The sequence below is a fragment of the Pristiophorus japonicus genome, chromosome 1 (assembly GCF_044704955.1).
Source record: "Pristiophorus japonicus isolate sPriJap1 chromosome 1, sPriJap1.hap1, whole genome shotgun sequence".
NCBI lineage: Eukaryota > Metazoa > Chordata > Chondrichthyes > Pristiophoridae > Pristiophorus > Pristiophorus japonicus.
Window position 1 is genome coordinate 217,472,333 of NC_091977.1, and position 72,089 is coordinate 217,544,421.

At 47.1% G+C, this 72,089-nt stretch overlaps 1 protein-coding gene across 2 annotated transcripts; it reads left to right on the forward strand.

Moving 5' to 3' along the window:
- Positions 1–10,658: 10,658 nt before the first annotated feature.
- plin2 (perilipin 2) lies at positions 10,659–30,136 on the forward strand. Of its 2 annotated transcripts, none has more exons than XM_070886438.1 (8): positions 10,659–10,770; positions 11,034–11,073; positions 11,853–12,048; positions 13,019–13,101; positions 16,190–16,487; positions 18,730–18,914; positions 19,348–19,479; positions 29,547–30,136. In XM_070886438.1, exons 2-8 carry the CDS (start codon positions 11,044–11,046, stop codon positions 29,949–29,951), a joined length of 1,329 nt encoding a protein of 442 aa, XP_070742539.1. In that variant the 5' UTR covers positions 10,659–10,770; positions 11,034–11,043; the 3' UTR covers positions 29,952–30,136. The 2 variants fall into 2 exon arrangements, with proteins under 2 accessions (XP_070742539.1, XP_070742536.1); XM_070886435.1 differs by having other exon boundaries at positions 10,661–10,770; positions 29,544–30,136.
- Positions 30,137–72,089: the final 41,953 nt, after the last annotated feature.

The window sequence follows — 72,089 nt, forward strand, 5'->3', positions numbered from 1 at the left end:
CAGTGGGTCAGGCTGAGGGTCCCCTACAGAACCAATACGTGCTTCCCCACAGTGCAACCCATCTGCGGCAGATGGTGGCCCATGTGAATAAACTTACCCGAAAAGGATACCCCTCTGTCCACTTTATGGAAGTTGTTATGTATTGATGTGTGTATCGTCGTCCTGCGTCCTGGTGGCGGGGGGGAAGGTGATGTTATGTAATGATCTGTGTATCATCCTGGTACCTTAAATGTAATGTAAGCACTATGCCACACCACAGAGGGCACTGTGGTGGGAAACCTGGAAGTACCTAGAACAGGCACTTTATAAGGCTGACCACCACACCTGAGAGGCACTATATAAGGCTGACCACCACACCTGAGAGGCACTCTGGAGCTGAACAATAAAGGACGAAGGTCACAGCAGTTAGACTTACACCAGGCCATGTGGAGTCAGTGATTTGTGTGCTACATACACCACAGAAGTAGAGCAGGTAGGAGACATAAATGACTGCGATGAGGCCGAACGGAGCAAACTGCTCCTGTTCTCACTGGACCCAGCCCTGTGTCAGGCTCTCTCTGCTGAGAGCAAGAGGGGTGAGTGAACAGTGGCCGCTCTCCAGGAGGATATCCTGGAGGCCATGGGGTTGAACGACAGCTGTCCGTTCGACCGGGTACAGGCCACTGTCCAGAGACCCGGGGAGACCCTCCAGGCGTTCGCTGATTGACTGTGGCCAGTGTATGAGGAAGCCAGTGGGGGGAATTTGGACCGAACCCAGCTGGATGCACACCGACGTGGTCGCTGGTTGTGTGCGCTGGTGACAAACAGCCTACCTGAGTTGCGCGCCCAGGCCAACCAGTGGTTTGATTTCAGAGACTCCCCCGAGCCACAGAGGAGATGGTGCTGAGGCAGCTGACCCTCTCTTTTCACAATGGCAGAATCGGGGGGGAAGAAACCCACCAAGGGGAAGGTGTGTGAGATCCGCCCTGGCTCTGATAAGAGAGAGTGGAGGCAAGAAGGGAATTGGTAGGCAGGCAGAGAGGTGGTTTGCTACAGGTGAGGGAAGACAGGGCACATGAGGAGGGAATGCCAGGATCCGAGGCAGGAAAAGAGAGGTCCACAGGCCCCAACCTCAGCCCCAGTCCCCGCGGCCGCAAGCCCTCCCAAGCCAGCTGTGCCCAGCCCTGCTGCCCCACTCGAGGGTCTCCTCGCGGCTCTGCAGGCACTCTTTACCCAGACTGGAAAGGTCGCTGCTGTGACTGGGGGGGCGAAGTCCCTCAGGCCCAGACCAACACCCCCCAATGACTAGACCCCGAGGAATCCATGTACCTCTGCCCGGTCACCTATGATACGTGGAACAGACCACGTGTCATGATGGGGGTTGAGGGGGTCCAGGGAGAGTATCTGCTGGACACAGGGGCCTCGTGCACCCTGGTTCATGTAGACGACCTGACCACCTCACCCCTATCCAGTGGGATCCCCTACTGCCTAACCAGCTTCACTGGAGAAGAACGCGAGGGCTTCTTCTCCAAACCACTGCAGATACACATAGGCACCCTCCACACCATGTGGAAGTGTGTCCTTCTGCCGTGGGAGGGAGTGGGTAAAGGCATCCTAGGGGCAGATTTCTTCAGCGGCCAGAAAATTCTGGTTGACCTGAGGAACCACTGTCTGTGGGGCACAGCTGACACCGGGGAGGGGGAAGTCATCCAGGGGAAGCAGGGGAAGGGTTCCCTCTGCACTGTAAAGCCGAAGGAGGGATATGACCTCTGCGCTCTGGTAGACGGCACCCCGATGATCTATCAGGCTTTTGTGCGGGCCAACCTGGCGGCATTTGCCAGGCATAAGCACGACTGTGGACGGGTAAATGGGGTCGAGGTCAGAGTAGATGGGGACCCCATGTCTAAGCCCCAGAAGCAGTATAATTTTCCCAGGGAGGCTGAAACAGACCTAGAGGTCGCATTGGGATCTCAAGTCAGACAGGGCCAATGGCCACACATGTGAACTCTCCACTTTGGCCAGTTAGGAAAACGGACAATTCTTGGAGGGCCATGGTGGACTACCGAGTCCTCAATAAAAATATCCCTGCCTGTGCGCCCACAGTGGCAGCCGTAGCCGACCTAGTCGCAGCCATCTCCGCGTCCGCAGCCGTCTTTACGGTGCTGGACATCTCGAATGGGTTCTGGTCCATCCCGCTGCGGTGGGAGGACCAGTACAAATTGGCCTTTACATACAAAGGACAGCAGTATAACTGGAACTGTCTTCCCCAGGGCTTCCACAACAGTCCGAGCATTTTTCATCAGTGTATGGTCAACTGCCTGAAAGAGTTCAGCAGACCCAGACAGCTAGTTCAGTACGTGGACAACCTGCTGCTATTCTCCGAGCTGTTGGGACTGCTGTACAAGGAGGGTTTTAAAGTAAACCCTAAGAAGGCACAGATCGGCCAGACAGAGGTAAAATTCCTGGGGCTGACTGTGCGGGCAGGGGAGAGAGCCATTGGTGAGGCTAAGAGGAGGGCAGTTCAGGAGTTACTGGCTCCGACTACAGTTACAGGGGTAAGGTTGTTCCTGGGTCTGACCGGTTAGCGCAGGGATTTCATTGAGGATTACGCAGCCGTTGCAGCCCCCCTATTCCGGCTCCTGCGCAAAGGCATGGAGTAGGAACGGGATGAGGACTGTGATGCAGCGTTTAACCGCCTCAAGGGAGACCTGCAGAAAGCTCCGGCCCTGGGAGCAGTAGATGAGGGTGAGGAATTTTTCCTGGAGGTAGCAGCCAGCGGGGATAGCTTAAGTGCTGTGCTGATGCAACAGTGGCACGGCCAGCTGAGGCCGGTGGTCTACTCCTCCAGGGTCCTCACTGAGGTTGAGAGGAGTTACTCAAACTGTGAAAGGCATCTACTGGCCACCCACTGGGCAGTGAAGCGGTTGCAGGTGTTTAAAGGAGTGTCCCCAATCACCCTCCTCACTCATCACACCCCCACTCAGATGCTGCTGGATGGGAGAATTAAGGATGGGACAGTGAGCAGCGTACGCATTGCTCGCTGGACACTCCTGCTCTCACAGACGGATTTGAGAGTAAAAGGGATGTGTGAGCCCCGACTGGCAGCCAACATGCTGTACCCCGGGAAAGCCCACCGTTGCTCCGTTGAGGGGGCCTGGGATGTGGACATAGGGCTCCGGGCGGGGATCCATCCCCATGGCCGGGAGATCTATGTTGACGGGTCCAGCACGGTGGTGGCGGGGGAAAGGCTCACAGGGTGCGGGATTTATGATCCCCAGGCAGGCATTGCCAGGGCCATAAAGCTCCCAACCACCATGAGCACCCAGCATGCTGAACTGTCGGCAGTCATGTATGTAGTCACCCACCCCGATGAATTCCCACAGCCCTATACTATCTTTTCAGATAGTATGTTCACCTGCAATGCCTGCACGGAGTACCTAGCCATCTGGTCCCGTCGCAGATATACATCTGCAGATGGTAAGCCGCTGGCCATAAAACCCCTACTGCAGCACATCATGCAGGCAGTAGGGACCAGGGCGGACATTTGCATTCACAAAGTAAAGGCCCATTACAAACATGAGCCCAGGGCTGCAGGGAACCAAAAGGCAGATCAACTGGCCAAAGAGGCACTCCGAACGGGAACCAAGTGGAACCCGCTCGAGTCAGGCCCCATAGCAGCTATCCAGGGCGGACAGGGGACACAAGGGAGCGCAGGGGTGGCTTTGGCCCTGGACCTCCAGCAGGTACAGGCACGAGATCCCATCCTCAAGTCCGTCATGGACAAGCTGACTGCGGGAGAAAAGATCGAAGGACCGTACGGAGGCACAGGCATCCATGTTAGAGAGAAGATGTTGTTTAAAAAAGAGAGCAATGGATAGTGCCCCAGCAGCGCCAGAGGGAGTTCCTTCAGCTGGCCCACGCAGGCCCTTGAGCTGGACACCCCGAACCGGAGGTCACCTGGCAACGGGTGGAACAGGTTGGGTGGTGGCCCCAGCTACGGGAAGACACTTGTGAATTTTGCGCGAACTGTCTTGTCTGTGCAACCAATAATCCAGATCCCCAGATAAGAAAGGTGTCTCTAGGACACGCAAGGAGGGTAGAGGGACCATGGCAATCGATACAAATTGATTACATAGGGCCCCTACTTATGGCTAAGGGAGGGTACTGGTTTTGGTGGACACTTTCACAAAGTGGGTTGAAGCCTTCCCTTGCCGAACAACCACAGCAGCAGGGACCGCCGGGATATTGGTTAGGGAGGTGTTCTCCAGGTGGGGACTTCCACAGTACGTGGAGTCCAACCGGGGGAGCCACTTCATGGGACAGGTCATGCAGGCAACCCTTAAGGTGCTGGGGATTGAGGGGAAGTTGCACGTCACCTACAACCCCCAGTCCTCGGGGCTAGTGGAGTGTATGAATAGGACCTTGAAAGACAAACTCAGGAAGGAGACTGGGGATTCGTCGCAGAGGTGGGTGGAGAGGTTGCCCCTGGTTTTGATGGGGATCTGGGCCAGCCAGTCGAATAGCACGGGGTATTCCCCATACGAGCTCATGACTGGAAGAGTCATGCGAAACCCCACCCATGTATTTGCCCCGGTCCTGACGGAAGCTCAGGTAATCGAGGTGAATAGGGACCGTTTTACCAAGAGTCTGTTGGAGCATCTCAAGCAGATTCACTGGCAGGCGGCCACTAACATGGGGAAGCAGCATCAGACCAACTGATTGCTGCTGGAACCGAGCAAACACCACAAGTGGCAGGTGGGGAACCAGGTCATGGTCCACAACTTTGCCAGGGTGGAAGTCTTGGAGCCACTATACATGGGGCCTTTCAGCATTGTCGACAAAGCAAGCCTCATGGTATACGCGGTCAAGATGCCCCGCCGGGTTAAATGCTTTCACATTAACCAATGTAAACTGTTTAACCCCAACAAGGCAAAACCTTGTGGGAAAGGGCAGCTCGGAGGGATAATCCCGACGGGAAGCCCAGGCCCCCAGCCCACCACTGCAGCCCCACCGATCCCACCACAAGGAGCAGTGAGTTGCTTCACAGGTACAAACTACCCACAGATTTGGGACCCACAGGAAGGGGGATTCTCACCTTACATATGGGACGAGAACTCACCTCCAACCGTTAGGAGATCCGCTCGGACTCTGCAGCCAAGGGTGCCACCGTCCCCAGCAGCCTGTTTTACTTTCCTGAGAGGGACTATGGGAAAAGGGCCTCGCAGGGCAGGCAGCCAGTCACTGGACGTGACCCCGCAGCCAAGGTCTCCTGATGGGGAAGGGGTTGTACCGGAGACGGGGGCCGCTGACAGTGAGGAGCCTGTCGGGGCTAGCCTAGCCTTCAGTGCGGACAGCCCAGAGCCCGCAAGCGAGATAGTAGCGGCGGGTCCCAGCATTGAGTGGTACCTGGAAGAACGAGAGTCTCCTGAGAGGGAAGGGGTTGTACTGGAGGAAGGAGCCGCCGACAGTGAGGAGCCTGTCGGAGATAGTCTAGCTTTTGGTGCAGACAGCACAGAGCCTGCACAAGTTCACAAGAATCAACAAGCTGCTACCCCCACACACAGACAAAACCGGGAGAACAGGCTCTCGACAGCAGGCAGAAGCCATCAAGGGCCACAGGAACGGCCGTTCACACCTCATCAACCCACAATGCAAGCAATCAACTACAAACTGAGAGAAGCTCAAGAGAGATCAGCCAGACGCAGCTCATTCTTTGGGAACACTTTGAACAATGGAACAGGTCTGTGCTGGAGGTGTGGGGGTGGGCACTCGTCAAGGGGATGTCGATTTCAGCAGGCTGTTTGCAGAAATTGTGAAAATACTGGGCATTTGGCCCGCATGTGCAAAAAAACGGCAGCTCGGCAGGTATACGAATCGGATGGGTCGGAAAGCGAACCAGAAGATGGTGGGGACAGTACCCGGGACACTGATGTACAGTGGGTCAACACGATCAATGGCCGCTGCTCCTACAACAGGACGCCTCCTATAATGATGAGGGTCCTACTCAACGGGATATCTGTCAACATGGAGCTGGATATGGGAGCGAGTCAATCTCTCATGGGCGCTCAACAATTTGAACAACTGTGGCCGCATAAAACAGACAGACCAAAACTCACAAGGGTCGACACCACACTAAGGACCTATACCCAAGCAATCATACCAGTCCATGCTCTCTGTCACACACAAAGGGACAGTGAACCGACTTCCCCTGTGGATTGTCCCTGGAGACCCCCCAGCACTGCTGGGGAGAAGCTGGCTGGCAAAACTAAACTGGAAATGGGATGATGTCCATGCCATGTCATTAGAGGAACGGACCTCCTGCTCAACAGTTATAAAGCGATTTGAACATCTCTTTCAGCCAGGTGTGGGCACTTTCAAAGTGGCCAAAGTCAAAATCTACATCACACAGGATGCTAGACCGGTCCATCACAAGGCCAGAACTGTACCCTATGTGATGAGGGAAAAGATTGAACACGAACTAGACAGGCTTCTGCGGGAAGGCATTATATCACCTGTGGAATTTAGCGACTGGGCAAGTCCCATCGTCCCAGTCATGAAGGCTGATGGATCCGTACGAATCTGAGGGGACTACAAATCTACCATAAACAGAGTCTCCCTACAGGACCAGTACCCGCTGCCCAGAGTGGAGGACTTATTTGCCACATTGGCTAGAGGTAAACTTTTCTCAAAATTAGACCTCACATCTGCGTATATGACGCAAGAATTGACCGAGGAATCCAAGCTACTCACCACCATCAACACACAGCTTTTCATGTACAATCGATGCCCATTCGGCATCAGGTCGACAGCTGCCATATTCCAGCGCAACATGGGGAGTCTGCTCAAGTCCATCCCGGGGACGGTTGTATTTCAAAACGACATACTTATCACGGGCAGGGACACCGACTCCCATCTCTGTAATTTGGAAGAAGTACTAAAGCGGTTGGATCGGGTAGGCCTACGAGTCAAGAAATCCAAGTGCCTGTTTCTCGCACCCGAGGTTGAATTTTTGGGCAGAAGGATTGCCGCTGATGGAATCCGCCCAACAGAGTCCAAAACAGAAGCAATTCGCCTGGCACCCAGGCCCTGAAATGTCTCAGAACTGCGCGCCTTTCTCGGGCTACTCAATTACTTTGGGAACTTTATGCAGAATTTAAGCACGCTGCTGGAGCCTCTCCATGTGCTACTCAAGAAGGAGTGCAATTGGTTTTGGGGGGACGCCCAGGAACGCGCCTTCAATAAGGCACGCAACCTTCTGTGTTCCAACAGTGTTTTGACTTTCTTTGACCCAGGTAAAAAGCTAGTTCTCACATGCGATGTGTCAGCGTATGGGGTCGGGTGCATTTTGCAACATGTCAATAGTGCGGGCAAATTACAACCCATAGCTTGTCACTTTCGTGGGTGGAGCGCGGGTACGGAATGGTAGAGAAGGAGGCGCTCACGTGCGTGTACGGTGTCAAAATGTTGCACCAATACCTTTTCGGGGCCAAGTTCGCGTTAGAAACCGACCACAAGCCCCTCGCGTCCCTCCTATCCGAGAGCAAGGCAATAAACGCCAACGCCTCAGCGCGAATTTTACGGTGGGCACTCATGCTGGCGTCCTACGACTATACTATAAGGCACAGACCAGGCACAGATAACTGTGCCGACGCGCTCAGCAGGCTATCCCTGGCGTCCACGGAAGGGTCTGACGAACAGGACCGTGAGATAGTCATGGCAATCAATGCCTTTAAGTCCACAGGTTCGCCCATGACGGCTCGCCAAATCAGAGCCTGGACGGCCAGCGACCCCACGTTATCCTTAGTAAAAAGATGTGTCCTAACCGGTGACTGGGCAGAGGTTCGCGATGCCTGCCCCGAGGAATTAAAACCCTTTCACAGGCGCATGCATGAGCTATCACTACAAGCAGACTGCCTGATGTGGGGCAGCTGAGTAGTCATGCCTCTGCGAGGCAGAGAGGCATTTGTCCGGGAGCTCCACCGCGAGCACCCAGGGATCGTTCTCATGAAGGCCATAGCCAGATCCCACGTCTGGTGGCCTGGTATTGACGCGGACTTGGAGCTCTGCGTCCGAAGGTGCACCATTTGTGCCCAACTCAGGGAGGCTCCACTGAGCCCCTGGCCCTGGCCTACCAAACCATGGTCGTGGGTGCACGTGGACTATGTGGGCCCATTCATGGGCAAAATGTTCCTCGTAGTTGTAGATGCATTTTCAAAGTGGATCGAATGCACCATTTTAAACTCAAGCACAACCTCCACCACTGTGGGGAGCCTCGCAACCATGTTTGCAATGCACAGAATCCCTGACATATTGGTCAGTGACAATGGTCCGTGCTTCACCAGCACAGAATTCCAAGACTTTATAATTGACCACGGCATAAATCACGTCAAGATGGCACCGTTCAAGCCGGCCTCCAACGGCCAGGCGGAGAGAGCAGTGCAAATCATTAAACAAGGCATGCTTAAAATCCAAGGTCCCACGCTGCAGCATTGCCTGTCGCGACTGCTGCCGGCATACAGATCTCGTCCGCACTCATTGACTGGGATCCCCCCGCGCAACTGTTGATGAAAAGGACTTTAAAAACAAGGCTCTCATTAATCCTCCCAGACATGCACAAAATCATTGAGGCAAAGCGCCGTAAGCTGACTGAGTACCATGACAGAAATTCGAGGGGGAGATGGAATGAGATAGGGGACAAAGTGTTTGTACTAAACTATGGCAGGGGTCCCAAATGGCTTGCAGGGACAGTAACGGGCAAGAAAGGAAACAGGCTACTGGTAGTACAAATGGACAATGGCAAAACCTGTCGGAGGCATGTAGACCAAGTCAAAAGCAGATTTACCAACAACACTACGGAACCAGAGGCAGACTACAATGTGGAACTTGCACCACACAGACAGAGGGAACAACCTGAGGAAAGGGCAATCCCAACAGACAGCCCAGGCGAGTCAACAACAATCACACCAATCGAAACAGACTGCCCAGGCTAGATACCAGCAACCACACCCAAAGAAAAACAGACACCAAGGCAAACAACTGAACCACAACTCAGACACTCCACGCGAGAGCGTAGACCACCTGAGAGACTGAACCTATAAAGATTATAAGACCTTGGGGAGGGTGATGTCATGTATCTTACATTATTATATATAACTGTATCCTAACGTGCTATACATGACTGTAATAAGATATGACCTGTAACCACCAGCATACCTTACCACTTGCAAGGGGTGCACTTGCAAGTGACAGGTACATAAGGACAGGTCTCAGGCAAGTGCAGTATTCCAGAGCTGTGAAATAAAGGTGCAGGTCCACAGTGACCTTGACTTCATTACATGCCTCGTGTGAATCTGTACTGAGGGGACAGGACTTTACACAAAGCCTCGCTGGTAAAGTGCGACATCACCACTGACAGCTGGGAGACCCTGGCCGCAGAGCGCCCGAGGTGGAGAAAATCCATTCGAGTCTCGATGCAAGAAGCATGAAGAGGCCAGGCGCAGGCAGCAGAAGGAGCGCGCGGCAAACCAGCCCCACCGACCCCTTCCCCCGACAAATGTCTGTCCCACCTGTAACAGGGGCTGTGGCTCACGTATCGGACTGTTCAGCCATCAAAGAACTCACTTTGGGAGTGGAAGCAAGTCCTCCTCGATTCCGAGGGACTGCCTACGATTCTGCGGTGGGTGTCTCACCTCCTGACTCCACCACCTTAAACATTCACTCCCTTCTTCACCATGTGTACCGTCTACAAGATGCACTGCAGCAACTCGCCAAGGCTTCTTCGGCAGCACTTACCAAACCTGCGACCTCGACCATCTAGAAGGACAAGGGCAGCAGGCGCATGGGAACACCATCATCTCCAAGTTCCCCTCCAAGTCACCTGATTTGGAAGTATATTGCCGTTCCTTCATCGTCGCTGGGTCAAAATCCTGGAACTCCCTCCCTAACAACACTGGGAGTACCTTCACCTGCAGCAGTTCAAGAAGGTGGCTCACCACCATTTTCTAAAGGGTAATTAGGGATGGGCAATAAATGTTGGCCTTGCCAGCGACGCCCACATCCCAGGAACAATTTTTTTAAAACTAGCTGTTATGGGGGAGTAGATTAAAAAAGAAATGCTGGAGGAAATGCCAGCTGTTGTAAATCATTGGAGGAAAAGGATGCTTTCAGATGGGATCACTCGAGTAAGACAGAGCCAGAGAGTAACAGTGGGAGAGGGGAGGAAGTCACATAGAGCAAACTACAGGTGCAAGACAGAGGGGAAGCTGTCATCTGTTGTCTTCAACAAGTCAGATAAGTTACACCATATATTCTTTTAAGCATAGTTGATTAGTATAAGTTGTAAAATGCTCCGAAACCATACTTGGTATATTCGCTATGCAACCAGTAGTCGGTTTACAATGTAAAATAAATGCCGCTTTTTTTTCTTTCGATATCAATATCAGTATGTTCCTATTCTTGGTCATTTTTATGTGTGAAAAAATAATTTCAATCTCAAGATTTTTTAGAGTCAAGAATAATGCAGAAATAGATGATTGATAGCAAAAAATATGCGATCGTGTTTGCAGCATTTTCTGTTTATTTTCGCTTAGAGCAGCAATAGGTGTCACCAGTTCTAATCCTGGTCACTGGACCGGGACTCCAACTCACTACACGGGCGTCATTGGACAGTGAGCCGCGCGCAGCTTTCCCGGGACAATAAGAGGCGGCGCGCGGCAACCCGCGTCAGAGCAGTCACACTAAAGGCTGGTGCAGTTATAGTTGAGGCCCGTGCAATTAGGATTTGCATTTAGGGTGGGTGAATAGGAAATTCAGGTGTAAAGCCGTATTCTAACCGATCTAATTCGAAATGCTTGCAGAAAGTTGACCTGTAACAGGTCTGATGTTGGGTCGGTGTTAAAACCTGATTGGATGTTAATTTGCGGCTTGGTGTTTGAGCTCCGATTGTTAATAGTTCGCAATGTTCTCATCGTGTGATTTCCGGAGGTGGGAGGCTTTGCATGAAAGTCATTTTTTTTTGTGTCTGAATGTTAACTTTTATACTATTCTTGGTGCAGAGAGGAAGTCATGGCTTCGACGGCAGAAGAAATGCCACAGGTACGTTTCTTTCGCTATGCTCTAGATTCGAATTGTATTTAGATCTTGTAAACAGCAATCTTAAAATTGCTAGCTTAATTTTTTTTAAGTTGATTTGCATAATGTTTTCAGTAGAACTTTTAAGATTTTATCCCTCAAGTCTGCAAACTTGATTTATTTTCAATAGAACCATTTAACATTTGGATTAATTACTGCGAATTGTAACCTGTAACTGAAAAATCTGCTGTGATAGAACTTTTAGTTTTTGCTAGCATTCCTTGATGGCTCAGTAAATTTACCGTGAGTAGGTCACATATAAACTAGGATGTTTCCAGGTTTGTCCTTGCTTGTTGGCAGTAGGGATTCTAGAATTGACTCAATTTGTCCACCCCCCACCCCTTCCTGATTTTGGGAGTGGGGTGCAAGTGACCAGGAGCTGTGGCTGAGCATATGATTGTTTTATTTCTCTTGCCTTGCTTCTGTGAATAGACTAAAGTTTGCTATCAAAGATCCAGTTCTGGAGAGTGATGAGAACTCCACTGGAGTATGGAGATGGTGTCTCGAATGGAGTATAATTGTGGGGAAAGAAACTATATTTCATAAGCACAGAGTAGGCTGTATGGCTGCTCGAGCCTGCTCTGCCATTCAATAAGATCATGACTGGTCTGATCTTAGCCATGACTCCAGTTTCCTGCCTATTCCCCATAACTCTTGACTCTCCTATAGTTCAAGATTCTCTCTCAGCCTTGGAATATATTCAATGACTCTGTCTCAATCTGGATTTGTTTTCTCCTGGCTAGAATGTCGTTGTTAGAGTGGCTAACTTGCCGCTTCTAAGTACTGCCTATGATATGGTGACGTCTGTATACTGCAGCACAAAAGAGAATCACCCCTATCTGAAGTCTGTGTGTGAAGCTGCAGAGAAAGGAGTGACTGCCATTACAGCAGTAGCTGTCATCAGTGCTATGCCAATCCTCCAGAAGCTGGAACCACAAAGTAAGAAATTGTAAATTCTTTTTTGCAAAGTCAGACTTTATTTCTGACCCTTGAGGTGTATTAACATACTACAATTGAATCAAATGTGGGAGCTTCCAAAATAGTCACTAGATGGCTAGGGATTGCTTGAAAAGGAACATGATTTTAACTGATACTGATCCAATAGTGAAATCTTGCCATTACTGACAAGCACAACCTGTGCAAGCTATAACTGCTGCAATTAAGCTTCATTAATGGTGTACTAACTTTTTAGTGTTTTGGTGTTCACTTAACATTGTAAGTCTGGTATTGGTCATCATTTCCTAGCTGGTGGTGGCACAGTATTGCACAAACAAGTTTCAGTATTGCACCAGATCTTTACAGGAGATTTGAAACTCCTGACCTTTTGCCTAGTTATGAGCTGATGACTTGGACTTTTGCTTTGCCTTTCACCTAGTTCAGGCAGTCTGTTCTAATTATACAAGAATTCCTGAGGAAGCTACTTGTTAGTGGTTAAACACAGATGTTTAACAACTTTATGTTGTACTGAAGATTGATAAACTGCTGACTTTTGTTGGTGGGTCACCAACTGTTCTAAAGATTTTGGTTTGAAATTGCAGACTTGAGGATAATTTTTTTTGGTTTCTAAACACTAGAGATAAGTGTATTCTGGATCAATTACCTTGAGGCAAAATATACATTATGACTTCCCTTCCTAAAACAATCCTGTGCAGTGAAAAGCTTCTGTTTTCTCTGCTGTTTTGTTCTCTTACTAATGACCTCCTTTTGAGAGACTTAAGACTGTGAAATTTAGAAGATGATGGTTAAGTGACTCCCTGTACATGAGTCACTACTATTAGTTTTAGTATATTTATTTGGAGAGGAATGGCATACTGATGAATTATGTACACCAGTAAGTGCTTGATATTCCATTGACTAGTTTGAATGTTTTAAATGCTGCCTTGTTCACGTTTTCATCTTTTGCTCTTAGTTGCATTTGCAAATGGTTATGCCTGCAAAGGACTTGACAGAATTGAAGCGAAACTGCCTTTTCTCCACCAACCCACTGATCAGGTATTGAATGTTGTAAAATTTCCAGATTTAACATTAACATAGACATAGAAAATAGGTGCAGGAGTAGGCCATTTGGCTCTTTGAGCCTGCACCACCATTCAATGAGTTCATGGCTGAACATGCAACTTCAGTACCCCATTCCTGCTTTCTTGCCATACCCCTTGATCCTCCGAGTAGTAAGGACTACATCTAACTCTTTTTTGAATCTATTTAGTGAATTGGCCTCAACATCTTTGTGGTAGAGAATTCCACAAGTTCACCACTTTCTGGGTGAAGTTTCTTCTCTTCTCAGTCCTAAATGGCTTAGCCCTTATCCTTGGACTGTGACCCCTGGTTCTGGACTTCCCCAACATTGGGAACATTCTTCCTGCATCTAACCTGTCTAAACCTGTCAGAATTTTAAATGTTTCTGAGATCCCCCCTCATTCATCTAAACTCCAGTGAATACAAGCCCGGTTGATCCAGTCTTTCTTGATGTCAGTCCTGCCATCCTGGGAATCAGTCTGCTGAACCTTTGCTGCACTCCCTCAATAGCAAGAATGTCCTTCAAGTTAGGAGACCAAAACTGTACACAATACTCCAGGTGTGGCCTCACCAAGGCCCTGTACAACTGTAGCAACACCTCCCTGCCCCTGTACTCAAATCCCCTCACTATGAAGGCCAACATGCCATTTGATTTCTTAACTGCCTGCTGTACCTGTATGCCAACCTTCAATGACTGATGTACCTTGACACCCAGGTCTTGTTGCACCTCCCTTTTTCCTAATCTGTCACAATTCAGATAATAGTCTGTCTCTGTTTTTACCACGAAAGTGGATAACCTCACATTTATCCACATTATACTTCATCTGCCATGCATTTGCCCACTCACCTAACCTATCCAAGTCACTCTGCAGCCTCATAGCATCCTCCTCGCAGCTCACACTGCCACCCAACTTGGTGTCATCTGCAAATTTGGAGATACTACATTTAATCCCCTTGTCTAAATCATTAATGTACAATGTAAACTGCTGGGGCCCCAGCACAGAACCTTGCAGAACCCCACTAGTCACTGCCTGCCATTCTGAAAAGTACCCATTTACTCCTACTCTCTGCTTCCTGTCTGACAACCAGTTCTCAATCCATGTCAGCACACTACCCTCAATCCCATGTGCTTTAACTTTGCACATTAATCTTGTGTGGGACCTTGTTGAAAGCCTTTTGAAAGTCCAAATATACCACATCAACTGGTTCTCCCTTGTCCACTCTACTGGAAACATCCTCACAAAATTCCAGAAGATTTGTCAAGCATGATTTCCCTTTCACAAATCCATGCTGACTTGGACCTATCATGTCACCTCTTTCCAAATGCACTGCTATGACATCCTTAATAATTGATTGCATCATTTTACCCACTACTGATGTCCGGCTGACCGGTCTATAATTCCCTGTTTTTTCTCCCTTTTTTTAAAAAGTGGGGTTACATTGGCTACCCTCCACTCGATAGGACCTGATCCTGAGTTTATGGAATGTTGGAAAATGACTCCATGCATCTGCTATTTCCAAGGTCACCTCCTTAAGTACTCTGGGATGCAGTCTCAGGCCCTGGGGCTTTGTGCAATCAAAGAAGCTTGTACAAACATCAGTGCTTGTTTGTGTGACATTAGCACATAGTTTCATTCATGAAATGTCTGGTTTGCCATTAGTTGGGGGAACTTCAGACACTTATTTAATGCTATTTGCTGCCCTGATTTGTGAAAGAAGCTCCTTGATTAACATGCAGAGTGGGACTAGCTAAAGAGCTCTTGCATGGGCTGAATGACCTCCTTCTATGCTGTAACTATTTTGAGAAAACCAAACTGAGTTCACTGCTATTTTTGAAGCACAGTTATGAGTAGAGTTGCTATATATTGAAGTATAAATGCAAAGCAACATACTTTTTAACTTTTCAATTTCTCTGCTGCCTCTAACTCCCATTGCAGCCCACAATGTGGCTACAATTGGTCTGGGGACTGGGAATAAAGAAAGCATTGTTTTTTTTTCATCTTTTTAGATTAACTCCAAAGGGAAAAGGTGTTCATTCTATCTGAATCTTGTACAAGATGTAATTGTTTGTGTTCAAGACCTTGCTTGGTCTCAGTACATGACATGTGCAACATTGATGAACTTAAAACATTAATTCAGTTTGAATATTTTTTTAATCAGAGGCCATTGTTGCAAAAGTAGGTGGTGGAACTATGGTTGCATGGTTATAAAAAAAAAAAATGTACTCCTTCCTCAGAAGGGACCCTTGAACTTTTCGGGTTCTTTGACAAGACAATCCTAATGGGCAGCAGACCATATGGTTGGTGCAAGAGATCAGATTTATTAAGCTAACACCAATAGTATACTTGACAAAAAGCAACGGTTGACGAAAGCTCGCAGGCCCAGGTCCCTGGAAACTTCTGTGCACAGGTTGATGTCCTAAATCTGAATGTTGTTGTTCCAGCTGTCCCTGTGCAAAGGTATGAGTATCGATGTTTAACTAATTTATTGTATAAAGTTTATTTGGGCAGTGTCCATATATGGTCTTTAACAAAATCATCTTGGTTCTAATGGTCAAAATACCATTGTCACACAAACCAGAGCAAGCATGTGGCCACTCCTGTCTCCAGTAATTTTCCATCAGTGCCTGTTTGTGTTGTCTTTATAAATTCCTTGGAACCTGTCTTTATGCTACTGTGTTCTAACTGTTAGTTTTCATTAAATCAACTCCAATTTCTACTATATCACACAACCATGCTGATGCCAAATTACTACCACTTCTTAGTTATACAGGTTGAACCTCTTTTATCCAGCACCCTCTGGACCTAGCCTGTGCCGAATGTGGGGAGGGGAGGAGGTCAGTGCCCTGGGTAGGTCCGAAGTGTCGGCGGAGCCGCAAAGTCTGGGTGGAGGTCGGCAGCGCATGCGCCTCTGACCGCTGGAATCATGCCGGAATGAGGGGTGGTGCTGGATAAGGGAGGTCCAACCTGTAACAGGAATATCTTGGCTAGGGACTGACCTGTACTAGAAAATTTGAGCAATTTTAAGCCCCGTTACACTTGAGCTCTGTCCATTTTGTTAACAGGTTGTTGCTAATGCAAAGGATGTGGTCACTACAAAAGTATCTGGTGCCAAGGATGTTGTAAGCTATACTGTTACTGGTGCCAAGAAGACTGTTGCTTGCAAAATTACTGGGGTCGTGGACAAGACAAAGGAGACTGTCCATGAAAGTATGGAAATGACCATGGCTGTGGTGAATGGCAGTGTGAATCAAGTACTTGAGTCACGTATGGCTAGGATGTTGAGCAGTGGAGTGAATTCTGCCTTGACCACCTCTGAAGTGCTTGTGGACCAATACCTTCCTCTGACTGAAGATGAGCAAGGTGAGAAACTGTATGATGACTCCAAGTAAAATCTTGCATATGATTTCTTGTTTTTCCTCAAGTCTTTGGTTGGGGAAGGTTAGTCCTGCTCATGAGTATTTCTTGAATACCCTTGCCAGGAAATGAAAATGCAAGAGCTCACTATCCCCCAACTTCAGTTGTCAGCTGAGTCAACATTTCTCTTTCAAATGTAGTGGCAGCACTAACATGGCCTGTCTACTTTATACCAAAGTACTAATCTATGGTTTTAAATTGTTGGTTAACTAGGAATAACTTCAGGCTGATGTTGAAATCTTCCTATAATAAATGTAAGCAACTTTGTTTTTAAAAAGGCAAGAAAATGCTTCATAACTATAATCAGTTAGATTGTAAATTTCCGGATTCTTTTACTTCAATCTGGTTCAGTAAAATTACTGAGTCGAATACCTCTTGTGCTTTGAACAAAGCAGTCTTTATTACCGGCCAGTAAGACCTATCAGACAGAAGATATACTCTCTGGATAGAGCGTACACACTCCCTACGGATAGGTGAAGTTACATCGTAAAGCGTTAACAGTTATACAGTTTTGAAATCAGATAACAAAATACAAATGGATTGACAGTCTAACTCAGCCACTCATTAGTCAATCTATGAGATGTTCTTCTTGAAAGCTCAAGCATTGCCTCTAAATGTTTCAATCTAATGGTGTGACTACTAATTGAGACCTTGCAATTCTGCAGATTTATTTTGTTACAATTAGATGTTATTGGCAGGAGTAGTGACTTGAAACCTTGAGACAGACTGTTAGCTATGCTGATATTGCACTATTTGCAATCTGACATTCTCCCAGCTATTCTTCCATGGCTTATTTTATGTTACATATATCCTGTTTACCTTACTGTCCTTAATTCCATATATTCCGTTCAGATATCCACAGATACATTGATCACTTTAAATATTTTAAAATTGGGTACGCTTTTTAAATAGATGGAATAATGCTTTTATTGTGTAATGTGCTTCTAACTTGGTCCAAAATGTCAACAAGGAAAAATTTAAAGGAGGTGCAGCGTGCAATCTTTTCACAATGGCTGACTTGCCGGTTGCAGCCTTGCCTTGTCTAATTTGCGAGGTCCATGCTGTGATGTTGCAGCCCGGCACTCTGCTTCTGTGCCGGGCTGCTGCCACAGCATCCTGCTTCCCGGTGACGTCGTGGCCCCTGGTCCCTTGCAGCATGCCCTGCCCTTTAATGGCGAGAGGGCCCTGTGCTCCTGCCAGCACTACATGGTGCTCCTGTAGTGCTAGTAAATTCCTGTGGTTAGCCCTGAGGAAATAGATGCTTAACATTATACTCCACTTCCTCTAGGGGCAGTAACCCCCAATTTTGGTGCCAAGGTGGGACTTCCACTTTCCCCAGATGGGGTGGTACTGAATTTCGGCTCCTTGCTTTTTTCAAATGAAGTCTTGAATTTAAGTGTGGTTCTGGAATTGTTGGATCTGAAATGTGAATTGCATGCCATCCATCCACTCTTATATTTTAGGATGTGAAGGTCTGCAATGTATCTGAGGCATTTAACATCCCTCGATGCAGAACAAGGGAATTGGAAGCCTGTGCATGAGGCTCATAAAAACCCTGACCATCTTAGATTGAGGGGATGCTACATAATACAAATAGAGTACCTCAGCACATCTCAACTACACCGACCCTGTAGAACATCTGAAAGGAAAGCCCCAGCAGGAAGCAATGAATCCAGTGTTTCTGCTGCCCTTCTCCACGCAGCAGCTAGTGCCAGAAATATAAGCACCTGCATTATGTCTAAATACAACAAAAGGACATTTGTCATATGCTAACTGTTGCACTGAATGCAATGGCTTGGTTTTAGTAACATTTTCAATATCTTCAGCTAAGATGTGATGTTTATCCTGGGTGCAGAAGGAAATGATCTGGAGTTCACTAAATATTTGCAACTCACTATTTTGCACTTCCCTCATTGAGCTAATGGGGTCATCACTGCAACTGAACCAGATAACCTTGCTATGATCTTTCATGAAATTGTATGACAATGAAAAAAAATTGTGAATCTTGTGTTCAAGGTGGGTAGCAGAACAATAGCATGGTTTGGATAGAGACTGAAACTCCTATCTACACTCCAGCCATGTCACATCTTGGCAGCCATTCTGGCCTGTGAATCAGAGCCAGTTTAGTGCTGTACTAGGTTGTAGTCAAACTTTAGCTGTAGATTAGCTTTTATATTTGTACTTTCAGCTAAGGAAGCCAAGCAAATTGATGGATTTGAAGTTGGACCTCTTAAACAGAGTTATTATTTGAGGCTGGGATCCCTTTCTATCAAAGTACGCCAGCGAGCTTATGAACAGGCCATGGTTAAAGTTAGCAGTGCTAAACTGCGTAGTCAAGAGGCAATTTCTCAGCTCTGCCATACTGTTGATCTGGTAAGTACATGAGTCACACCAGTCATTGCATGTTTTGACCGACACTAGCACAATGGGCCAAATGGCCTCCTTCTCTGCTGTGATTCTACCTTCATTTTTAGCAAGCTGCAAACTTTCCACTACAAAAGGAATTGCTTGGGACACATGACATTCGGTAATTATATTATTGAATAGCTGAGAATTCATTGGAAATGAGAATCTCTTAATTTCCTGGTGCATTACACCTGTGGTTGTTTAAATTAATTTTAGATTCATTATCATGTATGTTTTTCAGTATTCCATAATGGATTTGGGTTGGTTTTCTTCAGGTTTTTTTGTGTCCTCTCTCCTAATATACTAAAGGCTATACCAATATCCAGATGCAATCCTACAGATAGTTCCAGATGCAATGCACACTTGCTTAAATGGTGCTAAATTGTCCTTCATGTTCCAGATTGAGTATGCCAGAGAAAACATGAGCATAGCAAACCAAAAAATCAATGATGCCCAGGATAAGCTGTACCAAAGATGGGTAGAATGGAGGAAATCTAATGGATTTGAAGATTCTGAATCCTGTGCAGCAGAGGTAAGTTTGCATGAAGTTGCAGTCATGTGGCTGTGGTAAGTCTTAAAGACCATGTAGACCAGTAACTAACTTATTAATTCACTAGTGTTACAACAACTTAAAATTCCAGAATGTCTTTAAGTGGACTGAGTGGGAAGGGAGGGAAAGCTGAGGAAAAAGCAATCAACAAGGCCACAAGGCTTTTGAACATGGGGAAGAAAGTGAAAAGACTGATGGGAGCATTCAAGGGCAGGGGCATGATGGCTGGAACACCAACAATGGGATCTAGAAATAAGATAGATCTTATAGTTGGAGGAGATCTTTGGAAGGGTATTCCATGGAGGGATTTGTGAACATGGGAACTCTGACACAGAGCTAGCTACATTGTGTGCTTGATTAGTTTAGCAGTAATGTGCCATGACGGGTTGGGTCAAAATGGATGTAATCTTTTAGATGGGAAGAAAGCCAAGGAAGAGTTTTTATGCATTCTAATTTTCCCTAGTTTTGATTTCACACCCTCAAGTGTGTCTCCATGTAGCTAGTTTCCAAATCACTGATTCAGCTGGCTACAGGCTGATCAGAACAAGCTGTGATCCAGATTTTTGGGAACTTGCACCACTATCCATGGACTTGAATGAAAATTTACAAGTAGTTTTTTTAACCATTGTAACCACCTCTTCCAAGTCTTTTAATTCTGTATAAAACTCTTGATATGAAAACCCTCAATGTCTGGCATTTGTATAGCACATTACTTCTGAACATTGACATGTAAGTAAAGACCAGCTGGTCCATCAAACCTGCCCCAGACTTGCTGGCTGGAGCATTATGACTAGACACTTCCCACCCCACAACCATGTAAAACCCAGGGCCAATAAATGAAAAATACTCTGGGGAAATTCCTCTTGATCCAAACTGGTCTGAGATCACATGGACCAAGTGTTCTCAAGACATTTGCCTTCTATATTTTGTTTTCTGCCCCAGTCAGGAACCTGTCCAGCTCCCTCCTTGAAGGCAGAGTTGACACCCAGCACACCAGCCAGCAACACATTCCAGAGGCTCACTGCTCTGGGAAAAGACCTGCCCAACATCCAATCTATTCCCACTCTTGCACAGTTCAAACTTTTTTAAATCCCTGGTCCTTTTTTTCTTTCTCTTTCCCCCTTCTCCGCCCCACCCTGCACCAAAACCCCAGTTCAATCTGGACACTATCCAGCCCTTTAATTTTATAGATGTCTCAGGCCACCTGAGTCATGCTGTCTTATAAATGGGCCATGGACCTTAAGCCTAGCTGAGGCTCTTTAAGCAAGGAATCATTCTCATTGCTCTGGACCCTTTCCAAAGCCACTCTATTCATTGGGCTGGGTGGGTGGGGAGAGGAACTGGGCACAACACTCCAGATGCAGTCTGACCAGCAATCAAATTCCATGGTAGTCTGTTGTATCCAACAAAGATGTTGTGCTAATCAATGGCATGTGTCTTCAAGTGCCTGTATAGACCAATTCTAGATGCACATAGTCTCTTGCACACTGGACAAGGGAAGTTTAGTGTGCCTGCTGCTGCTTTTAAACCATCAAATGGACATGAAAATTCATACTAAACCAGGAATTAAAAGATTGAGGAATGACCCAGATGTGTTTGAGGAGGTGGTGTAAGGAAGACGAAAGTTGGTTTTTCAAAAGGGAGGACTGGCAACTGAAGGGACTCAACAGCTAGCCTGTAGTGGTGCCATCAGACCTGGGAGAGTAAGAAGGAAAAATAAATCTGTGACATCAGTGGAAAACAGGGAAGTGATTGGTCAGTATTTCTTTCCCTTTCTTGGCATTGATTTAATTTTAAGAGCTGGGATTAAAACTAAATATTCAAACCATAAACTTAATTTAGATAAAATACATTCAAGATGGCAGGGGAGGCAATGTTACTACTGCAGCATGTGGGAGCTGGTAGACACCATTGAGGTCCACAGTGACCACATCTGCAGTAAGTGTGATAGTCAGTAACCATATCCTCACTACTTGCCTGCCTCTGCCTATGCACAGTGACTTTTCATCCTCAGTGACTTCAACCTCCATCTCAATTCATCATGCTCTCTCCTGAGGTCATTACCCCCCTGTCCTCCCTTAATCTCTCCCTCCATGTAAATTCCTTAACCATATTCACAGCCACCCTCATGGCCTTGCTATTCCAACTGTCAATTGAAGATCCAGCATCTGACCATTTCCTTGTATTGCTCTCGACCCACATCCCCTTTCCCAATCCAAACCTCTTTCTTTCTGCATCCACCCCTGGAAAAAACATTCTCTCCCCTCTTACATCAACTCAAAACTTTTCAACCTTTGGTCCTCAACAATGACATTTCTGCAGCCACTGATCTGCTCAACCACGCCCATAGCACCACTTTTGATACCCTAGTCCCTATTAAAAAATTCTTCTTCCTCCCACCCCCCCCCCCCCCACCCCACGCTGGCCATTCCTCCTGGTACAGCCCTCATCACTCCCTCAAGTCAAAAGGGCACAGACTTGATTGGATGTGGCAGACAACTGGCTTAGCCATTCACTGCCAGATCTGGCACAAACACACAATTATTGGTTCCTACTCTTGTCTACAAAAACTGCTCACTATTCCAGGATCATTCTGGATTGCAAAAATAACCACTGACTGCTATTTTCTACTGCTAACAGTTTCTTCGCCTCCAAGTGTGAGGAGCTCATGGACTTCTTTTGTCTCAAAGCTTGAGATCATCTGATCAGCTGCCTCTGCAAATTCCCTTCCTTCACTTAGCCCACAGGGCCAAACTTCATCTGAGGCTCCCACCTGTCCTAGCCCTAAACTCATCTTTTGTGTTTTTTTTGATCACCCCTCTTAACCTCCCCAAACTCATGTCCATGAGACCCACTTCCTGCTCCCTTGATCCTATTCCCACTAAACTGCTGACCACCCAATTTCCTTTTTTGGCTCCCATGTTAGCCAACATTGTTAAAGGTTCTCCTCTCCTTCAAATCTGCTGTCATCACCCCTCATCAAAAAACCAACCCTTGATCCCATTTTGCTTGCTAGCCATTGCCTCATCTCCAACCTCCCTCTTGTCCAAAGTACTTAACTCCATGACTAACTTTCCATGAATTCAATGTTTGAATCCCTTCAATCTGGTTTTCTCCCCTGCCAAAATGGCTCAATGTCACAAATGACATCGAGTGCGACAAAGGTAAGCTATCCCTCCTCGTCCGTCTGGACCTGTTTGCAGCCTTTGACGCAGTTGACCAGTCCATCCCCCTCCAACGGCTGGGTGGGACTGGACTCTCCTGGTTCCATTCTTATCTATCTAATCGTAACCAGAAAATCTCCTGCAATGGCTTCTCTTCCCATTTTGTTACCTCTCTGGTGTCCGCCAAGGATCTGTCCTTGGTCTCTTATTTCTCATCTGTATATGCTGCCCCTTGGAGATATCTCCTGAAAACAGTCAGTTTCCGCATGTATGCTGACACCAGCTCTACCCCTCCTCCACTTCTCTCGACCCCTGCTTGGTATCTAAATTGTCAGATTACTTATCTGACCTCCAGTATTGGATGAACAGAAATTTTCTCTAAATATAGGGGCAGACTGAAGCAATTATCTTTGGTCCCTGTCACAAACTGTGTTCCCTAACTACTGACTCCATCCCACTTCCTAGCATTCTTCATTATAGGCGGTTCCTCTAACGAGGGTGAGTTCAGATGTTGCGATGCAGGATCTGATGTTCCAGTCCTGAACTCCAATTGAGGGGGTGGAAGATGCCTGTGTGTGAATTTTAACATGTGGTGACCGTTACACACCAGCCACCACATGGGCTTGGCAGAGCTAGTTCTTGGTCCAGTGGCAAGGATTAACCAAGACGACTGGAGACCTGCTCTGCTGTATTGACCTAGCACGCACACATTGCAGTGTGAGCTGCCCCTGGGCCTTCGGCTCATCTGGGGCTCCATACCCTCATCTGTCACACCTCCGCCACAAACATTCATCGCATCTCGCCACAAATGCTTGCCAGTCATCAGCCCCAACCTTCCCACTCCTCTGTACCTGGATTCTGCCGATGTTCCTGCCCACACTCCAAAACAGCAACCAGGGTTTTGATGCCGTCGCCCATCTCAAAATCATCGCACACTCTGAGCAGCTTGTGCTGGAGGTTGAAGTGATACGCCATTCCAGCATTAATCTGAAGGTGAACAACACTTCGCAACAAGTTAGATTTGACACTGAAATGAGTTTACAGCCACATCTGCGGCATAACTAAAACTGCCTTTTTCCACCTCCGTAACATTGTCTGCCTATGCCCCTGCCTCTGCTACTGCAACCCTCATTCATGCCTTTGTTGCCTCCTAGACTTGACTACTCCAACTCACTCCTGGCTGACCTCTCTCATTCTACGCTATGTAAACTTGTCATCCAAAACTCAGCAGCCTGTGTCTTAACTCCAAGTCAGGATCACACATAACCCCTATTGCTTTCTGGCCTACACTAGCTCCTGGTTAAACAATGCCTCGATTTCAAAATTCTCATCCTTGTTTACAAATCACTCCATTGCCTTGCCCCTCCCTATCAATCTTTTCAGCTTCAAGATGTCTGTACTCCTCAAATTCTGGCTTCTTGAACATCCTTCATTATAACTGTTCAACCATGTCTTCAACTGTTTGGGCCCTAAGCTCTGGAACTCCCTCTCTGCTCACTTTCATCCTTTAAGACACTCCTTTTAAAATCTACCTTTTTTTTTTAAATGAGCTCTTGGTCATTTTTTTTTGTGGCTTGGTGTCAAATATATCTGTTTTGTAACACTAAAGTGCCGTGGGACTTTTACTACATTAAAGGTGCTATATAAATTAAGTGTTGGCTGCTCAAGGAACTTTGGCTTTGAGTTGATGAGCTGGAGACCAAGTTTCAAACACTGACACATCAGGGAGAGTTATCTGGAAGCTGTGTTCTAGCATAGTCACCCTGAAGTTAAATCATTCAAATTTGGTCCATGGTCAGGGACAGGAGAGTGTGACTACAAGTGAGGCAGATATGGGGACCCAGAATGTAGTAATGTAGGAGCCTCAACCCTTGCAATTGTCTAACCGGTACAAGATTCTTACACCATGTGGCCGAGTGCAGGGAGGATGAGCAAACTGACTACCACACCGTGGTACAGGGGAGCCATTCCAGTGGGGGGAGCAAAAAGAAATGTGGTAGTGGTAAGAGACTGCATAGTTAGGGGGATAGATACTGTTCTCTGCAGCAGAGAGCGTGAGTCCCGAAGGCTGTGTTGCCTGGTGCTAGGGTTAAGGACATCTCATCTGGGTTGGAGAGGAACTTGGAGTGGAAGGGGGAAGATCCAGTTGTCATGGTCTATGTAGATACCAACGATAAGACAAAGTGGTTCTGCTGGGGGAGTATGAACAGCTAGGGGATAAATTTAAAAAGCAGATCCACAAAGGTGGTAATCTCTGGATTACTAACACACTAGCAAATTTGCATAAGGCAAATGGGATCAGAGCACTGAATGCATAGCTCAAATTGATGTGAGAAATAGGTTTCAATTCATGACACTGGCACTAGGACTGGAATAAAAGGGAGCTGTTCTCCGGACGGGCTTCACTTGAACTAGGCTGAGGCCAGAGTCCTGTTGAATCGAATAACTAGGCTGCAGATGGGGCTTTAGTGGGGAGGAATCCAGTGAGTGCAAATTTAAAAACTCGGAGAGGGTAACGATGAGGGTAATGCTAACCAGTGTGTGACAGGAAGGCACAATGCTTGCACACAAGGGTGCATCAGAAAGGGATTAGAGTAGGGAAAAGTGGTAACTGCTCTATCTGAATGCACGCAGCATTCGTAACAAGATATATTAGTTGATGGTATAAATAGAAATTAATAGGTATGATCTGAAAGCTATTAGAGATGTGGTTGCAAGGTGACCAAGGCTGGGAACTGAATATTCAGGGGTATTTGCCATTTTGTAAGGATAGGCAGAAAGAAAAAGGAGGTGGGGTAGCTCTATTAATAAGGGATGAGATCAGTGAAAAATGATTGGCTCAGCTCAAGATGTAGAATCAGTTTGGGTGGGAGTGGTCTACAGGCTCCCAAACTAACTACAGTATAAATCAAGAAATAATGGAAGCTTGTAATAAAGGTACAGCAATAATGAGAGCTTCATATTTAACAAATCAAGTTGGCAAAGGAAGCCTTGAAGAGTTCATGGTGTATGTGGGATGGTTTCTTGGAACAATGTTGTGGAACCAACCAGGGAGCAGACTATTTTCGATCTGGTACTGTGTAACAAGTCTGGATTAATCTCAGTGAAGGATCCTCTGGAAAGTGTGATCATAGCATGGTAGAATTTCAAATTCGGTGTGAGGGTGACAAAGCTAGGTCTCAAACTAGTGAACTTGAATAAAAATAATTATGAAGGTAAAGTTAGTTAAAGTGGACTGGGGAAAATAGATTAATAGGCAAGACTATAGAAAAGCAGTGGCAAACATTTTTAGAAGATATTCCATAACTCAGCAAAGATATATTCCACTGAGTGAGCAGGATGAACCATCTGTGGCTAACTAAGGAAATAAAGGATGAAATCAAATTGAAAACCAAGGCAGAGAATTGGGACATTTTTAGAAACCAGCAAAGGATGATTTAAAAAAAAAAATGATAGTTTGAGGGTAAACTAGCAAATATAAAGAGCTTCTACAGGTATATAATGAAGAGTAGCTAAAGTAAACTTTTTTTTTTGGAGGATGAAACTGGGGAATTAATAATGGGAAATGGTGGCGACTTTGAACAAATACATTGTATTGGTCTTCCTGGTAGACATTAAAAGCATCGCAATAATAGAGAAAAAGTACAAGTCCATCTTTTACTTTGCCAAGTCCCCTGGACCTGATCACCTGTATCCTAGGGTATTAAGAGGTGGCTGCAGAAATAGTGGATGCATTGGTTGTAATCTACCAACATGTTCTGGAGTTCCCAATAGACTGGAAAACTACAAATGTAATGCCTTTAAGAAAGGAGGGAGACAGAAAGCAGGAAACTATAGACCAATTAGCCTAACATCTGTCATTGGGAAAATGCTCGATTCTACCATTAAGGACATTTAGAAAATCATCATGCAGTCAAGCAGATTTAGCATGGCTTTATGAAAGGAAAATCACATTTGACAAATTTGCTGGAGTTCTTTGAGGATGTAACTAGCAGGGTGGATAAAGGAGAACCAGTAGATATTGTGCATTTGGATTTCCAAAAAGCATTCGATAAGATGCCACATAAGGTTACTGCACAAGATAAGAGCTCATGATTGGGGGTAATGTATTAGCATGGATAGAGGATTGGCTAATGAACAAAACTGAGGATAAATGGGTCATTTTCAGGTTGGCAAACTGTAATTACTGGGGTGCCAGAGGGATCAGTGCTGGGGCCTCAACTATTTACAATCCTTTATTAATGACTTGGATGAAGGGACTGAGTGTAATGTAGCCAAATTTGCTGATAAGTGGGAAAGCAAGTTGAGAAACACCAGAATCTAGAGATATAGATAGGCTAAGTGAGTGGACAGAAATTTGGCAGCTGGAGTATAATGTGAGATTATCCACTTTGGTAGGAAAAATAATACAGCAAATTATTATTTAAATGGGTAGAGATTACAAAATGATGTGCGATAAAGGGATCTGGGAGTCCTTGTACATGAAACACAAAGTTAGCATGCAGGTACAGCAAGTAATCATAGAAGTTTACAGCACGGAAGGAGACCATTTCAGCCCATCGTGTCTGCCGACTGCCAGAGAGCTATCCAGCCTAATCCCACTTTCCAGCTCTTGGACATAACCTACAGGGCTACGGACCAAGTATCTTTTAAATGTGGTGAGGGTTTCTGCCTCTACCACCCTTTCAGTGAGTTCCAGACCCCCACCACCCTCTGGGTGAAGACATTTCCCTTTGTATCTCCTCTAAACCACCTCTGCCAAGGGAAAACGGTCCTTCCTTTCCCCTCCATCTTATAAACCTCAATCAGTTTTCTCCTTAACCTCCTGTGTTCCAAAGAAAACAGACCCAGCATCTCCAATCTTTCCTCAATTCTCCAGTTCAGACAATATTCTTGTAAATCTCCTCTGCACCCTTTCCAGTGCAATTGCATCTTTCCTGTAATGTAACTATAATACAGTACTCAAGCTGCGTTCTAACCAGTGTTTTATACAGTTCAAGCATAACATCCTTGCTCTTGTATTTCCATGCCTCAATTAATAAAGGCAAGTATTCCATATGCCGCCTTAACCACTATCTACCTAGCCTGCTACCTTCAGGGATCTGTGGATCTACACTCCAAGGTCTCTTTGTTCCTCTACACTTTTCAGTGTCATCTCATTTAATGTGTATTCCCTTGTTGGACCTCCCCAAATACATTCCCTCACTTATCCAGATTCAATTCCATTTTCCACTGTTCTGCCCACCTGACCAGTACATTGAGATCTTCCTGCAGTCTACAGCTTGCTTCATTATCAACCAAGCTTAATTTAGTGTAATCTGCAAACTTCTTAATCATACCCCCAACATTTAAGTCCAAGTCTGATATATACCACAAAAAGCAAGGGAACCAGCACTGAGCTCTGGAACCCCACTGGATACAGCCTTCCAGTCACAAACACCCATCAACTATTACCCTTTGCTTTCTGCCTCTGAGCTAATTTTGGATGCAACTTGCCACTTTGCCCTGGATCCCATAGACTTACTTTTGTGACCAGTTTGCCATGTGGGATCTTATCAAAAGCTTTGCTAAAATCCATATACATACATATGCACTACCCTCATTGACTCTCCTGGTTACCTCCTCAAAATTCAATCAAGTTAGTCAGACATGGCATTCCCTTGACAAATCCATACTGACTGTCCTTGATTGATGAAGATTATCCTGTCCCTCAGGATTTTTTCCAATAATTTTCCCACCACTGAGGTTTGGCTAACTGGACTTTAATTACTGTCTATCCCTTTCTCCCTTTTTTAATTAGGAAGACAAATTGATTGCTTGCCTTTATTGCAAGGGGGAATGAAGTTTTAAAGGAGGGAAGTCCTGCTACAACTGTACAGGGTGTTGGTAAGACCACACCTGGAGTACTGTGTACAGTTTAGGTCTCATTTAAGGATGGATATATTTGCATTGGAGGCAGTTCTGAGACTGGTCACGAAGTTGATTCCTGAAATGAAGGGGTTGTCATAAAGGTTGAGCAGGTTGGACCTATACTCAATTGGAGTTTAGATAAATGAGGATCTTATTGAAATGTATAAGAATCTGAGGGGGCTTGCAGAGAGTATGTTTCCCATCATGGAATCTAGAACTAGGGGGCATAGTTTCAGAATAAGGGGTTGCCTATTTGGAAATGAGGAATTTCTTGAGGTTTGTGGGTCTTTGGAATTCTCTACCCCAGAGAGCTGTGGAAGCTGAGTCATTGAATATGTTTAAGGTGGCGATAGTTGAAAAATCTCTTGGAGTCAGGGTTATGTGGGTAGGGGGGGGGGGTGGTGGGGGTGTGGTGTGGGTGCAGTTAGTCAAGTTGAGGCCAGGATCAGATTTGCCATGATATTGAATGGTGGAGCAGGTTCGAGGGGCCACATGGTCTACTCCTGCTCCTATTATGTTCTTAAGGCTCAAAGCAATGGTCACAGAAACCAAGCAGTTGGAAGAGGGGATACAATTGCAGAAATTGGTGGGGCAGGCCATGTTGGGACTTGTAGATGAATTTTAGCCTTTTGTGAACTGTGCACTGGGGGACAGCGAGACTGGGTCATGAGCAAGCAGAACAGGGTATGTGCAGGACCATTAGTTCGTGGAGGGGGAGAGGAGATGGGAGTTCAGTGGTGGGACGGGGAGTTCAGCATTAAGAGTAGGTGATTGCAATCTGGAACTCCATGAATTGTGGGTCAATAGCTACTTTGTGACTAGTTTAAACCACTCCATTTATAGATTAGCTTGTATTTGCTAACTGGGTAAAACCAAACCACTTGAATGTCTGTCTTCTGGAGAGCAGTGATCTAAAAATATGTGGTCTCACAGAAAAATAGGGGGTCTCAAAATTAACTTTGTTTTTTATAGCAGATTGAATCTCGTACACTGGCCATTGCTCGGAATTTGACTCAACAATTACAGACCACATGTCTCATGCTTGTAAGCACCATTCAGGGTTTACCACAGAATATTCAGGAACAGGCCAACTGCATAACTATTTCAGCAAGAGAGATGTACTCTATGTTTAAGTCTAAAAAGTCCTTCAAAGAACTTCCTGCCCAGATCCTCTCCACAAGCAAAGATCAACTGACTAAAATGAAGGACTCATTGGATGGAGTGATGGATTATCTGGTCAACAACACACCCCTGAATTGGCTGGTAGGTCCCTTTTACCCACAACTGACTGGGTCCCAGCATCCTGAGCAGCAGGAAGGGGCAATTGAGACCACTGAAGAGAAACCGTCTGAGCAGTTGCACAATTGTCATGATGCTTGAACAACTAGCTTGTTTGTTGCAATATCCATTGCTGCTTAACCACTGCCTCTGTACTTGTCTCCTTTTTTATCCTTTCTTCAAAATGACATGGATGATGAGAGTGGTATGAAATACAGCTTTGATACTTTGTAGTAGTTTAAAAAAATTTGTATTTCATATAATCACTTAATAAATTCTTGAGCAACCATGGTTATCTGACTGTCTTAATATTTAGACATACATTGTCCTCCTGCACTGGCACAGCTTGATTAACTGCATGAAATTCAATGGCTGAAGATGGAACTTAAATGTGAATAGCATTTTCATGTAACTATTTGAGGTCTGGGATGTTAAGCCACTAAATAGAACCAAGTCTCTGAAGGAATTTGTAGAATGCTTGCCATCCAATAATGTTGACCCGAGTCATTAAATAGCCATGTAATCCCCTGGGCGAGGTGAAAAGCCCAGGGCCAATAAAGGGAAAATACACTAGGGGAAACTCAAAGCTGTCTGGGGATCTAAACCTGTTTAGATCACATGGATTAAGTGTTCTCCAGATACTTGCCTTCTATATGGTGGAGGATGGGGATGTAAGGGGGAAATGTGTGTGGGGCCCATTAAAGATAGATGTAGGCTAGACTAGTGAACAATAAGGAAATGGAATACTTGGTAAGAAGTATTTTATCTGTTTTTACAGTGGAGAAAGAGCAAAATATTATAAGGGAACCTAAAAATATGCCGAGGGGAGGAACTTGGTGGATTTAATTTATTTTTAAATGGGACTTGAAATCGCTAAACTTCCAGGATCTGATTATTTGCATCCAAGGATGTTAAATTGCAGCTGTGTTGGTCATAATTTTCCAAATTGAGGAATTGTACCTCTGAATTGGAAAATTGCAATTGTCACTTTATTTAAGGGAGGGAGATTGGTTTAACATCAATTGTGGGAGGTATGAGAATCGGAATCGGTGAACACTTGGATAAGTATCGGCTTTGTCAGACTAGTTGAATTTGTTGAAGTCACTAGCATGGTGGATAAGGGAGAGTCGCTGAATGTTTATGGATTGCCAGAAGGCATTTGATAAGGTTCTGCAAAAAGAACATATGGAACTGGAGGTAATCTTGTGGCATAGGCCAGGAATTTATTGGCCGGTAGACAGTAGGGATCATGGGTTCATTCTCTGGGCTGTAACGAGTGTTCCCAAGGGATCTGTACTGGGACCTCTGCTTTTCACCATATAGTTGCAAAAGGCCATTGACTGTGGGCAAAACTATGGCAGATAGAGCTCAATGAGATGTGAAGTTATCCACTTCCAATCTGAGAAAGACACATTGCATTATTTTCTTAATGGCGTGAGACTCAGCTGTGGAACAGTAAAGGAATTTGGATGTTCATGTGCACAAATCACAAAGCTAGTTCAAAGACAAAAAATAATCAAAAAGGCTATGGGAATATTGGACACATGAGGGGGTGGGGAGGGTTGGAATATAAAAGGGAGGAAGTTATGCTTCAGTTGCACAGAGCCTTGGCTAGACTGCACCTGGAATCCTTCAATTTTGGGCACCAAACCTTAGGATGGATATGGAGTGGGTACAGTGCAGATTCATCAGAATTATACCAAGACTAAAAGTATTTGAGGACCTATTGCATAAACTTGACTTGTAATCCCTTGACTTTAGAAGGTTGAGAGGTAATCTAATCATTTAGATCTGGGGTGTCCAAATGTATGGCCCAAGGAACAGTTTCATTGGGCCTGCAAACTTACTACGAATGTTCACGTTATGAGTTGCCCAGGGGAAATCTTCTGGCAAGAGGCTCACTTTTTGAGCAGGCCCACTGAACTGCAGGAAAGAGTTGGGCACAGTACCAGTTAGAGACTAGCAGATGCAAAAGGCAGAAAGTGTAGCCGGAGGTGAGAAGCAGTAGTTAATCCAGAATAGTGGTAGCAGATCAAACCAATGGATGGGGATCAGAAGGGCTACAATTAATTGGTAGAAACACAGCTAATTAATAAAACCGGCCAATTATTACATTCTTAATTGCATTCTAGCTCATTTCAAAAAGGTATTCCTAAAATTCAAAATCGTCTCCGCATTTTTTTTAATGTATCCGTTGTATAAATAACTATCAATAGCGGCATACTAAACCCTTATCAATTTATTAAATTTAACCAACTGATTTGTAATTTTAAAAATTGTCATGTGAAAGACAAATATATACTGAAGAGAAATAAATGTAAGATCAAAGTTCTCTCTCAAATGGAAGAACAAACATTAAAATGGCAAGCAAGGAAGACATGTTGTACAAACCCACCAGGGAAAAAATAGCAAAGATATATAAAAGATATTCAAAGAGGTTACATCTGTAAAATACAAGAGTGAAATAATTTATGAACAAGGGGGGAAAAATGAATTAATCATCTAGGACAGAGTGTGGTTTTTCTATTTTAGTAACTTTTGCTGAATGTGGCCCCAGTCCAAGTGCCAGGATATCAGATCAGGACCACCATAGAAAATGGCTTTGACACCCTGATCTATTAGCGTTTAAAAAAAAGAGTGGGCCCAGCACTGGTCTCGGGTGTAAACTGCTTCCAACCCTTTTCCTGTCCTAATGACACCCATTTATCCTAATCCCTTGTTTTCTGTCATTCAACTTTCTATCCATGCTGCTACATTTCCTTTCATACCATATGTGTCTTGAGACATCTTATATGGATTTTCAGAAACGGTGTCTCAATTCAGATATAGCAAGTGTAGCTGTAGGCAGGATGCTGTGAAGAAGACAGCAAGGAGCACGAATGTGAACTTGAGGTGGGGGAGACAATTTTGGCAAAAGGACTTCAGCCGAAACATTAGCATGCCTGTTCTCTACACAGCTGCTGCCTAACCTGCTGACTATTTCCAGCATTTTGTTTTTCTTATTTTTTTAAACCCATCTGGAATTAATTTATCTAAATATTAATACCTGGGACAGGTCAGCGCATGTGTGCAATTAAGCATGCAGAGCGCTCTCCTGCTCAAACGGATCAGAGTTCCGGCCAGGCAGAGTAAGTGGGATATTACTGTCTAGCTGGAACTATTGTTCCAAGATTGGCAACTGCAGGATAAATTCAACGAGTCTTTGGTATGCCCAACAACACTGAGTTAATGTTATGAGCCAGTGTCCTTGTTTCAGTTCGCTCTACATATCCTATTTTAATGAATAATCTCTTCTCCCCCACCCACTAATTGTGATCACATCAAAGGATTTTATCCTTTGCATAATAGAAAGTGCAGACTAGAAAAACTGTTGGGCAGTTTGAGGTTATATTGGCTTTAGGCGATTCATTATTTGGTTTATTTGGGGCCCTTTTTGAAGTCTGATTTCTCGCTTGTTCAACAAAAACTACTTTTAAGTAGTTTAGACATGGTTATTGTCCAATTAAATTTTCTTTATCCTAGAAATCCTTTGATTAAGGATACAAATGTAAATGTGTAAAATCTCCCTTGTGTATGGAGTTCTGCTTCTCAATTTAATTTCCGGTCAGTCCTTTCCCAGATAATCTACTGCCCCTTCTACCAGGAATGTGAATTGGAGTACAACAACAACTTGTATTTATATAGCATCTTTTAACGCAGTAAAATGTCCCAAGGTGCTTCACAGGAGTGTTATAAGACAAAACAAATAAATTTGACACCGAGCTACATAAGAAATTATGGCAGATGACCAAAAGCTTGGTCAAAGAGGTAGGTTTTAAGGAGTGTTTTAAAGGAGGTAGAGAGGCGGAGAGATTTAGGGAGGGAGTTCCAGAGCTTGGGGCCCAGGCAGCTGAAGGCATAGCCACCAATGGATGAGCAGTTATAATGGGGAATGTTCAATAGGGCAGAATTTGGTTGGGTGGGGGGGGTGAGGCTGAAGGAGATTAGAGATGGGGAGGGGCGAGGCCATGGATGGATTTGTAAACTAAAATGAGAATTTTGAAATTGAGATGTTGCTTAACCAGGAGCCAATGTAGGTTAGCGAGCACAGGGGTGATGGGTGAGCGGGACTTGGTGCAAGTTCGGACATGGGCTACCGAGTTTTGGATGACCAAGTTTACGTAGGGTAGAATATGGGAGGCCAGCCAGGAATGCATTGGAGTAGTCAAGTCTAGAGGTAATAATGGCATGGATGAGGGTTTCAGCAGCGGATGAGCTGATGCAGGGGCAGAGACGAGTAATGTTATGGAGGTGGAAATAGGCGGTTTTAGTTATGCTGTGGATATGTGGCCAGAAGCTCATTTCAAATATGACATCTAGGTTGCAAACAGTCTAGTTCAGCGTCAGACAGATGCTAAGGAGAGGGATGGAGCTGGTGGTTAGGGAACGCAGTTTGTGGCGAGGATCAAAGACATTGGCTTCAGTCTTCCCAATATTTAATTGGAGAACATTTTTGCTCATCCAGTGCTGGATATTGAACAAGCAGTCTGACAATTTAGAGATGGAGGAGGGGTCGAGAGAAGTGGTGGTATGATATAGCTGGGTGTCGTCAGCGTACATGTGGATACTGACGCCGTGTTTTCGAATGATATCGCCAAGGGGCAGCATTTTGATGAGAAATAGGAGGGGGCCAGAGATAGATCTTGAGGGACACCAGAGGTAACAATGCAGGAGTGGGAAAAGAAGCCATTGCAGGTGATTCTCTGGCTACGATTAGATAGATGAGAATGGAACCAGGCGCGTGCAGTCCCACCCAGCTGGATGATGATGGAGAGGCATTGGAGGAGGATGGAGAAGTCAACAGTGTCAAAGACTGCAGACAGGTCCAGAAGGACAAGGGTGGATAGTTTACCTTTGTCACAGTCACAAAGGATGTCATTTGTGACTTTGATGAGAGCTGTTTCAGTACTGTGGCAGGGGCGGAAACCAGATTGAAGGGATTCAAACATGGAGTTGCGGGAAAGTTGGGCTCGGATTTGGGAGGCAACAACACGTTCAAGGTATTTGGAGAGGAAAGAGATGTTGGAAATGGGGTGGTAGCTTGCAAACACAGTGGGGCAAGGGTTGGTTTTTTGAGGAGAGGGGTGATGATGGCAGAGGGGAACAGTACCTGAGGAGAGAGAACCGTTAACAATGTTAGCTAACATGGGAGCCAGAAAAGGAAGTTGGGTGGTCAGCAGTTTAGTGGGAATAGGGTCAAGGGAGCAGGAAGTGGGTCTCATGAACAAGATGAGCATGGTGAGGTCAAGAGGGAGCTCAGAGAAACTGGAGAAAGATACGAGTTCAGGGCTAGGGCTAGGGTAGGGGGGTACATCAGAGGATGTTTGGCCCAGTGGGCTAGGGGAAATAAGTTAAGTGGCAGAGGCAGCTGATCGAATGGTCTCAATCTTTAAGACAAGAAGTCCATGAGCTCCTTGCACTTATTGAAGGATGGCTATTTCTATACTTTGCTAAGTGAGGTATTAACAGGAGCTTATTGACTTTTGGGCTGAAGTTTAAAATGTCAGTTATGTTTTCAGTAAAATGGCAAATTTGGATATAAAATGCCTGATCAATGAAAACGAGACATTTCAACTGGCACAACAGAGAACAATAAAACAGTAGAGTGTTAAGCATAAATTCCTCTGGATGCGACTGAGGATGAGAAAGTACAGTTATGAGGAGACTTTTGAGATAGTGGGACTATTCCCACTGGAGCAGAGTAGGCCGAGAGGAGATTTTTAAAATTATGCAGGGTTTTGACAGCGAGCATAAGGAAAGATTAACTCCTGTGGTCAGAGATCAATTTAAAATTGTCATTGAGAATGAGGAGAGAAGTGAGGAGAAATTTCTTTAGAGAGTGTAGACCATTGCATCTTTTATTCTTGCCTCGACCTCCAACACACCAAGGCTACTATCGAATTACTTTTCAAGTTTTAATGTCTTTGACTCAACTACCTTAATGGTAGATTGTTCCAAATAGTTATCATCCTTTTTAGTATTCTTAAAATACTTTTAGATGTCTAAACAATTACTGCATTGTAAGCAGGAAAATGTGCCCAAGTAAACAGCTTGACTTTTACCCCATCTGCCTCTCAAACTGCCATAGAAGATACTGGGGCCGAAATTGCACACTGCTGGAAACGGACCGCACCTACCCTGTTTCTGTTGTTTTTACCAGCGCTCCTGAGCAAAATTCTGCTCTTTGGCTTCTTTTTCAGTGGACTGGAAGTTGGTCATAATGGGGTGGATGTGCAGCGGTAAGCGGAAGTTCGCAGTTTAGAGGGGCAGAAGTTGGGGCGGGTGTAGTGTCTGCCGCTATCAGTCATCAGCGTAGCGCTGATGATGTCAACACGGCGCCGCGTAACTACAGCTCTCGCCTTCACTTAAAGGGGAGAGTCTCAGCAATTCTTTAATTTCGGTCCACTGGGCCACCAGAGAGGGTTTCGTCCAGGCCAGCGGCCTGGCACCCAAGAGGGGGTGCCAGGCTGTCTGTTGGTGGCCTGGCCGAACCCGTGGGCATAACTGTCAGCCCAACATGGCAGTCGGCAGACAAAAAAAAATGGCGGCAGCCGTAGTGTGTCCTCCCCTCTAATGGGAGCTGCACCGCTATTTTAGGAGTCCAATAAAGCAAGACCTGGACGACATTCAGGCTTGGGCTGATAAGTGGCAAGCAGCATTCATGCCACACAAGTGCCAGACAATGACTATCTCCAACAAGCAAGAGTCTAACCACCGCTGTTTAACATTCAATGGCATTACCATTGCTGAATTCCTTACCATCAACATCCTGGGGTCACCATTGACCAGAAATGTAACTGGACCAGCCACATAAATACTGTGGCTACAAGTGCAGGTCAGAGGCTGGGTATTCTGCAGCGAGTGTCTTGCCTACTGACTCGCCAAAGCCTTTCCACCAACCACAAGGCACAAGTCAGGAGTGTGATGGAATACTCTCCACTTACCTGGATGAGTGCAGCTCCAACAGCACTCAAGAAGCTTGATACCATTCAGGACAAAGCAGCCCACCTTAAACATTCACTCTCTGCATCACCGGCCCACCATGGCTGCAGCGTGTACCATCTACAAGATGCACTCAGCAACTCGCCAAGGCCTCTTTGGCAGCACCTCCAAAACCCGTGACCTCTACCACCTAGAAGGACAAGGGCAGGAGGTGCATGGGAACACCATCACCTGCAAGTTCCCCTTCAAGTTACACACCATCCTGACTTGGAAATATATTGGCATTCCTTCATCGTCGCTGGGTCAAAATCCTGCAATTCCCTCCCTAACAGCACTGTGGGAGTACTTTCACCACACAGACTGCAACTGATTGGCTTGCTCGGCCATTTCAGAGGGATATGGGTCTGGAGTCACAGACCAGGTAAGGACAGCAGTTTTCCTTCCCTAAAGGACATTAGTAAACCAGATGGGTTTTTACGACAATCTGGTAGTTTCATGGTCACCATCACTGATACTAGCTTTTTTCCCCCATATTTAATTTAATTAATAGAATGTAATGGTGGTGGGATTTGAACTCTGTTTCCTGATCATTAGTCCAGGCTTCTGGATTACTAGTCCAGTAACATAAGTACTATGCTATCGTACGCTCATGGTGGAGCAATTTTAGGTGTCCATGCACACAAATTACTAAAAGCTAGTGCACAGATACAAAAAGTAATCAAAAAGGCTAATGGAATGTTGGCTTTGATCTCAAAGGGGTTTGGAATTCAAATGTGAGGAAGTGATGCTACAGCTGTATAGAGCTCTGGTTAGAACCCCATCTGGAGGACTGCATTCAGTTTTGGTCGCCGCACCTCAGGAAGGATATATTGGCCTTGGAGGGGGTGCAGAGGCAGATTCACCAGAATTATACCGGGGCTAAAAGCATTAAATTATAAGGACAGGTTGCATAAACTTGGCCTAAGTTAAAATGATTAAAGGATTCCATGGAATAGATAGAAAAAAACTATTTCCTCTGGTGGAGGAATCCAGAATAAGGGGGCATAATCTTAAGATTAGAGCTAGGCCATTTAGGAATGAAATCAGGAAGCACAAAAGGTAGTGGAAATCTGGAACTCGCTCTCCCAAAAGGCTGTCGACTCTGGGTCAATTGAAATTTTCAAGATAGATTTTTATTAGTTGAGGAAATCAAGGGATATGAAGCAAAGGTAGGTGGATGATATTGAGGTACAGAAGAGGCATGATCTAATTGAATGGCGGAGCAGGCTCAAGTGGCTGAATGCCCTGCTCCTGTTTCTACATTTTTGGCTTCCATTACTTTATCTGGGAGTTCATTCCAAGTATTGAGCACTCTTTGTGTAAAAAAGAAATTCCTGATATCAATCCTCAATTTAGCTTTAACTGCCCCCTTGTCCTATTATGTCAATTTAATTTAAAGTAATTTTCCATATTTTCCTTTTCCATACCATTTACTATCTTGTATATCTGTATCTCTCTAATCTCCTTCAGCCCCATAACCCCCGAGATATCTGCGCTCCTCAAATTCTGTCCTCTTGAGCATCCCTGATTTTAATCGTTCAACCATCGGTGGCCGTGCCTTCAGCTGCCTCAGCCCTAAGCTCTGGAACTCCCTCTCTAAACCTCTTCGTCTCTCTACCTCTTTCCTCCTTTAAGATGCTCCTTAAAACCTACTTCTTTGACCAAGCTTTTGGTCATCTGCCCTAATTCCTTAAGTGGCTCGGTGTCAATTTTCTGTCCTGTAATACTCCTGTGAAGCACCTTGGGACATTTTACTACGTTAAAGGCGGTATATAAATTCAAGTTGTTGTTGTATACTCTATAAGATCGCCTCTCAGATACCTCCTTTCAAGGATAAAAATCCCATGCTTATCCAATCTTTCCTCGTATTGCAGACATTTCAAATCCATTCAACTACCATCTGAAGGTGCACAAAATTGGTAAATTGCTGTCTGTTTGTAGAGACAGCTGGTGATATCTCAAGCATAGCACCTGTTGGTTAAATTAGGAAATAATTGTTATGAAGGAGATTTAGCTTTGTCGAACAACTACTCCCCCAAAAATATAGGAGAGTTCAGTGGTAGTTCATTAAAATGTGATGTGACTAAGGTGGACAAAGAATATGTAATCTACATAATGCATGAGTTTCATTAAAATAAAGCATCTTTCACCCCAGCAGTTTCAGGACAGGATGTAGTAAAACAAATAGGGCCCAGTTTATAGGGCTCAATTTTCCCCAGTAATTTGCATCGTTTTTTTGGAGCAGGCTGCTTTTTTTGGCCTAAGTTCAAAAAACCACAGTTTCCCCAATCAATTTGCACCAGCGTGACTCAGTTACGATTTTTTTAGGTAAGTTTTTTTTCAGCCAAAAGGGGGGTAACCTGCCATCCGCGCCAATCCTGGCCATTTAGGCAAGTTTGGCCAGCTGAGAGTTACTCCAGTACTTCTTAGGCCAGCATATGTGGCCTCTGCAGTGAAACCTTTTGGAAAGTTAAAGAAATCGGCGCAGGTAAGGAAATCGGAGCAGGTAAATGCAGCAGATGCCCGGACAGCAGCAGGAAAGATGAGAGAGAGGGGTGGAGAGAGAGAGGGGGTGAGGTAGGGGGGGGGGGGGGAGAAGAGGGGGAAGGGGATATGAGGAGAGAGGGGTAGGGGGGAGAGAGGGGTGTGGAGGGAAGAGAGGGGGAGTGGGGGGAAAGCCTTTTGGGTGCAGTTAGGTGCGGGGACCGGAAGTGAGGCCATTCAGCCTGGATAGGGTCGGGGGAGGGGTCCGGGAGGCCACTCGGCCTGGGATAGGATCGGGAGGCCACTCGGCCTGGGATACGGGCAGGGGAGCGGACCGGGAGGCCATTCGGCTTGGGCTAAGGGCGGGACCAGCAAGGCACTCGGTGCTGGGGCGGGGGTAGGGGGGGCAGGGGGAGCTGGAGCTGGACCGGTACCAGCACCGGCAAGGGGCTCGGGGCAGGCTAGGGAAGCAGACCAACAAGCCCTTCGGCCAGGGCTAGGGGTGGGGGAGCAGGACCGGCACCGGCAAAACATAGAAACATAAAAACGTAGAAAGTAGGTGCAGGAGTAGGCCATTCGGCCCTTTGAGCCTGCACCACCATTCAATATGATCATGGTTAATCATGCAACTTCAGTACCCCATTCCTGCTTTCTCTCCATACCCCTTGATCCCTTTAGCCGTAAGGGCCATATCTAACTCCCTTTTGAATATATCTAACGAACTGACCTCAACAACTTTCTGTGGTAGAGAATTCCACAGGTTCACAATTCTCTGAGTGAAGAAGTTTCTCCTCATCTCAGTCCTAAATGGCTTACCCCTTATCCTTAGACTGTGACCCCTCGTTCTCGACTTCCCCAACATCGGCAACATTCTTCCTGCATCTAACCTGTCCAATCCCGTCAGAATTTTATATGTTTCTATCAGATCCCCTCTCATTCTTCTAAATTCCCGTGAATATAATCCTAGTCGATCCAATCTTTCTTCATATGTCAGCCCTGTCATCCCAGGAATCAGTCTGGTGAACCTTCGCTGCACTCCCTCAATAGCAAGAATGTCCTTCCTCAGATTAGGAGACCAAAACTGCACACAATACTCAAGGTGTGGTCTTACCAAGGCCCCGTACAAGGGCAGTAAGACCTCCCTGCTCCTATACCCAAATCCCCTCACTAAGAAGGCCAGCATGCCATTTGCTATCTTCACTGCCTGCTGTACCTGCATGCCTACCTTCAATGACTGATGTACCATGACACCCAGATCTCGTTGCACCTCCCCTTTTACGAATCTGTCACCATCCAGATAATGATCTGCCTTCCTGCTTTTGTCACCAAAGTGGATAACCTCACACTTATCTACATTATACTGCATCTGCCATGCATTTGCCCACTCACCTAACCTGTCCAAGTCCCCCTGCAGCCTCCTAGCATCCTCCTCACAGCTCGCACTGTCACCCAGCTTAGTGTCATCTGCAAACTTGGAGATATTACATTCAATTCCTTCGTCTAAATCATTAATGTATATTGTAAATAGCTGGGGTTCCACAACTGAACCCTGCGGCACCCCACTAGTCTATGCCTGCCATTCTGAAAAGGACCCGTTTATTCCAACTCTTTGCTTCCTGTCTGCCAACCAGTTCTCTATCCACGTCAATACATTATCCACAACACTATGTGTCTTAATTTTGCACACTAATCTCTTGTGTGGGCCCTTGTCAAAAGCCTTTTGAAAGTCAAAATACACATCCACTGGTTCTCCCTTATCCACTCTACTAGTTACATCCTCAAAACACTCTAGAAGATTTGTCAAGCATGATTTCCCTTTCATAAATCCATGCTGACTTGGACCGATCCTGTCACTGCTTTCCAAATGCACTGCTATTACATCTTTAATAATTGATTCCAGCATTTTCCCCACCACCGATGTCAGGCTAACCGGTCTATAATTCCCGGTTTTTCTCTCCCTCCTTTTTTTAAAAAGTGGGGTTACATTAGCTACACTACAATCCATAGGAACTGAACCAGAGTCCATGGAATGTTGGAAAATGACCACCAATGCATCCACTATTTCTTGGGCCGCTTCCTTAAGTACTCTGGGATGCAGACTATCAGGCCCTAGGGATTTATCGGCCTTCAGTCCCTTCAATTTCCCCAACACCATTTCCTGACTAATAAGGATTTCCCTCAGTTCCTGCTTCTCGCTGGGCCCTCGGTCCCCTAATATTTTCGAGAGGTTATTCGTGTCTTCCTTAGTGAAGAAACAGAACCAAGGTATTTGTTCAATTGGTCTGCCATTTCCTTGTTCCCCATTATGAATTCCCCTGATTCTGACTGCAAGGGACCTACATTAGTCTTCACTAATCTTTTTCTCTTCACAAATCTGTAGAAGCTTTTGCAGTCAGTTTTTATGTTCCCTGCAAGCTTACTCTCGTACTCTATTTTCCCCCTCCTAATTAAAACCTTAGTTCTCCTCTGCTGAATTCTAAATTTCTCCCAGTCCTCAGGTTTGCTGCTTTTTCTGGCCAACTTATATGCCTCTTCCTTGGAATTAACACTTTCCCTAATTTCTCTTGTTAGCCACGGTTGAGCCACCTTCCCTTTTTTATTCTTACGCCACACAGCGATGTACAATTGTTGTAGTTCATCCATGTGATATTTAAATGTCTGCCATTGTCTATCCACCGTCAACCCTTTAAGTATCATTCTCCAGCCTATCCTAGTCAATTCACGTCTCATACCATCAAAGTTTCCTTTCTTTAAGTTCAGGACCCTAGTCTCTGAATTAACTGTGTCACTCTCCATCTTAATGGTCACTTTTCCCCAAGGGGCCCCGCACAACCAGATTGCTAATTAATCCTCTCTCGTTACACAAGACCTAGTTTAGGATGGCCGGCTCTCGAGTATTGGTCTAGAAAACCACCCCTTATACATTCCAGGAAATCCTGCTCCACAGTATTGCTACCAGTTTGGTTAGCCCAATCACTATGCAGATTAAAGTCACCCATGATAACAGCTGTACCCTTATTGCACGCGGCCCCAATTTCCTGTTTGATGCCATCTCCAACCTCACTACTACTGTTTGGTGGTCTGTACACAACTCCCACTAACGTTTTCTGCCCTTTGGTGTTTTGCAGCTCTACCAATATAGATTCCACATCATCCATGCTAATGTCCTTTCTTACTATTGCGTTATTCTCCTCTTTAACCAGTAACGCTACCCCACCTCCTTTTCCTTCCTGTCTGTCCTTCCTGAATATTGAGTACCCCTGGTGGTTGAGTTCCCAGCCTTGGTTACCTTGGAGCCAAGTCTCCGTAATCCCAATTACATCATATCCGGCAGCATCGAGGAGTGGGCGTCCGGGGGAGGCCCATAAAAGGCCCAGCAGTGTCGGAGGGAGCGGCAGCGTCGAGCAGCGGGAGTCCGAGGAAGGTCCATAAAAAGCCCAGCAGCGTCGGAGGGAGCGGCAGCGGGAGTCCGAGGGAGGTCCATAAAAGGCCCAGCAGTGTCGGAGGGAGCGGCAGCGGGAGTCCGAAGGAGGTCCATAAAAGGCCCAGCAGCGTCGGAGGCAGCGTCAGCGTCGAGGAGTGGGAGTCCGGGGAAGGCCCATAAAAGGCCCAGCAGCATCAGAGGGAGCGGCAGCTTCGAGGAGCGGGAGTCCGGGGGAGGCCCATAAAAGGCCCAGCAGCGTCAGAGAGAAAGGCAGCATTGAGGAATGGGGGAGATCCATAAAAGGCCCAGCAGAGTCGGAGGAACCGGCAGTGTCGAGGAGCGGGAGTCCGGCGAAGCCCATAAAAGGCCTAGCAGCGTCGGAGGTTGTGGCAGCGTCGAGAAGCAGGAGTCCGGAGGTGGCCCATAATAGGACCAGCAGCGTCGGAGGGAGCAGCAGTGTCGAGGAGCAGGAGTCCGGGGAAGGCCCATAAAAGGCCCAGCAGCGTCAAAGGGCGCAGCAAAGTCGAAGACCGGGTGTCTGGCGAGGCCCATAAAAGGCCCAGCAGCGTCGGAGGGAGCAGCAGCATCGAAGAGCGGGAGTCCGGGGGAGGCCCATAATAGGCCCAGCAGCGTCGAGGAGCAGGAGTCCGGGGGAGGCCCATAATAGGCCCAGCAGCGTCGGAGGGAGCAGAAAAGTCGAAGAGCCAGCTGGTGCAGCTGCAGCAGGGAGAGAAGGCAAAAAAGAAGTAAAAAGAAATCAAAGTGTGACATCACAGCCAAGGGGGTAAGTGATTGGCTGGTGATTGGTGAGTAGTTTTTCTTCTTTTTCTTTTATCAGTAAGAAACCTTTGGCACTACTGCCAAATTAACTTAAGGGCTAAGTCATGGCAGGAGAGTCCAAACACGTGTCATGCTCCTCCTGTGCTATGTGGGATGTCAGGGACGCTCCCAGTGTCCCTGACAACTACATGTCCAGGAAGTGTATCCAGCTGCAGCTCCTAACTGACCGCATTGCGGCACTGGAGCTGCACATGGATTCACTCTGGAGCATCCGCGATGCTGAGGATGTCGTGAACAGCACATTTACTGAATTGGTCACATGGCAGGTAAAGGATACTCAGGCAGATAGCGAATGGGTGACCATCAGGTAGAGCAGTGGAAGAAAGGTAGTGCAGGGGTCCCCTGCGATCAACTCCCTCCAAAACAGATACACCGCCTTGGATGATGTTGAGGGGGATGACTCATCAGGGGAGGGCAGCAGCAGCCAAGTTTATGGCACCATGGGTGGTTCTGCTGCACAGGAGGGCAGGAAAAAGAGTGGCAGAGCAATAGTGGTAGCGGATTCTATTGTAAGAGAGATAGACGTTTCTGAGGCCACAATCGAGACTCCAGGATGGTATGTTGCCTCCCTGGAGCAAGGGTCAAGGATGTCTCATAGTGGCTGCATGACATTTTGGATGGGGAGGGTGAACAGCCAGTTGTCGTGGTGCATATAGATACCAACGATATAGGTAAAAATCTAGATGAGGTCCTACAAGCTGAATTTAGGGAGCTAGGAGTTAAATTAAAAAGCAGGACCTCAAAGGTAGTAATCTCAGGATTGCTACCAGTGCCATGTGCTAGTCAGAGTAGAAATAGCAGGATAGCTAAGATGAATACGTGGCTTGAAGAGTGGTGCAAGAGGGAGGGATTCAAATTCCTGGGACATTGGAACCGGTTCTGGGGGAGGTGGGACCAGTACAAAGTGGACGGTCTGCACTTGGGCAGGACCGGAACCAATGTCCTAGGGGGAAGTGTTTGCTAGTGCTGTTGGGGAGGGGTTAAACTAATATGGCAGGGGGATGGGAACCTATGCAGGGAGACAGAGGGAAATAGAATTGGGGCAAAAGCAAAAGATAGAAAGAAGAAAAGTAAAATAGGAGGGCAGAGAAACCCAAGGCAAAAAGCAAAAAAGGCCACATTACAGCAAAATTCTAAAGCTACAAAGTGCGTTAAAAAGACAAGCCTGAAGGCTCTGTGCCTTAATGCGAGGAGTATTCGTAATAAGGTGGACGAATTAACTGCACAGGCAGCTATTAAAGAATATGATATAATTGGGATTACGGAGACATGGCTCCAGGGTGACCAAGGCTGGGAACTCAACATCCAGGGGTATTCAACATTCAGGAAGGATAGACAGAAAGGAAAAGGAGGTGGGGTAGCGTTGCTGGTTAAAGAGGAAATTAACGTAATAGTAAGGAAGGACATTAGCTTGGATGATGTGAAATCTGTATCGGTAGAGCTGTAGAATACCAATGGGTTAGAAAATGCTAGTGGGAGTTGTGTACAGACCACCAAACAGTAGTAGTGAGGTTAGGGATGGCATCAAACAGGAAATTAGGGATTCGTGCAATAAAGGTACAGCAGTTATCATGGACGACTTCAATCAAGATTGTGCTAACCAAACTGGTAGCAATACAGTGGAGGAGGATTTCCTGGAGTGTATTAGGGATGGTTTTCTCGACCAATATGTCACGGAACCAACTAGAGGGCTGGCCATCATAGACTGGGTGATGTGTAATGAAAAAGGACTAATTAGCAATCTTCTTGTGCAAGGCCCCTTGGGGAACAGTGACCATAATATGATAGAATTCTTTATTAAGATGAAGAGTGACACAGTTAATTCAGAGACTAGGGTCCTGAACTTAAGGAAAGGTAACTTTGATGGTATGAGACGTGAATTGGCTAAAATAGACTGGAGAATGATACTTAAAGGGTTGACGGTGGATAGGCAATGGCAGACATTTAAAGATCACATGAATGAACTTCAACAATTGTACATCCCTGTCTGGAGCAAAAATAAAACGGGGAAGGTGGCTCAACCATGGCTAACAAGGGAAATTAGGGAAAGTGTTAAATCCAAGGAAGAGGTATATAAATTGGTCAGAAAAAGTAGCAAACCTGAGGACTGGGAGAAATTTAGAATTCAGCAGAGGAGGACAAAGGTTTTAATTAAGAGGGGGAAAATAGAGTATGAGAGGAAGCTTGCTGGAAACATAAAAACTGACTGCAAAAGCTTCTATAGATATGTGAAGAGAAAAAGATTAGTGAAGACAAACGTAGGTCCCTTGCAGTCAGAATCAGGTGAATTTATAATGGGGAACAAACAAATGGCAGACCAATTGAACAAATACTTTGGTTCTGTCTTCACGAAGGAAGACACAAATTAATCTTCCAGAAATACTAGGGGACCGAGAGTCTAGCGAGAAGGAGGAACTGAAGGAAATCCTTATTAGTCAAGAAATTGTGTTAGGGAAATTGATGGGATTGAAGGCCGATAAATCCCCAGGGCCTGATAGTCTGATCCCAGAGTACTTAAGGAAATGGCCATAGAAATAGTGGATGCATTGATGATAATTTTCCAACATTCTATTGCCTCTGGATCAGTTCCTATGGACTGGAGGGTAGCTAATGTAACCCCACTTTTAAAAAATGGAGGGAGAGAGAAAATGGGGAATTATAGACCGGTTAGCCTGACATCAGTAGTGGGGAAAATGTTGGAATCAATTATTAAGGATGAAATAGCAGCGCATTTGGAAAGCAGTGACAGGATCAGTCCAAGTCAGCATGGATTTATGAAAGGGAAACCATGCTTGACAAATCTTCTAGAATTTTTTGAGGATGTAACTAGTAGAGTGGATAAGGGAGAACCAATGGATGTGGTGTATTTGGACTTTCAAAAGGCTTTTGACAAAGTCCCACACAAGAGATTAGTGTGCAAAATTAAAGCACATGGTATTGGGGGTAATGTATTGATGTGGATGGAGAACTGGTTGGCAGACACGAAGCAGAGAGTCGGAATAAACATGTCCTTTTCAGAATACCAGGCAGTGCCGCAGGGCTCAGTGCTGGCACCCCAGCTATTTACAATATACATCAATGATTTAGATGAAGGAATTGAGTGTAATATCTCCAAGTTTGCAGATGACACTAAGCTTGGTGGCGGTGTGAGCTATGAGGAGGATGCTAAGAGACTGCAGGGTGACTTGGACAGGTTAGGTGAGTGGGCAAATGCATGGCAGATGCAGTATAATGTGGATAAATGTGAGGTTGTCCACTTTGGTGGCAAAAACATGAAGGCAGAATACTATTTGAATGGCGGCAGATTAGGAGAAGGGGAGGTGCAACGAGACCTGGGTGTCATGGTACATCAGTCATTGAAAGTTGCCATGCAGGTACAGCAGGCAGTGAAGAAGGCAAATGGCATGTTGGCCTTCATAGCTAGGGGATTTGAGTATAGGAGCAGGGAGGTCATACTGTAGTTGTACAGGGCCTTGGTGAGGCCTCACCTGGAATATTGTGTTCAGTTTTGGTCTCCTAATCTGAGGAAGGACATTCTTGCTATTGAGGGTGTGCAGCGAAGGTTCACCAGACTGATTCCCGGGATGGCAGGGCTGACATCTGAGGAGAGACTGGATCGACTGGGCCTGTATTCACTGGAGTTTAGAAGGATGAGAGGGGATCTCATAGAAACATATAAAATTCTGACGGGACTGGACAGGTTAGATGCAGGAAGAATGTTCCCGATGTTGGGGAAGTCCAGAACCAGGGGTCACAGCCTAAGGATAAGGGATAAGCCATTTAGGACCGAGATGAGGAGAAGCTTCTTCACTCAGAGAGTTGTTAACCTGTGGAATTCTTTGCTGCAGAGAGTTGTTGATGCCAGTTCGTTAGATATATTGAAGAGGGAGTTAGATATGGCCCTTACGGCTCAAGGCATCAAGGTGTATGGCGAGAAAGCAGGAAAGGGGTACTGAAGTTGCATGATCAGCCACGATCTTATTGAATGGTGGTGCAGGCTCAAAGGGCCGAATGGCCTACTCCTGCACCTATTTTCTATGTTTCTATGTTTGTATGTTAACAACTATCTGCGCAGTCAATTCATCCACCTTACTACGAATGCTCCTCGCATTCAGACTCAAAGCCTTCAGGTTTGTTTTTTTAACAATCTTTATCCTTTTAGAATTATGTTGTAATGTGGCCCTTTTTGATTTTTGCTCTTGATTTCTCTGCCCTCCACTCTTGCTTTTCTGCTGCCTACCTTTTGCTTCTGCCCCCTTTTTACTTCCATCTGCCTCCCTGAATAGATTCCCATTGTTATGTATGTAAACCTGTAAATACCATGTCTAACCACCAGAGGGCTTATCCCCTGGAGTCCCAAGGGATCCCACAATCCCATGGGAGCACCTGTATATAAGGAGGCCTCACAGGCTGGAGAGGCACTCTGAGATCTGTAATAAAGGACTATGGTCACACCTTATTTTCAGCTTGCAGTATCTGGTCTGACTCTTTATTCAAGACGTAACAACTGGCGACGAGATACAAATGACGAACCCCACCGCAACAATGCAGAGAACCGTGGGCATCCTGGAGAAATTTTCAGAGGAAGATGATTGGTAAACCTTCGTAGAGCAACTCGACCAATACTTCGTGGCCAATGAGCTGGAAGGAGAAGCGAACGCTGCCAAACGAAGGGCAGTCCTCCTCACCGTTTGCGGGGCACCAATGTATAGCCTCATGAAAAACCTGCTCGCTCCAGCGAAACCAACAGACAAGTCATACGATGAGTTGTGCACACTGGTCCGGGAGCATCTAAACCCGAAGGAAAGCGCTCTGATGGCGAGGTATCGGTTCTACACGTACAAGAGGTCTGAAGGCCAGGAAGTGGCGAGCTACGTTGCCGAGCTAAGGCGCCTTGCAGGACATTGCGAATTTGAAGGACACTTGGAGCACATGCTCAGGGACATCTTTGTACTTGGCATTGGCCATGAAGTAATACTTCGCAAACCTTTGACTGTACAGACCCTAATCTTGAGTAAAGCCATAGCGATAGCCCAGGCGTTTATCGCTACCAGTGACAATACCAAACAAATTTATCAGCACACGAGTGCTGCTGCAAGTACTGTGAACAAAATAACATTGCTTTTGAATCGAAATGTACAGGGCTTACACGACTGCAGCTGCACGTCCGCAGATGACTGAGTCCTCCATCAAGGGTGGTGACTACAAGGCCATTAACACCTTGTTGGCGCTGCGGGGGTGATCATTGTTTCCATTCATGCCGCTTCAAAGGATACGTTTGCAAGGGCTGTGGAACAATGGGACACCACCAACGTATGTGCAGGCGAGCTGCAAATCCTGCTAATCCTGCAAACCACCATGTTGCAGAGGAGCACAGATCCACGGTGGATCACGACGAACCAGCGCCTCAGACCGAGCACACATTTGCCACAAAGTGTCCCCCGATAATGCTGAAGGTTGAATTAAATATACTCCCGGTGTCCATGGAGTTGGACATGGGCACAAGCCAGTCCATAATGAGCAAAAAGACTTCCGATAAATTGTGGTGCAGCAAGGCCTCAAGGCCAGTCCTGACTCCCATTCGTACTAAACTGAGAACGTACACAAAGGAACTGATTCCCGTAATTGGCAGTGCTACCATAAAGGTCTCCTACGATGGAGCGGTGCATGAGTTACCACTCTGGGTGATACCGGGCGATGGCACCATGCTGTTCAGCAGGAGCTGGCTGGGAAAGATACGCTGGAACTGGGACGGCGTCCGAGCGCTTTCGTCCATCGACGACACCTCATGTGCCCAGGTCCTAAACAAGTTCCCCTCACTGTTCGAACCAGGCATCGGGAAGTTCCAAGGAGCAAAAGTGCAGATCCATTTGATTCTGGGGGCGTGACCCATCCATCACAAGGCGAGAGCAGTACCTTACATGATGAGAGAGAGGGTGGAGATCGAACTGGACAGGCTATAACGAGAAGGCATAATTTCGCCGATCGAATTCAATGAGTGGGCCACTCCGATTGTTCAAGTCCTCAATGGAGATGGCACCGTCAGAATCTGTGATGATTATAAAGTAACTATCAATCGTTTCTCACTGCAGGATCAATACCCACTACTGAAGACAGATGACCTATTTGCGATGCTGGTAGGAGGGAAAACGTTCACGAAGCTGGACTTGACTTCGGCATTCATGACGCAGGAGCTGGAGGAATCATCGAATGGCCTCACCTGCATCAACACGCACAAGGATTTCTTCATTTACAACAGATGCCCGTTTGGGATTCAATCGGCTGCAGCGGTATTCCAGAGGAACATGGAAAGCTTGCTGAAGTCGGTCCCACACACCGTGGTCTTCCAGGACGACATCTTGGTTACAGGTCGGGACACTGTCGAGCACCTGCAGAACCTGGAGGAGGGTCTTAGTCGGCTTAATCGTGTGGGGCTCAGGCTAAAACGCTCGAAGTGCGTTTTCCTGGCACCTGAAGTGGAGTTCCTCGGGAGAAGAATTGCAGCAGATGGCATCAGGCCCACCAATTCGAAGACAGAGGCAATCAAGAATGCACAGAGACCACAGAACGTGACAGAGCTGCGGTCATTTCTAGGACTTCTGAACGATTTTGGTAACTTCTTACTGTGTCTTACCACATTGTTAAAACCCCTGCACTCTTTACAGCATAAAGGAGATGAATGGGTATGGGGTAAAAGCCAAGAAAATGCCTTTGAGAAAGCTAGGAAGCTGTTATGTTCAAACAAATTGCTTGTGTTGTACGATCCATATAAACGTTTGGTACTAGCATGTGATGTGTCGTTGTACGGGTCGGGTGTGTATTGCAACAAGCTAATGAATCTGGGAAATTGCAACTGGTTGCTTATGCATCCAGAAGTCTGTCTAAGGCCGAGAGGGCCTACAGTACGATCGAAAAAGAAGCGTTAGCGTGTGTTTACGGGGTAAAGAAAATGCATCAATATCTGTTCGGGCTCAAATTTGAATTGGAAACCGACCATAAGCCGCTTATATCCCTCTTTTCTGAAAGCAAGGGGATAAATATGAATGCATTGGCCCGCATCCAGAGATGGGCGCTCACGTTGTCCACATACAACTACGCCATCCGCCACAGGCCAGGCACAGAAAACTGTGCCGATGCTCTCAATAGGCTGCCATTGCCCACCACAGGGGTGGAGATGACACAGCCGGCAGATTTAGTTATGGTAATAGAAGCATTCGAGAGTGAGCAATCACCTGTTACCGCCCGACAGATTAGAACCTGGATGAGCCAGGACCCCTCACTGTCCTTAATAAAAAACTGTGTGCTCCACGGGAGTTGGTCTAGTGTCCCGTTAGAGATGCAGGAAGAAATAAAGCCGTACCAGTGGCGCAAAGATGAAATGTCTATACAGGCAGACTGCCTCCTATGGGGTAATCGGGTAATGGTGCCAAAAAAGGGCAGGGACACTTTCATCAGTGATCTCCACAGCACCCACCCAGGCATCATAATGATGAAAGCAATAGCCAGATCCCATGTGTGATGGCCCGGTATTGATGAAGACTTAGAGTCCTGCGTGCACAAATGTAATACATGTTCACAGTCAAGCAATGCACCCAGAGAGGCCCCACTAAGTTTATGGTCCTGGCCCTCCAAACCGTGGTCCAGGGTCCATGTCGACTATGCAGGGCCATTCTTGGGAAAAATGTTCTTACTGGTTGTAGATGCGTAATTCAAATGGATTGAATGTGTGATAATATCGCAAGCACGTCCGCTGCCACCATTGAAAGCCTACGGGCCATGTTTGCCATGCATGGCCTGCCTGATGTCCTTTTAAGTGACAATGGGCTGTGCTTTACCAGTGTCGAGTTCAAGGAGTACATGACCTGCGTTGGGATCAAACATGTCACATCTGCCCCGTTTAAACCAGCATCCAACGATCAGGCAGAATGAGCAGTTCAAAGAATCAAGCAGAACTAGAAAAGGGTAACTGAAGGCTCACTGCAGACTCGCTTATCCTGAGTCCTGCTTAGTTCCCGCACAAGACCCCACTCGTTCACTGGGGTCCCTCCTGCTGAACTGCTCATGAAAAGGGCACCTAAGACAAGGCTCTCGTTAGTACACCCTGATCTACACAAACAGGTAGAGAGCAGGTGGTTTCAACAGAATACATATCATGATCGCGCAAATGTGTCACGCGAAATTGAGATGAATGATCCTGTATTTGTGTTGAACTATGGACAAGGTCCCATGTGGCTTCCTGGCACTGTGTTGGCCAAAGAGGGGAGTAGGGTGCTTGTGGCCAAACTCTCAAATGGACTCACCTGCAGGAAACACTTGGACCAAACCAAACTCAGATTCACGGACTATCCAGAACAACCCACAATAGACTCCATCTTTTTCGATCCTCCAACATACAGAAGTGGTAACTGACCCAGCGGTTGACCACGAAGCAGAACCCATCACCCGCAGCAGCCCAACAGGACACACCACCCCCAGCAGCGCAACAAGGCCAACTGCACAGCAGCCCAGCGAGGGCCCAACAAATGACTCACCAAAACCAGCATTTGCACCGAGACGATCAACCAGGGAAAGGAAGGCCCCAGATCAACTTACATTGTAAATAGTTACACTATTGACTTTGGGGGGGGGGGGGGAATGTTGTTATGTATGTAAACCTGTAAATACCATGTCTAACCACCAGAGGGCTTATCCCCTGGTGTCCCAAGGGATCCCACAATCCCTTGGGAGCACCTGTATATAAGGAGGCCTCACAAGCTGGAGAGGCACTCTGGGATCTGTAATAAAGGACTACGGTCACACATTACTTTGAGCTTGCAGTATCTGGTCTGACTCTTTATTCAAGACATAACACCCATCCCCCTGCCTTTTTAATTTAAACTCACCCCAACAACACTAGCAAACACTCCGCCTAGGACATTGGTTCTGGTCCTGCCCAGGTGCAGACCATCCGGTTTGCACTGCTTCCACCTTCCCCCAGAACCGGTTCCAATGTCCCAGAAATTTGAATCCATCCCCCTTGCACCATTCCTCAAGCCACGTATTCATCTGGGCTATCCTGCAATTCCTAGTCTGATTAGCACTTGGCACTGGTAGCAATCCTGAGATTACTACCTTTGAGGTCCTATATTTTAATTTAACACCTAGCTCCCTAAATTCAGCTTGTAGGACCTCATCCCATTTTTTACCTATATCGTTGGTACCTACATGTAACAAGACAGCTGGCTGTTCACCCTCCCCCTCCAGAATGCACTGTAGCCGCTCCGAGACATCCTTGACCCTTGCACCAGGGAGGCAACATACCATCCTGGAGTCTCATTTGCGGCCGCAGAAATGCCTATCTATTCCCCTTACAATATGATCCCCTACCACTATAGCTCTCCCACTCTTTTTCCTGCCCTCCTGTACAGCAGAGCCATCCCTGATGCCATGGACTTGGCTGCTTCTGTCTTCCCCTGATGAGCCATCTCCCCCAACAGTAACCAAGGTGGTGCATCTGTTTTGGAGGGAGATGACCGCAGGGGACCCCTGCACTACCTTCCCATTCCTGCTCTGCTGAGGTGTAACCATTACCTATGGTGTGACCAACTCGCTAAACGTGCTATTCACGACATCCTCAGGATTGCGAATGCTCCAGAGTGAATCCATGCGCAGCTCCAGTGCCGCAATGAAAGCGTCCCTGATTTCCCACATAGCACAAGAGGAGCATGACACAGGTCTGGGCTCTCCTGCCATGGCTTAACCCTTAAATTAACCTAATTGATAACAATGCCAAAGGTTTCTTACTGATCAGAAAAGAAAAAGAAAAAGATTAAATACTCACCAATCCACCAGTCAATCACTTACCCTCTTGGCTGTGATGTCACACTTCGATTTCTTTTTACTTATTTGCTTACCTCTGCCCCTGCCCCTGTAGTTCGGCGAGAGGCGGGAGTTCCGGAGATCGGAGAGGCCTGCATAAGGTCAGTGAGACCGGGAACAGCGCGAGTTCGGCGAGAGGCAGGAGTTCCGGGGATCGGAGAGGCCTACATAAGGTCAGTGAGAGCGGGAGCAGCGCGAGTTCGGCGAGAGGCGGGAGTTCCGGGAATCGGAGAGGCCTACAAAAGGCAAGTGAGACCGGGAGCAGCGCGAGTTCGGCGAGAGGCGGGAGTTCCGGGGATCGGAGAGGCCTACAAAAGGCCAGTGAGACCGGGAGCAACGCGAGTTCGGCGAGAGGCGAGCTTGTGCAGCTACAGGGAAGGCAAAAAAGAAGTAGAAAGAAACAGAAAGGTGACGTCACAGCCAAGGGGGTAAGTGATTGGCTGGTGATTGGTGAGTAGTTTTTCTTTTTTCTCTTCTATAACAGTGAGTAAACTTTAGCATTGTTGCTGCCAATTTAAGTTAATCTAAGGGTTAAGTCATGACAGGAGAGCTCGGTCACATGATATGCTCCTCCTGTACCATGTGGGAACTCAGGGACACTTCCGGTGTCCCTGACGACTACGTGTGCGGGAAGTGTATCCGCATCCAGCTCCTGACGGACCGCGTTGCGGAATTGGAGCTGAGGGTGGATTCACTCTGGAGCATCCACGATGCTGAGAATGACGTGAATAGCACATGTAGCGAGTTGGTCTTACCGCAGGAGAAGGGTCCACAGCCAGATAGGGAATGGAAGACCAGCAGGAAGAGTAGCGCAAGGAAGGTAGTGCAGGGTCCTCTGGGGTCATCCCCCTGCAAAACAGATACACTGCTTTGAGTACTGTTGAGGGGGATGAGTCATCAGGGGAGGGCAGCAGCAGCCAAGTTCATGGCACCGTGGCTGGCTCTGTTGCACAGGAGGGCAGGAAAAAGAGTGGGAGAGCGATAGTGATAGGGGATTCAATTGTGAGGGGAATAGATAGGCGTTTCTGCGGCCGCAACCGAGACTCCAGGATGGTATGTTGCCTCCCTGGTGCAAGGGTCAAGGATGTCTCGGAGCGGGTGCAGGACATTCTAAAAAGGGAGGGAGAACAGCCAGTTGTCGTGGTGCACATTGGTACCAACAACATAGGTAAAAAAAAGGGATGAGGTCCTACGAAACGAATTTAAGGAGCTAGGAGCTAAATTAAAAAGTAGGACCTCAAAAGTTGCAATCTCGGGATTGCTACCAGTACCACGTGCTAGTCAGAGTAGGAATCGCAGGATAGCTCAGATGAATACGTGGCTTGAGCAGTGGTGCAGCAGGGAAGGATTCAAATTCCTGGGGCATTGGAACCGGTTCTGGGGGAGGTGGGACCAGTACAAACCGGACGGTCTGCACCTGGGCAGGACCAGAACCAATGTCCTAGGGGGAGTGTTTGCTAGTACTGTTGGGGAGGAGTTAAACTAATATGGCAGGGGGATGGGAACCAATGCAGGGAGACAGAGGGAAACAAAAAGGAGACAAAAGCAAAAGACAGAAAGGAGATGAGGAAAAGTGAAGGGCAGAGAAACCCAAGGCAAAGAACAAAAAGGGCCACTGTACAGCAAAATTCTAAAAGGACAAAGGGTGTTAAAAAAACAAGCCTGAAGGCTTTGTGTCTTAATGCAAGGAGTATTCGTAATAAAGTGGATGAATTAACTGTGCAAATAGATGTTAACAAATATGATGTGATCGGGATTATGGAGACGTGGCTCCAGGATGATCAGGGCTGGGAACTCAACATCCAGGGGTATTCAACATTCAGGAAGGATAGAACAAAAGGAAAAGGAGGTCAGGTAGCATTGCTGGTTAAAGAGGAGATTAATGCAATAGTTAGGAAGGACATTAGCTTGGATGATGTGGAATCTATATGGGTAGAGCTGCAGAACACCAAAGGGCAAAAAACGTTAGTGGGAGTTGTGTACAGACCTCCAAACAGTAGTAGTGATGTTGGGGAGGGCATCAAACAGGAAATTAGAGATGCATGCAATAAAGGTGCAGCAGTTATAATGGGTGACTTTAATATGCAAATAGATTGGGCTAGCCAAATTGGAAGCAATACGATAGACGAGGATTTCCTGGAGTGCATAAGGGATGGTTTTCTAGACCAATATGTCGAGAAACCAACTAGTGGGAGGACATCTTAGACTGGGTGTTGTGTAATGAGAGAGGATTAATTAGCAATCTTGTTGTGCGAGGCCCCTTGGGGAAGAGTGACCATAATATGGTGGAATTCTGCATTAGGATGGAGAATGAAACAGTTAATTCAGAGACCATGGTCCAGAACTTAAAGAAGGGTAACTTTGAAGGTATGAAGCGTAAATTGGCTGGGATAGATTGGCGAATGATACTTAAGGGGTTGACTGTGGATGGGCAATGGCAGACATTTAGAGACCGCATGGATGAACTACAACAATTGTACATTCCTGTCTGGCGTAAAAATAAAAAAGGGAAGGTGGCTCAACCGTGGCTATCAAGGGAAATCAGGGATAGTATTAAAGCCAAGGAAGTGGCATACAAATTGGCCAGAAATAGCAGCGAACCCGGGGACTGGGAGAAATTTAGAACTCAGCAGAGGAGGACAAAGGGTTTGATTAAGGCAGGGAAAATGGAGTACGAGAAGAAGCTTGCAGGGAACATTAAGACGGATTGAAAAAGTTTCGATAGATATGTAAAGAGAAAAAGGTTAGTAAAGACAAACGTAGGTCCCCTGCGGTCAGAATCAGGGGAAGTCATAACGAGGAACAAAGAAATGGCAGACCAATTGAACAAGTACTTTGGTTCGGTATTCACTAAGGAGGACACAAACAACCTTCCGGATATAAAAGGGATCAGAGGGTCGAGTAAGGAGGAGGAACTGAGGGAAATTCTTATTAGTCGGGAAATTGTGTTGGGGAAATTGATGGGATTGAAGGCCGATAAATCCCCAGGGCCTGATGGACTGCATCCCAGAGTACTTATGGAGGTGGCTTTGGAAATAGCGGATGCATTGACAGTCATTTTCCAACATTCCATTGACTCTGGATCAGTTCCTATCGAGTGGAGGGTAGCCAATGTAACCCCACTTTTTAAAAAAGGAGGGAGAGAGAAAACAGGGAATTATAGACCGGTCAGCCTGACCTCAGTAGTGGGTAAAATGATGGAATCAATTATTAAGGATGTCATAGCAGCGCATTTGGAAAGAGGTGACATGATAGGTCCAAGTCAGCATGGATTTGTGAAAGGGAAATCATGCTTGACAAATCTTCTGGAATTTTTTGAGGATGTTTCCAGTAGAGTGGACAAGGGAGAACCAGTTGATGTGGTATATTTGGACTTTCTGAAGGCTTACGACAAGGTTCCACACAAGAGATTAATGTGCAAAGTTAAAGCACATGGGATTGGGGGTAGTGTGCTGACGTGGATTGAGAACTGGTTGTCAGACAGGAAGCAAAGAGTAGGAGTAAATGGGTACTTTTCAGAATGGCAGGCAGTGACTAGTGGGGTACCGCAAGGTTCTGTGCTGGGGCCCCAGCTGTTTACATTGTACATTAATGATTTAGACGAGGGGATTAAATGTAGTATCTCCAAATTTGCAGATGACACTAAGTTGGGTGGCAGTGTGAGCTGCGAGGAGGATGCTATGAGGCTGCAGAGTGACTTGGATAGGTTAGGTGAGTGGGCAAATGCATGGCAGATGAACTATAATGTGGATAAATGTGAGGTTATCCACTTTGGTGGTAAAAACAGAGAGACAGACTATTATCTGAATGGTGACAGATTAGGAAAAGGAGAGGTGCAACGAGACCTGGGTGTCATGGTACATCAGTCATTGAAGGTTGGCATGCAGGTACAGCAGGCGGTTAAGAAAGCAAATGGCATGTTGGCCTTCATAGCGAGGGGATTTGAGTACAGGGGCAGGGAGGTGTTGCTACAGTTGTACAGGGCCTTGGTGAGGCCATACCTGGAGTAGTGTGTACAGTTTTGGTCTCCTAACTTGAGGAAGGACATTCTTCCTATTGAGGGAGTGCAGCGAAGGTTCACCAGACTGATTCCCGGGATGGTGGGACTGACCTATCAAGAAAGACTGGATCAACTGGGCTTGTATTCACTGGAGTTCAGAAGAATGAGAGGGGACCTCTTAGAAACGTTAAAAATTCTGACGGGTTTAGACAGGTTAGATGCAGGAAGAATGTTCCCAATGTTGGGGAAGTCCAGGACCAGGGGTCACAGTCTAAGGATAAGGGGTAAGCCATTTAGGACCGAGATGAGGAGAAACTTCTTCACCCAGAGAGTGGTGAACCTGTGGAATTTTCTACCACAGAAAGTAGTTGAGGCCAATTCACTAAATATATTCAAAAGGGAGTTAGATTAAGTCCTTACTACTAGGGGGATCAAGGGGTATGGCGAGAAAGCAGGAAGAGGGTACTGAAGTTGCATGTTCAGCCATGAACTCATTGAATGGCAGTGCAGGCTAGAAGGGCCGAATGGCCTACTCCTGCACCTATTTTTCTATGTTTCTGTGCACCAGCTGGCCTCCTCCGACTGCTGGGCCCCTTTTATGGGTCTCGCTGCTCCCGACCTGCTCCGCTCCTCCGACTCTCTATCTCCCGCTCTTTTTTCACTGCCCGTTCCTCCGATTCTCTGATCCTCATCAGAAGTAAATTGCTCGCCTACCTCGGGGCGGGCTAGGGAAGCAGACGGGCAAGGCACTCTCGGCTAGGGTCAGGCGGGGTGCGGGACCGGCAAGGGGCTCAGGGCGGGCGGGGAAGCAGACTGGAAGGCCCTTCAGCCTGGGATAGGGGCAGGATCGACATCGGCATTGGCGGGGGAGGGGGGGGACACTTTAATAATTGAAGGTATGTTGCTGCAATATATCTTAATCTGTTTTTTAAGTTAATGCAATGTGTCTTTAATTTGATGCAATGTGTTTTAATGTGTTGCGAGCTAGCTGTATGTTTCACTTTCCAGCCTCAGATCGCATTGTGTCCCTGGTTACCGTGGCAACCCGGTCTTTTTGGCGCAGATCAAGGCTCTATCCCCAAAACTAAAGGACAGGTTAGGCTGCGCCAAAATGAAGAAATCCAACGGGGAAACTTAGGACATTTGTATTTGCCGTACTTGGGCCCCCAAAAAACAAGCGTAACTCTTTAAGTACACCAAAAAAAAAAGCTTTGGGGAAAATTTAGCCCATAATGTGGTAATATTTACCTACTAAAACTCGCAATCCTGGCACAGCTAAACCATCCTGGTTTGGTGGTTCATTGGAAATGTGTGTTTGAAAATTGAACAAGCAGTATGGTCTCCATCTTCGTTGCATCTGTTTCAATGATGCCAACTTCCATACTAGTGCTTCTGATATGTCCTGAACTAAGGATTCCCCTCCACCATGGTTGGCAGGGCCCTTGACCGTGTCCATTCCATTTCTCACACTTCTGCTCGCACCCCTTCCCTTCCCTCCCAGAACCACAATAAGCTTTCCCTTGTCATCTCCTTACACCCCATCAGCCTCCACATTCAATGGATCATCCACCGCCATTTCCACCAACTCCAGTGTGATCCCACCACCAAACTCAGCTGACCCTTCCCTCCCCTCCAAAGGGATTGTTCCCCACGCGAAATCCTAGTCCACTCCTCCATCACCCCCAACATCCATTCTCCTTCCCATGAAAGCTTCCCGTGCAAGCCCAGGGTGATGCAATTCCTGCCCTTTTACCTCTTCCCTTCCCACTGTCCAGGACCCCAAACATTTCTTCCAGGTAAAACAGCGATTTACTTCTTTCAAATTAGTATACTATATTTGCTGTTCACAAGTAAGTCTCCTCTAAATTGGGTAGACCAAACACAGATTAACAACATAAGAAATAGGAGCAGAAGTAGGGCATGCGGCCCCTCGAGTCTGCTCCACCATTCAATAAGATCATGGCTGATCATCGACCTCAACTCCACTTTCCCGCCTGATCTCCATAATCCCTTGATTCCCCTAGACTCCAAAAATATATCTATCTCAGCCTTGAATATACTCAGAGACTCAGGATCCACAGATTCAATGAGTGAAGAAATTCCTCCTCATCTTTGTCTTAAGTGGTCTACCCCTTATCCTGAGACTGTGCCCCCTAGCCTTGGATGACTGCTTTACATCCCCGTTCAGTCCGCAAGCGTGACCCGGCGCTTCCGGTTGCCTGTCAACTAAATTCTCCGCTCCACTCCCACTCTGACCTCTCTGTCCTCGGCCTCCAACACTATTCCAATGAAGCTCAACGTAAGCTCGTGGAACAGCACCTCAGGGCCGAAATTGCCCCTAACTTTAAGAGCCATGACAGCCTCAAAGAGGCGGCAATGACTCTCCACCTAGCCGGTGCGGAGTAAGGACCAATTTGTAAATTGTTCGACCTGGGTTTTGCAGCAGTAATCGCTACCGCACCGCCCGTGCTCCCATCCCGTTGGGCACACACGGACCCGCAACCGACTGGTGGCGACCCCCTTTTCACCTTGCGCAGAAAATTGCTCCGCGGGAAATTGTCCCACGGGAACGGATCGTCTGCCGGTCGGTGCCCCCGACAGCTTTCCCCTGTGGGAAGCTGTGTGTGCTTGGGCGGTGCGTCCGCCCTTAAAGGGGAGGGCGCACTGTCACGGACGCCATTTCATTTTAATTGTCGGCTGACTGCCAAGTCAATGTTGCCCACGGGTTCGGCTGGGCCGCCAACAGGCTGCCCGGCACCCCGTCTTGAGTGCCAGGCCGCTGGCCCGGCCAAAACCTTCCCTGGTGGGCCAGTGGACTTAACTAAACCCCATGCAGAGTTCGCAGCGGCCCTTCCCTTTAACTGAAGGAGAGGGACGTTGTGACTTGTCAGCACGATGCGGCACATACGTGTCGTGCTGATGTTGATGACTGGAAGGGGAGGCCGACCCAACCAAAGACCACTTCTGCCCCGCACCCGCCCGGAACACCGCCCCACTGGAAAAAACATTTCTAATAGCTGAATTTCTGTTGGATCTCCGTTGGATTGGGGCAGAGAAAACCTTATAAAAGCAGTGAGTGCGCCCCATTTGGGGCGGGGCTCCATTTCGGCCCCCTCATCTCTCTATTAGGCACGTTACAACCTTCCAGACTCAACGTTGAGTTCAACAATTTAGATCTTTACCTCTGACCCCATTTTTTTGGACAGCAGCTGATGATCCTACTTTTCTCATTTACACCTCTTCTCGACCGGTCCATCACAAGGCCAGAGCTGTATCCTATGTGATGAGGGAAAAGATTGAACACGAACTAGACAGGCTTCTGCGGGAAGGCATTATATCACCTGTGGAATTTAGCGACTGGGCAAGTCCCATCGTCCCAGTCATGAAACCTGATGGATCCGTACGAATCTGTGGGGACTACAAATCTACCATAAACAGAGTCTCCCTACAGGACCAGTACCCGCTGCCCAGATCAGAGGACTTATTTGCCACATTGGCTGGAGGTAAACTTTTCTCAAAATTAGACCTCACATCTGCGTATATGACGCAAGAATTGACCGAGGAATCTAAGCTACTCATCACCATCAACACACATCGAGGCCTTTTCATGTACAATCGATGCCCATTCGGCATCAGGTCGGCAGCTGCCATATTCCAGCGCAACATGGAGAGTCTGCTCAAGTCCATCCTGGGGACGGTTGTATTTCAAGACGACATACTTATCACGGGCAGGGACACCGACTCCCATCTCCGTAATTTGGAAGAAGTACTAAAGCGGTTGGATCGGGTCGGCCTACGAGTCAAGAAATCCAAGTGCCTGTTTCTCGCACCTGAGGTTGAATTTTTGGGCAGAAGGATTGCCGCTGATCGAATCAGCCCAACAGAGTCCAAAACAGAAGCAATTCGCCTGGCACCCAGGCCCCGGAATGTCTCAGAACTGCGCGCCTTTCTCGGGCTACTCAATTACTTTGAGAACTTTATGCAGAACTTAAGCATGCTGCTGGAGCCTCTCCACGTGCGACTCAGGAAGGGGTGCGATTGGTTTTGGGGGGACGCCCAGGAACGCGTCTTCAATAAGGCACACAACCTTCTGTGTTCCAACAGTGTTTTGACTTTCTTTGACCCATGTAAAAAGCTAGTTCTCACATGCGATGCGTCAGCATATGGGGTCGGGTGCGTTTTGCAACATGTCAATAGTGCGGGCAAATTACAACCCATAGCTTATGCCTCCAGGTCACTTTCGCGGGCGGAGCGCGGGTACGGAATGGTTGAGAAGGGGGCGCTCTTATGCGTGTATGGTGTCAAAAAGATGCACCAATACCTTTTCTGGGCCAAATTCGCGTTAGAAACCGACCACAAGCCCCTCACGTCCCTCCTATCCGAGAGCAAGGCAATAAACGCCAATGCCTCGGCGTGAATTCAACGGTGGGCACTCATGCTGGCGTCCTACAACTACACAATAAGGCACAGACCAGGCACAGACAACTATGCCGACGCGCTCAGCAGGCTATCCTTGGCAACCACGGAAGGGTCTGATGAACAGGACTGTGAGATAGTCATGGCAATCAATGCCTTTGAGTCCACAGGTTCGCCCATGATGGCTCGCCAAATCACGTTATCCTTAGTAAAAAGATGTGTCCTAACCCGTGACTGGGCAGAGGCTCGCGGTGCCTGCCCCGAGGAATTAAAACCCTTTCACAGGCGCATGCATGAGCTATCACTACAAGCAGACTGCCTGATGTGGGGCAGCCGAGTAGTCATGCCTCTGCGAGGCAGAGAGGCATTTGTCCGGGAGCTCCACCGCGAGCACCCGGGGATCGTTCTCATGAAGGCCATAGCCAGGTCCCACGTCTGGTGGCCTGGTATTGACGCGGACTTGGAGCTCTGTGTCCGAATGTGCACCATTTGTGCCCAACTCAGCAATGCCCCCAGGGAGGCTCCACTGAGCCCCTGGCACTGGCCTACCAAACCGTGGTCGCGGATGCACGTAGACTATGCGGGCCCATTCATGGGCAAAATGTTCCTCGTAGTTGTAGAGGCATTTTCAAAGTGGATCGAATGCACCATTTTAAACTCAAGCACAACCTCCACCACTGTGGAGAGCCTCGCAACCATGTTTGCAACGCACGGAATCCCTGACACATTGGTCAGTGACAATGGTCCGTGCTTCACCAGCGCAGAGTTCCAAGACTTTATAATTGACCACGGTATAAATCACGTCTAGACGGCACCGTTCAAGCCGGCCTCCAACGTCCAGGCAGAGAGAGCAGTGCAAATCATTAAACAAGGCATGCTTAAAATCCAAGGTCCCACGCTGCAGGGTCACCTGTCGCGACTGCTGCTGGCATACAGATCTCGTCCGCACTCACTGACTGGGATCCCCCCCCGCGCAACTGTTGATGAAAAGGACTTTAAAAACAAGGCTCTCATTAATCCTCCCAGACATGCACGAAATCGTTGAGGCAAAGCGCCGTAAGCTGACTGAGTACCATGACAGAAATTCGAGGGGGAGATGGAATGAGATAGGGGACAAAGTATTTGTACTAAACTATGGCAGGGGTCCCAAATGGCTTGCAGGGACAGTAACGGGCAAGGAAGGAAACAGGCTACTGGTAGTACAAATGAACAATGGCAAAACCTGCCGGAGGCATGTAGACCAAATCAAAAGCATATTTACCAACAACACTGCGGAACCAGAGGCAGACTACAATGTGGAACTCGCACCACACCTGGTGGACAGACAGAGGGAACAACCTGAGGAAAGGGCAATCCCAACAGACAGCCCAGGCAAGTCAACAACAATCACACCAATCGAAACAGACAGCCAGGCGAGATACCAGCAACCACACCCAAAGAAAAACAGACACCAAGGCAAACAACTGAACCACAACTCAGACGCTCCACGCGAGAGCGTAGACCACCTGAGAGACTGAACCTATAAAGACAATAAGACCTTGGGGGAGGGTGATGTCATGTATCTTACATTATTATATATAACTGTATCCTAACATGCTATACATGACTGTAATAAGATATGACCTGTAACCACCAGCATACCTTACCATCAGGGGTGCACTTGCAAGAGACAGGTATATAAGGACAGGTCTCAGGCAAGTGCAGCATTCCAGAGCTGTGAAATAAAGGTGCAGGTCCAGAATGACCTTGACTTCACTACATGCCTCATGTGAATCTGTACTGAGGGGACAGGACTTTACATCCACTTTTGTCCGCACAGAAAGACCTTACTTACAGTTAAGGAATCGGTGCAAGAAACCAAATTTAAAGCACCACCAAGCACCAAACAAAGCAGAAAAAGTAATAAGCAATTCATTAACAAATAAAATAGAAGGAACCCGGGCCCTAAAACACCAAGACCAAAGTAATAAACAATCAATAAATAAAAAGTTTAAAAATAGAAGGAACCCTGCCCCTAAAGCACCAAGACCAAAGTAGTAAGCAATCAATAATTAACAAACAAAAAAAAATAGAAGGAACCCTGCACCTAAAGCACCAAAATTAATCAGTAAATAACAAATAAAAAATAGAAGTCCTACCTTAGGGAACGGAGTGGGCCGCCGATAAGAGAGTCCATTCGGCCAGAGTGGGGGGAGAGGATGGGGGGAGAGAGGAGGAGGGGGTATGGAGGGGGCAGAGGAGCCGGTGGGGGGGGGGAGATGGAAGTACCCTCTTAATCAAATGATACAAATCCTCTGGAAGATCTGGTGCCAGCCCCTTGGACTTCAGTACCCTGAGGATCTTGTTCGCCCGAGATACGGTGGACGGACACTCAGGCGCATCTGTTCCTGCTGTCTGGGCAGCCTGCACGATGCAGTTACTCCCGTCCTCGCTCACAGAGGGCCTGGCTTCTTGTTTGGTATCATATATGTAGACCATGTATACTAACTGTATAGTCACATAAGGTGTGCCACCAGAGGGCACTGCGGTGGGAGACCTGAGGGTCACCTGCATAGGTGTGCAGGGCCCAGTATAAAAGGCTGCCCACCATGCTTGTGCCTCACTCTGGAGTTACAATAAATGGGACTAAGGTCACAACAGCTCAAGTACAATACTAGACCTTGTGGAGTCATTCATAAGAGTATTAAAGACAGAACAACTGGCGACGAGATTACGAACTTTCACGCAAAAATGACTAACGTTTGTGCATTAGAAAAGTTCTCAGAGGGTGAAGATTGGGAAGCCTTTATGGAGTGGCTCGACCAATATTTCATAGAAAACGACCTGGTAGGCGATGATCCAGCCACTCTATCCTGTTGACCAGTGGGGGGCCCGCGGTCTACGGCCTCGTCAGGGACTTGCTTGCACCAGAGAAGACAACGACCAAGTCATACGAGGAGCTGAAAGTGCTAATTCGGGACCAACTCAAACCGAAGGAGAGAATCCTCACGGCCAGGCATCGATTTTATACACACCGCCGACCCGAGGGCCAGGAAATCGCGAAGTACGCTGCCAACCTCAGGAGGCTGGCAGGACCATGTGAATTCAGCACATCCCTCGCCGATGCATTGCGGGATGTCTTCGTAATTGGCATCGGTCATGAGGCCCTTTTTCACAGGCTACTCTCTACCAAAACCACCGTCACTCTGCAAAAGGCCATCAGCATCAGTCATGCATTCATGACCTCAAGCTGCAGTTCTAAGCAAATGATGACTCACTCTCAGGACTCAAACCCGGCAAGTACTGTAAATAAAATGGCGCCTTTCACAGGCAGAACTGTTGAACGTGAATCTGCCCAGGGCAGAGCGTACAGGCCCCCAAGTCCTTCAACTTAGAATCCGCTGAGGGGTGCAAACAAAAGTCGAGTAGCACCATGCTGGCATTGTGGAGATAATCACAGGGCTCATCAGTTTCGGTTCAGAGAATATGTGTGCAAAGGCTGCAGCAGAAAGGGCCACCTCCAGCGAATGTGCAAAAGAGCTGTGACTCACCATGTGGAAGAGGAGTCAGCAGATGGCTGTGAATCCAGCGCGGATTATAAGGAGATGGCTGGAGAGGCAGCTCAGTCCCAGGACGAAGTGTATGGAGTATATACCTGCACACAGACTGTCCTCCAGTGATAATAGAAGTCGAAATAAATGGTGTCCCAGTCTTCATGGAAGTGGACACAGGGGCAAGTCAGTCAGTAATGAGCCAGGAAGCCTTTGAGAGGCTATGGAACAATCACGCTGAACGACCCAAGTTGGTCCCGGTTCAGGCAAAGCTGCGGACCTACACCAAGGAACTGATATCAGTTGTTGGTAGTGCGGATGTAAGTGTATCCCATGATGGCGCGGTGTACAATTTACCATTGTGGATTGTTTCAGGTGATGGACCAACACTACTTGGAAGAAGATGGATGGGAAAGATTCATTGGAACTGGGAAGACTTCATCCCTCCAACGATCGACGTTCCCCATGCTCAGAGGCAGAGGGTGCCCCCACTTCGGTTGGACCAGGCACCGGAGAGCAGGTCCGCGCAGCCCCCGAGACACAGACTGCTCAGCATGACTGCGTGGCGATGATCCAGCCGAGACAACCCGAATGCAACGTCCCAGTTTCAGTGGCAGGACTCCTGGGGAGGAAGATTGGATCCGAGGGCGCCTTCCCAGCTTCAGTGGCAGAATCCCTGGGAAAGAAGATCATGGTAGTCGACATCATGGACAGGGAAAAGATGGCGCCCAAACCATGAGGTGCAGCGCTAATGGAGCAATGACACGTGGTTCCACGCAAGGAAGATGATTGGGATAAAAGTAGTAAGGCCATTTTAAAGGAGGCCAGCAACCCACCCTTTTTGAATGAACTGCTTGAAATTGGTAACCAATGTAAAAGTCTAGATGTAACGAGCAAAATGTTGTTGAGCGATGTCGGGTGCAAATTGCAATCAGCCAATGTAGCGGGCAAACACCCAACGGTGGTATACATGTCCAGTGGTATACATGCTGTAGCCTGCATCCCCGGGACCAGAATGATGTATCATAAAGTGTCCCCACAGCTGAGAGAAGTAGACAAGCCGCAGAGTAAACGATCCCCGGTGAGCAGAGAGCAGAGCGATACCCTGCCTCAGATTGGTTTAACATTGCAGGCACCCGATGGCATGAACTGCCACGGGCAAGAAACAGTAAACTGCGCCTATGCTCGCAGTCGGCTACCGTCGCCTACCACCCGGGTGGAAAAGACACAGCCCACAAACCCACTCGCTACCACGGCAATGCCCAAAAGCGAAGAGTCACCCGCAACGGCTCCTCCGAACTGGACCTGGACCAGCCAGGATCCCAAACTAGAGCGTGCTCACAACGGTGCCCTCAAGGAAAGTGAGTCAGCCGTCCCCTGCAAACTGCTAGACAAGGCGAGGCAGCCCCACCATCGCTTAGACGAAACGCTCACTTGCTCAGACCGCTTCCCAGGGAGCAGCAGCGACACTGTGCAAACGAAAGGACAGGGAGGTCACAGACACATCAGCTATCTTTGGGCCTGCCTGACACTAGGAGTAACGGCAAGAGCCCGGAGCTCCAGCAACTCGAGCAAAAAGAGCTCACCTCACCCACAGACCCACTAGCATGGGGCGCTGCACCGCCACCAGACGACCCGGATCTCATCTGGCCGTGCTGGAACTAGACTGTCCTTGTGTATCTGTACTGATATACCTGTATTGATCATGTAAATGTACCACACAAAAAGAAACGCAACTGTAATCCACCCAACAAATGTACCAAGATGTAAATGTAAAACCCATGTGATGAACTTGAATGCAACTTGCATGTAACGGGCCATTAGCCTGATCTCTGTGTGGGGGGGTGAATGGAGTAGTCATGGACTCACAACCAGAAACCACTGGGACTTCCACTGGTAACAAATCTCACTACCAACCCACCCAAGCTAGAAGCGACCCTCCAATGGTCAACCAGGAAGAACAAAGCCCATGTCATCGTCAATGTACGAGTCAATTTGCATTAAAGACTTGGGGGGGGAAGTGATTTCATGTATGTAGACTATGTATACTAACTGAATAGTCACATAAGGTATGCCATCAGAGGGCACTGCGGTGGGAGACCCGAGGGTCACATGCATAGGTGTGCAGGGCCCAGTATAAAAGGCTGCCCACCATGCTTGTGCCTCACTCTGGAGTTACAATAAATGGGACTAAGGTCACAACAGCTCAAGTACAATACTAGACCTCGTGGAGTCATTCATAAGAGATAAGAGTATTAAAGCCATAACATTTGGGGCACTGATCTTGGAAGGTTTTGGTGATGACCGCTTGCTGATGACAATGGTCCACAAACCCCTTCAGAGTCCTGTAAGAGTTTGGCACGACTAGACTGAGGTCCGGCATGACATCAAACACTCGCACGAATCTCTTGTCGAGAGTTACAAACCCAGACCCCCAGAAACTCTTCAGGAGTTTTACAATCAGGTCAGAGTTGACACAGCCTGCAGAGCACACTTTGGCCGCCGATGAGGGAGCCTATTTGGCCAGGGCTAGGGGCGGTGTGCTTCGGGCGCCTCCCACACAGCCTACAGCGCGTGTTTGCAGAAACGGCCTGCCAGGAGCTACTGCACATGCATGCAGACTCTAGCGCGCATGTGCAAAGTCCCAGCACTGTTTTCAGCACCGGGACCTGGCTCTACCCCCAACCCATTGGGCCACGCTGCGCCATGACCAAAAAGAGGCTGGGGAACGGCCAGAATACTGACGTTTTCTTTCGGCACGCTTGGAGGCGGACAAAAACGGCACAGCTCGGGTGAGGGCGCCAGAAAAATAGGTTAGGGAAATTCTAGCCCTATGTCCCCTAGTTTCAGTTTTCCCTATGAGTGGAAATATCCTCTCTGCATCCACCTTGTCGAGCCCCCTCATTATCTTATATGTTTCAATAAGATAACCTCTCATTCTTCTGAACTCCAACTTACTCAACCTATCTTCATAAGTCAACCCCCTCATCTCTGGAATCAACCTAGTGAACCTTCTCTGAACAGCCTCCAATGCAAGTATATCCCTCCTTAAATACGGAGACCAAAACTGTACAAAGTACTCAAGGTGTGGCCTTACCAAACCTGTACAGTTGTAGCAGGACTTCTCTACTTTTATACTCTATCCTCCTTGCAATAAAGGCCAACATTCCATTTGCCTTCCTGATTACTTGCTGTACCTGCATACTAACTTTTTGTGTTTCATGCACAAGGACTCCCAGGTCTCTGTACTGCAGCATTTCGCAATTTTTTTCCATTTAAATTATAATTTGCTTTTCTATTTTTTCTGCCAAAGTGGATAACATCACATTTTCCCACATTATATTCTATCTGCCAAATTTTTGCCCACTCACTTAGCCTGTCTATATCCCTTTGCAGATTTTTTGTGTCCTCCTCACAATTTGCTTTCCCACCCATCTTTGTATGATCAGCAAACTTGGCTACATTACACTCCGTCCCTTCATCCAAGTCATTAATATAGATTGTAAATAGTTGAGGACCCAGCAGCGATCCCCGTGGCACCCCACTAGTTACTGTTTGCCAACCGAGAATACAAAAGCAAGGCAGTTGTGTTAAACATTTATAAATCACTAGTTAGGCCCCAGCTGGAGTATTGTCCAATTCTGGGCACTACACTTTATGATGACAAGCCCTTCGAGAGGGTGCAGAGAAGATTTACTAGAATGGTACCAGGAATATGGGACATTAGTTACGTGCAGAGACTAGAGAAGCTGTGATTTTTCTTCTTGGAACAGAAAAGGTTAAGGAAAGATTTAACAGAGTTGTTCAATATGAAGAGTTTTGATCGAATAAATAAGGATAAACAGTTTTCAGTGGCAGAAGGGTCAGGAACCAGAGGACGCAGATTTAAGCTAATTGGCAAAAGAACCAGGGGCGAAATGAGAAATGATTTTATGCAATAAGTTATGATCTGAAATGCACTACCTAAAATGGGTGATAGAAGTAGATTCAATAGTAACTTTCAGAAAGGGAATTGGATAAATACTTGAAGGGGGGAGAAATTTGCGAGGCTCTTTCGAACCGCATTGTAGTGTCTTTGCACTTGTACTATAAAGTCACACGAGGCATGTACTGCAGACAAGGTCACTACATGACCTGCACCTTTATTCCCAGGACCAAGGAGTGCTGAGCCTGCGTGGAACCTCCCTTTAAGTACCTGGCTGACCAGGTAAGGAGTGCCTCCCACAAGTTCACCCCCTGTGGTCAAGGTGTGTATTTCACAGTTGTATACAGTGTACAGTGTTACATATTGATTACAGTTATGTGAAGGTTACAAACATGACATCATCTGTCCCCCTAATGTCTTTGGGTCAAAGATTGAGTCTTTCGGGCGGTCGACGCTCTCTCATGGAGCGCCGCAGTTGTGGCTCTGGTGGTTGAGCCATGACATGTGTCTCTGTGGCCTGAGTTGGTTCCGGCCTGTCCGGGCTGGCCGCAGGGACTGTGCATGCTGTTGACTGTCCTTGTTGCTCGTTCACTGGTGATGGTGTGGTTGACATCTCATGGACTTCTTCAGGTTCCTCAGTGTCCATGCTGAACCTTTTCTTTACCTGGTCCAGATGTTTGCAGCATATCTGTCCAATGTTTAGTCTGATCACTATGACCCTATTTCCCTCTTTGCTATTACAGTGCCCTCAAGCCACTTGGGTCCCAATGCGTGATTGAGAACGAATACAGGGTCATTGATGTCTATGCATCTCCCCACTGAGTTGCGATCATGGCACTCAATTTGGGACTGGCGCTTGCCCTCAACAATGTCCGACAGAGCAGGTTGAATGACGGACAGCCGCGTTTTAAGCGTGCGTATCATGAGTAGTTCCGCGGGCGGGACTCCTGTGAGCGAATGCGGGCGGGACCTATAGGCCAGCAGGAGGCGCGATAGGCAGTACTGAAGAGAGGGTCCTTGAATCCGGAGCATGCCCTGTTTTATGATTTGAACTGCATGTTCCGCCTGGCCATTGGAAGCCGGCTTGAACGGCGCTGTCCTGACGTGTTTGATAAAATTACCCGACATTACTCCTGGAATTCATAGCTAGTAAAACACGGGCCATTGTCGCTAACTAGGATGTCTGGCAAGCCGTGGGTTGCAAATACCATGCGCAAATACCATGGTGGATGTCACGCACGAATTCAATATGATGCACTCGATCCATTTCAAGTATGCATCAACAACAATCAGGAACATTTTTCCCATAAACAGGCCCGCATAGTCTATGTGAATGCGTGACCATGGCTTGGTGGGCCAGGGCCACGGGCTGAGGGGGGCCACCCTAGGGGCATTTCCCAGCTGAGCACAGGTCGTGCACCTGCGAACACAGTGTTCCAGGTCTGAGTCAATTCCCGGCCATCATACATGCAATGGCCTTCATTGCATGTTCCTCGCCCGATTGAAAGCCCGTTCTTGACAGACCCCCCAAAACCATTTGCAACCCTTACACAAGAGCACGTGTAGTGGCTCCAACAATGTACTTAAGTTCGGCAGAAACTTCCCGAAGTAGTTTAAGAGTTCCAGGAATGACCGCAACTCCGATGTGTTGCCGGGCCGGGGTGCACGATGGATCGCCTCCGTTTTGGATTAATCTGCGGCAACCCTCCTGCCCAAAAACTCGACCTCTGGGGCCAAAAACACACACTTGGACTTCTTTAGTCGCAAGGCTACTCGGTCCAGTCGGCATAGCACCTCCTCCAGGTTGTGGAGGTGTTCCTCGGTGTCTCGACCCGTGATTAAGATGTCATCTTGGAATATGATTGTGCCAGGAATGGATTTAAGCAAGCTTTCCATGTTCCTCTGGAAGATAGCGACCGCTGAACGAATGCCAAACGGACACCTGTTGTAAACAAATAGCCCCTTGTGCGTAATGATGGTGGTTAATAGCTTGGATTCTTCGGCCAGTTCCTGGGTCATGTAGGCTGAAGTGAGGTCCAACTTGATGAACAGCTTGCCACCTGCCAGCGTGGCAAAAAGGTCCTCCGCTCTCAGAAGTGGGTATTGGTCCTGTAGTGACACTCGGTTGATGGTGGCCTTGTAGTCGCCACAAATCCTGACCGAGCCATCCGCTTTAAGGACAGGGACGATGGGGCTCACCCAGTCACTGAATTCAACAGGCGATATTATGCTCTCTCTTAGCAGCCTGTCCAACTCACTCTCAATTTTCTCACACATCACATACTGCACGGCTCTGGCTTTGTGGTGCACTGGTCTAGCATCCGGGGTGATGCGTATCACTACTCTAGTGCCCTTGAAAGTTCCGATCCCAAGTTGAAATAATGGTTCGAATTTCTGTAGGACCTGTGAGCATGAACTTCGCTCCACAGATGAAATGGCGTGCACATCCCCCCATTTCCAGTTCATCTCGGCTAGCCAGCTCCTCCCCAAAAGCGCGGGACCATTCCCCGGGACAATCCAGAGTGGCAGCCGGTTCTCTGATCCATTATGTGTGACTGCCGAGCACTGGGATGATCTCTTTTGTGTACGTTCGTAATTGCGTCTCAATGCGTTCTAGTTTGGGTCTGCTAGCTTTGAGTGGCCATAGTCTTTCGAATTGTTGGACACTAATAAGTGACTGGCTAGCTCCTGTGTCCAGCTCCATGCGTACAGGGATGCCATTTAATAGAATTTTCATCATCAT

Bases quoted from the DNA above. Each gene is read 5' to 3' on its own strand.
- plin2 (XM_070886435.1), top strand. From the start codon at position 11,044: ATGGCTTCGACGGCAGAAGAAATGCCACAG. The intron at 12,049-13,018 runs GTAAGAAATTGT...TTTTGCTCTTAG, and splicing joins CCAGAAGCTGGAACCACAAA to TTGCATTTGCAAATGGTTAT. The intron at 16,488-18,729 runs GTGAGAAACTGT...TTGTACTTTCAG, and splicing joins TCTGACTGAAGATGAGCAAG to CTAAGGAAGCCAAGCAAATT.